This window comes from Ambystoma mexicanum, chromosome 8 (genome assembly GCF_040938575.1).
Source record: "Ambystoma mexicanum isolate Mex_15411 chromosome 8, UKY_AmexF1_1, whole genome shotgun sequence".
NCBI lineage: Eukaryota > Metazoa > Chordata > Amphibia > Caudata > Ambystomatidae > Ambystoma > Ambystoma mexicanum.
The window spans coordinates 1,046,419,969-1,046,492,057 of record NC_090929.1 but is presented as its reverse complement, the minus strand read 5'-3'; positions in this window follow the sequence as shown (position 1 = coordinate 1,046,492,057).

Sequence of the window (72,089 nt, the reverse complement as noted above, 5' to 3'; positions counted from 1 at the left end):
GAGGCTCAGACTCAATACATAAAAAAAACCTGCAATTACTGCTTGAGACTCCTCAGAACTATTAGACCGTATCTCACGGAGAACAACTGTGCCACAGTAGCCAGAGCAACCATCCTCTCCCGTTTGGATTATGGGAACGCACTTATGCTAGGAGCCAACAAAAAAAACATCCAAGCATTCCAGATTATCCAAAATAACGCAGTTAGGATAATCAAATGCAAATCTAAATCAGACCACATTGTATTGTATTGTATTGTATTGTTTATTTGATAATGCGCACAAAACCCAGGGTTAGCCGGGCGCAGCAGGTACAAGGTTACTTAAGCTTGGGTTACATACAGTGTATATGCGAGAAACAACATAACAGTGCAGTAAGAACATATCAATACACGCCGTGTAGAAGAAAAAAACTAGCATATTATAGTTTTGAGCGAGTGTACAGGTATAGGTAAGAGAACAGAATCATTTTAGACAACGGTATCGTGGTCATTGGGTGCCACGAGAGTTAGTTGTCGTTTGTCCAGAGCCAGTTTTTTACCTGGCGTCTAAAATTGGAGTAGGGTAAGTTGGCTCTCAGTGCAATGGTCAGTGCGTTCCAGGCCTGGGCAGCTTTGACAGGGAAGCTTGCTCCGCCTGCTTTGGAGCGTCTGAATCTAGGAATTTCGAGCAGGTAGTGGTTAGTAGCCCTAGTATGGTGCCTGGATGATTTTCTAGTCAGTCTGGCTGAGATGTAAGGGGGAGCAGTGTTGTTGAGCCCTTTATGGGTAAGCAATAGTGTCTTGAGCAGGACTCTGTCGCTAATTTTGAGCCAGTGGTGCATCAGTGCATCAGTGCATCTAGGAAGGAATTACACTGGCTCAAAGTGGAGAGCAGAACCCACTTCAAGGCTCTCACAATAGCCCACAGATGCATCCACGGGAAGGCACCAGGCTATCTAAAATCGAAAGCACATCCTTATGTTCCAAGCCGCGCCTTGAGATCCTTGGATCAAAATAGGATCGCAGTGATGCCACACAAACTTAGATCTGGACTGGGAAAATCTTTCCCAGTCATTACAGCAGGCATCTGGAATTATCTGCCAGCCCACATGAGGAAAGAACCTAACTACTTACGTTTTCGTAAATTAGTGAAAACATATCTCTTCAACTGACCTCGACTTTCATGACCCACTAAATCCTTGATTCCAGGAACTGTCCCGTCCATTTCTGTTGTCGTTGTGTTCACGTTTCTGCGCCCAGAAACTCGCGAGTTAACGGCGCAATACAAATAATTAAATAAAATAATTAAATAAATGTGCAATGCTGATTCTCATCATACTGTGTGTTATTGGCGGATGGTTATTGGTAGAATATATAGTATTTACACTTGTCTACAACACCACCATTGCTGTGTCCATTTTATCCACTGTGCAGAAACACCATTGGCAGAACTTTCTAGAGGAAAATGCCTTTGTTTCACTGTTTCATAACGCACAAGAAATTATTAATAGAAGCAACTGTTATATCTGTCTGAATTACCAGGCTTATGTGGGTGAAGGCCCCCCATTACAACTCCCTTTACCTTTCTCCACCTCATGTTATGTGTTGCATGTAGCTGTGGCTAGAGGAGGCCCCCCTTTTTTTCAGCATATTTGCTAAATTAGATAGTGCCAAGCAAAACTCGCCTAGGATCCCATATCAATATCTTTCTGAAATTCTTTTAAAAAAGGAGGGCTGTGAGGGTGTTACAATGTCTAATGGAGCCTTTCCGCTAATGGGCTTGTTTCCTAGAGAGTGGCAGGAATGGCCCTTCCTTGTGAACATGTCAGTATACAGCAATCAAGCCTCTGAACTGCCTTCCTATGCACCAGCTCTTCATGTAAGGAATAATACTGTCTTAGGAAGTATGTTTATTTCCAGTGATGGTACAAAGAATATGGGTCTTACCTTGAACTGCAATTATACGTTGCACCTACCAGCCAAGGGTTTAAGGATCCTCTCTATATAGGTGAAGCTGTATACTTGATTTGTGCTACGATTCATGTTCCTCGTTACCACCTGACTGGGCAGGGTGATGACACATGGGGTTTGTGCTGCCTGCCAATACAGTAAAAGATAGTATTTTGTATTTATTTATTTATAGTGCGCACCTAACCCAAGGGTAGCAAGGCGCAGAGGCATCAAGAGGATTGCGAAGCTTGGTTACATACAGTAAAGGATAAGGTCCAGCTAAGGTTACAGTACTGGAAACATCAAAACAATGAGAGCCAATGAGGCAAATGGTTACAAGAAATATTCAATATATACAATACTATATTCAAAAATGCAAGTTGTATCCTGAGTTGTATCTGTGACAATCAGTTGAGAACATGTGTATACATTTTTACAGTCATTCTAGTGTGGCGCAGCAGGGAGTGTTATATATCATGGTCCTTAAGCCAATGGATGGTCTTGGATCTGAATTGACCGTAAGGGAGGTCATCACTACAGGGAGGTGGTAGGGAGTTCCAGAATTGTTATGCTTTTACAGGAAAGCTATTCCCTCCAGACATCGTGCTTTTACATCTGGGCACAAGGTGGAGATTGGAGTTAGCCATTCTAGAAGGGCGAGATGAAGCTGGTCTGGTGAATCTAGTTACAAGGTATTGAGGGGCTGCTTGGTGTAAACATTTGTGAGTCAAGGAGACGGATTTGAGGAAGATTTTGTCTTTTGTAGATAACGAATTTACTGATCTTCTCGTCTCAGAAATGTGGGCTTTCTTCGGGATACTAAGGGCCGCTCTTAGGGCGTTATTTTGCAGAATTTGAATTTTGTTTGTGATATATTTGTTGCAACCTACATATAGCGCATTGCAGTAGTCCAACTTGGACAGGATCAAAGCCCTGGCTAGAGTGATGCAGTTAGAAGGTGAGAGGAATGGTTTGGCTGCTCTGATAAGTTTGCATGTGTATGATGTAGCAGATGCCATGGCATTTACTTGTTTTTTTAGGGTGAGTGTGGAATCTAGGTAGAAGCTGAGGGTTTTGACCTCCTTGGCTACAATGATCTTATTATTGTCAATTACGAGAAAAGAGTAGTTTTGGTTTAGTTTGTTATGGTTGGATGAGGAGCCTAGAATGAGGAGTTCTGTTTTGTCATCATTCAGGCATAGACCGTGTGAGGCCATCCATGCCTGGATGAAGAGGTACACTTTGTTGACAAAGGCCAAATCCTTGTCATAATCCCCCGACAACGGGATGAGGATCTGGGTATTATCGGCATAGTTAGTGTAGGTGATACCCAGACCATCTAGATCATCGAAAAGGGGCTTCGTAAAAATGTTGTACAGGGTCGGGGAAATGCATGATCCCTGAGGCACGCCACATGTAATAGGCGTTGGGTCGGCCACTGCTAGTGGGGAGAAGACTCTCATCGTGCGGTTGTTAAGAAAGGATTGGATCCAATCGGTTGCCTCTTGAGAGATTGTTGCCTCTGCCGCTTGTAGGTCATTGCATAGGATCTCATGGTCGACCAGGTCGAAAGCAGCTGAGAGATCAAGAAGTAGCCGTAATGCAGTTTTACCCTCATCTCTCAGTTCATCTATCTGTGCCTTGAGATCTACAAGTGCAGTCTCAGTTCCATGTTGAGGCCTGAAGCCAGATTGTCGGACTCCTAGGAGGTGGAAGTGTTCGAGGTAATGTTGGATTTGTTGGTTTGCTATTTTATCGAGGATTTTAAGTAGGAAAGGAACTGTGGTGATGGGGCGGTAATTAGTAGGAGTAGAGGGGTCTAGATTTGTTTTTTTGAGAAAGGGGAGGACCCAGGATTGTTTCAAGTTATTAGGTACAGTGCCTGATGTGAATGACGCATTTATTAGTTTGGTAATAAATGGTGCGAGATCACGAGCCGCATCTTTTATCAATTGTGTAGGGCATAAGTCCCCATGGCAATTCGAGGGTTTGAGGGTGAGAATGACGTTTTCAACTTCTTTAGTGGATACTTTGTGGAAGTTGAAGTGGGGATTGGGCGCCAGGGGGTGCATCCAAGTGGGGTGTGTCGTTTTGGGGGTGAAGATATTACGATTAGTGGATGAGAGAAGGGAATCTTTTTTAATGCTTATCTTCGTCTTGAGAGAGGAGATTTTGTTAGCTAGGGCGTTTTGTATACCCGTGCACCAGTTTTTACCCTTGAGGCAGGAGTCAGGTGCTTCGATAGGGGATTCTACCTCTTTCAGTATTGTAAAGAGCTCTCTGGTGTTAGATTTAGCTTGCGAGATTCGAGTGCTGTAGGACGTTTGTTTGGCCAAGGTAGTTTCTTTTTTATATTGGGAGGCTAGTATACTCAGATTTCTCTTATTGTTTGCTGAGGGCTGTGATCTCCAAATTTTTTCACAACATTGCTTTTCCTGTCTGAGGGCTTTAAGATGACGAGAGAACCAAGTGTTGATATGTTTCCGAGGTTTGCTCTTTCTCAACTTCAGGGGAGCTATGTCATCAAGAGATGAAAGCATGACTGTATTATAAAGGTCTACCATAGTGAAGGGATCTGTGTGATCCGGATTGGCATTCAGGGTCGGTAAGATCAAGGGTATAAGGTTTTCAGGAGTGATGTTCTTTTTTTTTCTGGTCTGGACAGCTGGGGCTATACTAACGATTTGCGCTGGTGTCACCTCTAGGGTGAACGAGATCAAGTGATAGTCTCTCCAGGGCTGCAGTAATATGGATGAGACCAGGACTGGGCAATTATGAGCAGCTATCCAGTCCAGAGTTCTGCCTTTAGTGTGAGTGGGATCTGTGATCTTCTGGATAAAGCCCAGTTCCTCTAAGGTGTTGTTAATTATTGTGGCATTGGCATCTGAAGGGTCACTAAGACCAAGGTTAAAGTCTCCTAATATGATACTTTGGGAGGAATTCTTGATATTATTTGATAGGATGTTTGTAAGGTCTTCTTCAAATGATCCTAGAGGGCCGGGGGGTCGGTAAATGAGGTGAATGGAGATGGATTGTGTATTAGATAAGGTTAATTTCAAAGTTAGCGATTCACATGATCCTACGTTAAAGGGTGGAGAGAATTTCAATGAAAGTTTAGCTTTAGTTATAAAGGCAAAACCACCGCCTCGAGAGGTAATACGATCGAGTCTTAGTAGACTGTAGTCATCTGGAAGGGCTAACATAATTGCAGGGCCTGATGTTGGGTGGAGCCAGGATTCAGTGACAGCTAGGAAGTCTAAGTCTTCATTATGCAATAAGTCGGCTATGTCTGTTGCATGGGCTACCATAGATCGGTCATTTATAAGTGCACCGTTGGTCCCAGGTTGTGCTAGTTTCAGAGGTGGTGGCAGAGTTTTAAGAGTGCCTTTCTGGGCGAGGATAGGCTCACGGGAAAGTCTACTGTTCAGTTGAAGAGGATGCTGGGAAAGGCTAGTGTTGTAGGGGCTAGTGCTGACCTTGCTGTGCGATGATTTAGTTAAAGGATCATATGGCCTTGGGAGACTGGCACGTAGTTTGAGGTTCCTCTGAGGAACAGTGCTGGGTGTGGTGATCATATCAATTAGTTTGTGGAGATTAGGTGTAGACTCATGTGGAGGTGAGTTTATATTATGAGCACCCAATATCCTACCATGTTACTAAAGTAATGATCTAAGTAGCGCCGTATAAAGCATCAGGAGATACATTGTATGCGTGGGCAGGATGGGATTTATGCGATGAGGCTACTGGCAATTAACATACAGTTGTGTAACACCTAGGTTCAGTTTTTGCAGTGGGGCCTGAGAAGCAGCGGTTCAAGTGCATAGACAGTAGCACAACTAGGTTCAATTTGTAGCCGTAGGCCTGAAAGCAACAATTCAAATGCATAGATAGTAGCACAACTAGGTTCAATTTTAGCACTAGGGCCTGAGGAGCAGCAATTCTAATGCATAGACAGTAGCACAACTAGGTTCAATTTTGGCACTAGGGCATGTGAAGCAGCAATTCTAATGTGTAGACAGTGGCACAACTAGGTTCAATTTTAGCACTAGGGCCTGAGTAACAGCAATTCTAATGCATAGACAGTGGCACAACTAGGTTCAATTTTAGCACTAGGGCCTGAGGAGCAGCAATTCTAATGCATAGACAGTAGCACAACTAGGTTCAATTTTGGCACTAGGGCCTGAGAAGCAGCAATTCTAATGCATAGACAGTGGCACAACTAGGTTCAATTTTAGCACTAGGGCCTGAGTAGCAGCAATGCAAATGCATATACAGTGATTTGCCTAGAAGCAGTTATATCACAAGTGTCTAGGAAGCGGCAATTTCGGTGCATGTAATGACTTAGAAGCGCAATTAGTCGATGAGTATCAGGCAATTGAGTAAAGACTCGTAAAAGTAGTAAGCACGGAGAGTACACAAAGCTACTGATCGATGACTATGGTACTCAGGCTGATAGTGATCTGGATAGAACAATTAGATAGCGAATGCTAGGCAGTGACCAAAGAAACATGGGGTGCACCGAAAGTGCAGGTGCTTGCTTTGCAGTGACTATAGTTATCGTGCAAGTAAAGACACAGGTGGCACGGTGACTAAAGTGACGTGGCGAAAGATAGGGCTGCAATACAATTAGTCAATTAGGCACATATGGAGTGTTAGCAGATCAAAACGGTACAAAATAGGTTTGCGCAACATAAGATGATTAGGACATCCGAGCAACATGGAATTGGTTTAAAGGTCTGTGTTGCCGTAGTTGCTGGCTGAGTAGCGTTTAGTGTGGGAAGGGCAGCGGGGCGGATCACACATGTAACAGATTCCCATGTAGGCCTTGGAAAGCATTGGACTAAGCCTTGCGGAGTTACATGCAAGTGGCAAAGAGTGTGACGTGGTTGGCAGGGCACAGTAAGGGCACTTACCCAGGAAAGTCCTGACAATTTGCGTGGAATCGGGCAGCGTTTGTGGCTCCTGGCTCACGACACGGGGTGGGCCGGCGTTCGCCTGCCGGCGAAAGGGATTGGATAAGAGGAGATGGAGGACCAATCGGACCAGGCACACACCATTAGCAGGGTGGTGATGCTCGGCAATGATAGACGATCGGCCATCTTGGACATGGTAAAGCCTCCTCGAGGCTAATGGCGGCGGTGTCTTTAAACAAATTAAACCCAGCAGCTTGTGCAGGGAGCTGCATTTTAAACGCACAGTGTAGCTTCATGTGAATTATGATCCACAAAGCAGATTTCAGTTCTGCATGTGGAGACCAGATGTAGAGTAGGACGCGGGGGTCTGTGCAGCTGGTAGCTTCATCCAAAGCCTCACCTGGGCAGTGGGCAGCACTGCTCCAGCAGTGGTGGGGGTCCTGAGCCTCCTCGCTCTTCCTTGGAGTGGGACTCAGGCTCCAAGACAGAAAGCCTTGTGGGTGGCCATAGGGGTGGGCCGGCGTTCGCCTACCGGCGAAAGGGATTGGATAAGAGGAGATGGAGGGCCAATTGGAGCAGGCCTGCACCATTAGCAGGGTGGTGATGCTCGGCAACAACAGACAATCGGCCATCTTGGCAGTAGGCAGCACTGCTCCGGCAGTGGTGGGGGTCCTGAGCCTCCTGGCTCTTCCTTGGAGCAGGATAGTAACTGGCCTCACTCATGCGGCAAAAGCATAATGTAATACTGGGCCAAAGGTAATGGGAGATATTCTTAAAGCAATGATTCCCTGGTATGACCCTTTTGTTAACTCCAGAGATATATAGAGACTGTCATGAATGCTAGAAGCAACTAAATGTGAAACATCAGATGCCCTTGCTGATATCACTGTTGAGTTTAAAGCTGTGCACCTTATAGCAATACTGAATAGAGTAGTACTTGATATGAATTTGGCAGAGAAAGGAGGAGTTTGTGATATTATCAAGGAAAAAATGTTAATTTATACCCAACTACTCCCCTTCGGTGTGGCATGGCATCAATAATCTCCAGAATATCGCAGACCAAGCTCACTTCCCTGTGGGTACATTGGATATCGGTGGATCTATGTGGTCCTTAATGTTGACATTTGGGTGGAAACTATTCTCTGTTATTTTTGTTTTATTAGCTATCTTTTTTATTTTCATATGTTTGTGTATTAAGTGTGTGCCTGCTTTGTGCCAAATGTTAGCGTCAAGTCTCAGATCACAAGTTACTCCAAAATCCACCTCAAATGCTTTAATTATGCAAGAAAACGTGATTAGAGAAATGTTAGCTATTGTCACAATGGCTCCCTGGTTTACTCGACGACTCACCACTATCCACAGTGACCCTTATGCCCTCCTGCTCACCTGCTGTCTCTTCTTCTGTTTGGAGTCCAAATCTTCTTCTTCTCAGGGCCTCTTCTCGGGAATGCCGATGGGGTCTGCCTCGAGAGGAAGCCACCCTGCCCTTCTGACTCGGGGCCTAGGGGGGCCCCCGAACCGGGGCAGACCAATGAAGGGGAAAAAGCCACAAGGCACAAAAAACCCCTTCCGATTGGATTGGATAACAGGATGCCAGGTCAGAAATGATTTGAAGGATTCCCAAACGGAACGAACTTCCTTCCAGAACGAAGGTAGGATGGGGGTGATGGAACCCAACAGACAGAGAAGAAAAGGAGAACTGCTGAAGCCAATATGGTAGCCAAAACAGAAGGACTGCTGAAGAAAAGGGGAGCCTGAGAGGTAAGGGAGAGGACGAAAGGGCAATGCAGGACGTACTCAGGAGAAAGTAACGAGAGAGGAACAGAACACGGAGAAAGGCACTAGAGCGTACCAACCCGGAAGCCTAACGCGAATAGGTTGCAATGCGCGGGCTTCCGGGTTGGCGCTCGTAATGAAGTGCGCCGCTGATCCGACGGCGGAAAGCTAGACCGCGGCTGGAGAACGTGCAGCTGCGTAGCGGCCATAACAATGGCTGCTCCAGCGCCAGCGTCTCCACCACCGCCAGCGGCCGCGGCAGCAGCTAGACCGCGGCTGGAGAACGTGCAGCTGCGTAGCGGCCATCTCAATGGCCGCCCCAGCGCCAGCGTCTCCACAACCGCCAGCGGCCGCGGCTGCCGTGCGTGACAGTATGCCCCCCTCCAGATCCTACCCCTCCGGGTTTCCCCGGATGAGTTCGGTGAAAACATTTTAACAGTCTAGGAGCATGTACATATGACCTGGGTTCCCAAGAATCCTCCGAACTGGGATAGTTCTTCCATGACACAAGGTATTCCAATCTGCCTCTACGATATCTGGAATCTAATATGGCAGACACCTCATATTCTTCGGGTATAGCCTGGGGATAACTCGCTATCCTGGTAGCCTTTCTAACAGGAGTGCTTGAATCGACTAGCCGGAAGAGGGAGGAGTGAAAGACTGGGTGTATTCGAGACATGGACTTGGGAAGTTGTAATCTATAAGCCACTGGGTTAATCTTCTTGATTATTATAGTAGTATACCTCGAGGGTGGAAACCATAAGAACAAAAGAAAGGGCTGAGTCCCGTCGCTGAGTGAACAGCGTTGTTATATGCGAATTCGGCGGTGGGCAGAAGACTCACCCAATTGTCCTGATACTTGTTGACATAACATCAGAGGTATTGTTCCAGGGAGGCATTAAGGCGTTCTGTCTGACCATTAGTCTGAGGATGGAAACCGGATGACAAGGCCCTCTCTATACCTAACCGTTGACATAGTGCGCCCCAAAATCGAGAGGTATATTGAGAGCCCCGGTCCGAGATAATCTTATCAGGCAGCCCGTGGAGCCTGAATATGTCCCTAAGGAATACTTCAGCCATTTCTGTAGCGGATGGAACTCCTTTCAGCGCTGAGAAATGGGCCAGCTTGGTAAATGAATCAATGGTAACCATAAGACATGTCAGCCCCTGGGATCGGGGCAGGTCTACTATAAAGTCTGTGGATATTTGGGACCATGGCTGGCTTGGCAATTCCGGTTGCATCAACAACCCATAGGGCTTGTGAGTGGAGTTCTTATTTTGGGCGCACACCATACACGATTTACAGTGTTGCATTATATCTTGAGAAAGAGAAGGCCAGAAGAAAGAGCGAGAGATCAACTCCACAGTACCCTTGACACCCCTATGTCCGGCGGTAACATGGTTGTGACCCCATTCCAGAACTTTCAGTTGTAGGGGTCTAGAGGGAATGTACAAACGCTGCCCCACCAGTAAAAGGCCTTCAGACCAGCGAAGTTGAGGTTGTAAGCCACTCGGCACAGTGGTTGCTAAATTTGGTTGGGTTGCTGTCTTAACTTCTTGAAGGAATGACGAGATTATCCCCACTATTCGGTTCCGGGGAAACATCATGTGACTAAATGAAGAAGAGTGATTTTCGGAAGTCTGACATCTTGACAGGGCGTCAGCCAAGCTGTTTTGAGTGCCTGGAATATAGGTTATAGAAAAGTCATATTGGCTGAAGAAATGAGCCCAACGAACCTGCCTGGAGTTGACGCATTCCATATTTCGAAGGATCTTTAGGTTCTTATGATCTGTACGTAAAGTGAATGGATGTGAACCGCCTTGTAGCAGGTGTCTCCACTCTTCACATGCCACCTTGAGCGCTAGAAGTTCCTTTTCAATGACTGAATAATTTTGTTGACTGGTGGATAGAGTCTTAGAAAGGTATGCGATAGGATGTTCCAGTCCATCTTTGAGTTGAAGAAGTACTGCTCCTAATGCGCTTGCGGAAGCATCAGCCTCTACTATAAAGGGCTGATTCTGATCAGGTTGGGATAGTATAGGTGCGGAACAGAATCTCCTCTTTAAACCAATAAAGGCTTGATTGGCCGTTTCCGACCATAGAAACGGCTTAGCCTCCTTCTTAAGTAGTGAAGTAATGGGCAGCACTATCTGCGAAAAAAATGTTCAATAAACTTTCTATAGAAGTTGGCTAGTCCCAAGAACCGTTGGACATCCTTCAAAGACATGGGTGCGGGCCAGTCCAAGATGGCAGACACCTTCCTGGGATCCATGGTTATGCCTTCATGGGATAAGATATAACCCAAATAAGGAACAGAAGATACGTAAAAAAGGCACTTCTCGGGTTTGACTAATAGGTGTTGAGATTGTAGTCGGTGAAACACTGTCTGAAGATGCGACGCATGTGCTGAGGAGGATTCTGAAAAAACCAAGATGTCATCGAGGTAGACTATGACATTGATAAATAACAGGTCAGAAAACAAGCGATCCATGAAACGTTGGAATATTGCCGGAGCGTTAACCAAGCCGAATGGCATTACTCGATATTCAAAAAGGCCAAAAGGTGTCCGAAAGGCTGTCTTCCATTCATCTCCATCTCTAATCCGGAGAAGGTGGTAGGCACTCCGGAGATCTAATTTAGAAAAAACGGTTGAACCCTGTACAGCTTCCAGTATGTCTGCTATCAAAGGCATTGGATAACGGTCACGTACTGTGACCTTATTTAGACCCCGATAGTCGATACATGGCCTTAATTCCGAGGAATCCTTTTTAGGTATGAAAAATAAAGATGCTCCAGCCGGTGATTTGGAGGGTCGAATAAGGCCATTGGTCAGATGAGAGTCCAAGTAAATCCGAAGCGCCTTCTTCTCCAATAGAGATAACGAAAACATGCGACTAAACGGAACCAGGGCATCTGGTACCAGCTCGATGGCGCAGTCTTCCGGACGGTGTGGAGGGAGATCCAAGACCGGATTGTCTTTGAAGACTTCTTTGAACTTAACCAATTCTGAGGGAATCTTACAAACTTCATGTACTCCTTCTTGTTGGGGGGTTAGGACTTGTACAAATTCTTCTGAGGTATGGAGTAAACAGTTTTGTTTACAATACGAGGATGTAAAAGCCAGGGTGTTCTGAGCCCAGTCGATCAGCGGGTTATGCCTCCTTAACCAAGGGATTCCAAGGATAACCGGAAAATGGGCTGCTCGAATTAAGTCGAATTGTATCTGTTCTGAATGTTGGAGAATGCACGCCTTCAAAAAAATAGTGGAATGGGTGATGGGCCCCGATGACAGAGGAGAGCCATCAACTCCTTCTACCTTCTGGACTTCTTCCAGTTTCTGCAGTGGGAGACCATGTTTGTGTGCCCACTCAGTGTCCATAAATACTCCTGCGGCGCCACAATCCAAAAGGGCCATAGTGGTGAAGATTTTTGTCGGGGTTTCCATCCGGATGGGAACAGCCATAAGGCGAGAGTCCATGGTGGTTGAATGAGACGCTACGGTCACCGTAACATAGGGACTTGTGGTCGAACCTCGGTTACTCGTCCCCTTCAGTTCCGAGGTCGATCGTTTCCCGAGCGTCTTGGTGGGACTTCAGTACAACTTCGCAGTAAGTGGGAACCGGATCCACAATACATGCAGAGGCCCGCTTCCCTCCGGCGTCTTCTTTCTTCGGGGGTCAACGGGGACCGTGCGGACCCAACTTGCATGGGTTCCTCCTTGTCACTGGAGTGAGACAGTGAGGGCATAGGGTAGGCACTAGGTAGAGGGGTGACCGACACCCTTTGTTTCTTCTTTTCTGCCTTGCGTTCGCTAAGGCGGTAGTCAATCTGTGTTACTATGGAGAATAAGTCCGACAGGGTAGTAGGACGGGCTATTCGGGCCAGCTCATCCTTTATCTCCTCCTTCAATCCTCGACGGAAAATTGTATACTGGGCCCTTTCTGGCCAACCTGCCTCAGAGGCCAACCGTTTATAGGTGGAGATGTATGTCAGCAGGTCCTTGGAACCCTGTTGCACATCCAAAAGTTCCTGTGCAGCCACACGTGTTATCTCCGGTTGTTCGAACTGCTGGCGCAATAAGGTCAGAAAACCCCCATAATCTCTGATAATAGGGTTATTGTTGGTCACAAATGGGGTGGCCCAAGCCAAGGCATTTCCCATCATATTAGATATCATGTACCCCACCTTAGCTTGATCGTTAGAGAACATCAGTGGTCTGAATGCAAAGTAAACGGAACATGCTTCCAAAAATTCTTTTAAGCGCTTTGGGGTGCCGTCATATTTGCCTGTAGATAAGGTCATAGGCGGTAAGTCGGAATCTCTAGCTTCTCGATTAGAGATCATCTGCCTCAGAACTGCATTGTCTGCCTTTACATTCTGTAGTTCCATATTCATGGCCTGAACCGCAGCTACTAAATCTTGTATTTGCTCGGGGGAGGCCATACTTCTTTCTGGGCGTTGCAAACTGTCACAATGGCTCCCTGGTTTACTCGACTCCTCACCACTATCCACAGTGACCCTTATGCCCTCCTGCTCACCTGCTGTCTCTTCTTCTGTTTGGAGTCCAAATCTTCTTCTTCTCAGGGCCTCTTCTCGGGAATGCCGATGGGGTCTGCCTCGAGAGGAAGCCACCCTGCCCTTCTGACTCGGGGCCTAGGGGGGCCCCCGAACCGGGGCAGACCAATGAAGGGGAAAAAGCCACAAGGCACAAAAAACCCCTTCCGATTGGATTGGATAACAGGATGCCAGGTCAGAAATGATTTGAAGGATTCCCAAACGGAACGAACTTCCTTCCAGAACGAAGGTAGGATGGGGGTGATGGAACCCAACAGACAGAGAAGAAAAGGAGAACTGCTGAAGCCAATATGGTAGCCAAAACAGAAGGACTGCTGAAGAAAAGGGGAGCCTGAGAGGTAAGGGAGAGGATGAAAGGGCAATGCAGGACGTACTCAGGAGAAAGTAACGAGAGAGGAACAGAACACGGAGAAAGGCACTAGAGCGTACCAACCCGGAAGCCTAACACGAATAGGTTGCAACGCGCGGGCTTCCGGGTTGGCGCTCGTAATGAAGTGCGCCGCTGATCCGACGTCGGAAAGCTAGACCGCGGCTGGAGAACGTGCAGCTGCGTAGCGGCCATAACAATGGCCGCTCCAGCGCCAGCGTCTCCACCACCGCCAGCGGCCGCGGCAGCAGCTAGACCGCGGCTGGAGAACGTGCAGCTGCGTAGCGGCCATCTCAATGGCCGCCCCAGCGCCAGCGTCTCCACAACCGCCAGCGGCCGCGGCTGCCGTGCGTGACAGCTATAGGCATGGCAGGTTAAGTAGGTGTTTGAGAGAACTATGTAAAAAAACTATTGAATGTAGACTGTGTATTAAATATTGTAGGCTTTGGGAGCCGTTTTGATTTAGGTTCTCTAAAACATAAACTCTGAACATGACTTGCTTTACAAATCCTGAGCTTGCAACAACATAGAATGGCCATGTACAGATTCAGCTCCTCACTTGTGCTTACAAAGCAAGCTTAGTGCATTATACAGCCAAGGAACAGCTGTGAGAGAGTACGTTGATGCCCTGGCCAGAGTTCAGATGTAGGCCAGGGTCAAAGACGTTTGTAAGACTACACTAACTGTAAAATGTAGAAATGTTCTCCTTGTGAATGGGGGAGAGCAGACACAGAGATATAATGAGAGAAGCCAGGTGGTTCACATGGTAGATTGCACGACCATCTGTAGTTTGCTGCAGCAGCAAATGAAAACCTGTGTCTCTGATATTTAAACAAAATTCTTTCTAGTGTTTCATTTGCTAAAGTTATATTCTGGACAAAAAGGCAGGAATACCAAAAAGTATTTTCTTACACAACCCCTCTTCATTGTTTGAAAGTTATAGGGTTGGACAGGAGAAGGATAGACAAATGGGTGAAGACGGATGCATTTTCACCTAAATGCATAGTTCCATTACCGTCCCTATGCGGAAGGATGTAGCAGCTGGTAAGGGGAGTAGATACATGAAAGCCAATCTAGAGATAGACAATCTCATTGATGCAGTCTACTTTCTGGGCTGCGGGTCAATCAATCCAATAGGCTCACAATGCCATAAACCACTTGATGTCTAGATTATTTAATAGTTTTGGCATAGAAGAACTCAGATAAGACACAGGCTGAGATATCCCCAAGGATTTGCTGCACTGCTACTTAAGGTTGAAGGAAAATGTGTATATTTCACTTTGTAAAGTGGATTTCAAGTTTCAGTGTAGTAAGTAGCTCTGGGTGAGCTTATTCGGGTAGACAGGGCTGCATAACCAATATGTGCTGTGCTCAATACAAAGGGTTTTCAAAGGCAATCCTTTACTCTTTTGTTACTCTGTAACAAACATGTTTTCAGCATGTGTGATATGGTACTGTCTCTTCAGACCTAGCACTAGTCTGGCTACATAATTTTAGATGAGTTGCAGCCATTATATTTTATTTTTCAACCCATTGTGCACATTGTTACTCAGGCCCTGCGTGACCTAACTAAGAACCAGGCTTTCTCGTCCTTGTGCCCAAATCACAGCATAAATGTGATTGCATTGAGCATATTCAGATGGAGCTGTGCCATCCATGTAGCAGCATTAACCTTTGGCACTAAATATAACGAGCCATTGAATATGACTTTGTAATAGAATGCCAGAGGACTGGTGCGTTCATATCAACACTATCACAAGTTAGCAGAGTATCTAGGGCCCATCCAAAACCTTCCACACGGCAATAACAGAGGACTCAGCCATGGGGCAAGTTATACTGTGCCTCATTACACGGATGGCGGTAAGGATTTACCGGTACCGGTAAAATACCGGTACCGGTAAATCCTTACCGCCTTACTACAAGGTCCCTCTGCGGGTTGGGGGATTTAACGCCTGCTTTTTGCAGGCGTTAAAAACCAACCCGCAAAGGGACCCAGGGAGCTAATTACGGTACCGCAATTTGGGGTACCGTAATTAGCACCTTCCCCATTTCCATTGAGCCCTATGGGGCAAAAATGGGAATGGGGAAGGACAATGGTGGAAGGGGGAATTACCGCCCCTCCAACCTTGGAATGGGGCGGTAATTCCCCTTTCTGCCAAGGCGGTGCCGGTATTTTACCAGCATGAACCATGGCGCTAATAGCGCCATGGTTCTCTGCCATCCGTGTAATGAGGCCCACTGTCTTTTATTCTAGAATAGACAGGGATCATACAGGAAATCACAAATCTCAGGCAATCTCAGCTTCTGAGCCTGTGTCACCCAGTCTTATATTGTGGTGACACTGCAAACATTAACACCATCCCCAAAAACCTACGGGCACCCCCTATTGGTTAGCTCGGGTTAACTACCTATGGAACCCATATACATCTGGATTCTCACTGATCTCCCCCTGTCAGGTGGCTTTGCTTGAGACTTCCCCACAAAACAATCTATTACTTTGATGAAGGGTCGCACAAGACAATTGGCCCATGCAGCATTCTAGACCACCCCATGATCTGAGCATCTGGATTGGCTGGAGCACGTCCCACAGGCATGGGACCTTCTGTCATTCACAGTGCTCGGTGTACCTTTTGAAGGTAATGAGAAAGACTAAAGCTCACCGGCACCCTTTCTTCCAGATCGGCAAACTCTGAGTCTGCCTGCCGTGGTCGCTATGCCCGACAGGTATGACCCTGCTGGGTGCTGTGGCCATGGTAGGCAGACTGTTCATGGAAGCACCAGCACTGTTGCTAACGGTGCCAGTGCTTCTTTGTCGCCACTCCCATAGAATCCCTTAGGACTATATGGAAATTGGGACTTACAATTTGCTGGTGCCTGACTTCCTGGGCCGCTGGACTCATAATGAGCCGGTGGCACCTGGGAGTCAGGCGCCGGTAAAATATTACGGCTCTTGTGGCAACCCGCAGGTAGCACTGGCAGGGTTACCGTCCGACCTGTAATGAGGCTCTGTTGGGTTACGTGGGTGAGGATCACAAAACTGAGTCTTTCTGTCTACAATTATGAGCCTTTCTTTCTGTATTTCACAGGTTGCTCACCGCCTCGGGAATCAGGAATTTTCCACCCGCCCTTGTCCTTGGATGCGAGCATCGTCTCTGTGTTTCGTGCTGTCGGGACAGCACTTTTCCCTCCATGTATTTGAGACCTGTGATTTCATGTGTATTCACTACAGTCATTCTATTGTTTCCCTGTGCATTCTAATATCTTCTTGGAGGTTAGTCGCGATAGAGCTCTATAGGTTCCTTATATGTCCCCGTAGCTACTTCTGGTAATTTATTTATTTTATTTTTATTAAACTTATTACTCGCCCAGACCCTTGGGTATCACAGCAAGATTACAGACAGTTTACGCAATGCATAAAATGGATGAAGCATAATTAGGATGGCATTACACACAAAAAAGAAAAAGCAGAATATGAATTAAAACAGAGGTCATAACAGTATTTACATTAAACTAAATTCAGAGAACAGTTTTCTCAGGTGGAGAGGTGACTAGATTATTGGTATTGGTTAAATAGCCATGTTTTCAGCATCTTTTTGAAACCCGGGAGTGTTTCCTGATTTTTTGTGGGAGGGAATTCTAATGTTTTGGAGCTAGGTATTGGAAGCTAGAGGCTCCTGCTCTGGACTTTTTAAACCAAGGGAGAGACAGTAGGGACTGTTTGTTAGATCTTAAAGATCTGGTGTTCATTTTTCTAGAAATTGCCTGATTGAGGTAGATGGGAACATTTTCCTGGAGGCATTTGAATGTGATGCATAGAGATTTGAAAATCACTCTAGCTATAATAGGTAACCAGTGGTGTTCTCTTCTGGTATTAGATATGTGCTCAGATTTTCTTATTCCAAGTGCGGCCCTAAGGGCTTTGTTTTGTATCAGTTGCAATTTCTTAAGGTTCGTGGTGGCAGTACCTAGGAGTAATAAATTACAATAATCGAGTCTTGATAGAATCAGAGCTCTGGCCAATGTGATACAGTTCGCAGGAGTCCAGAATTGGCGGCTGAGGGAGATAAGTTTTGACGTGTAAGAGGTAGAGGTCGAGAGCGCACTAATATGTTTGGTTAGAGATAGGTTGGAGTCTAGGTAGACTCCCAGTGTTTTCACATGTTTGAGAACAGGGATGATAGTGCTGTCTATGTTCATAGAGGCATAATCAGGATGAAGGGCATTTATTTTAAATTGGGAGCCCACGATAAGAATCTCAGTCTTATCATCATTAAGACAAAGACTATTTAGGGCCATCCAATTTTGAATAATGGAGTAGATTTTATTAATGGTTAGTGTGTCTTTGTCATGCCTGCGCCATGGGCGCACACATTGGCAACCATCATGGACTATTTGTAATTCATTTATCTTCAGAATACTCTTGGAACAACCCCTATTCACACTTTGGTACTTAATTCCCATTTGCGTGACTTTGGTGCCTTCTTATATAACTCAACTAACTACATGTACCACAATGCACCTTGCTACAGCTATTAATTCCTGGCCATTCCCATTCATCAGCATTGGAACCACAATCCCCAGAAGCCCTATGGATCAGTGCTGCTTCCACCATCTCAGGACCAGAGAGGGAGGAGGCAGATTGTTTTCAGGGGTGCTGCTCCAGGTGCTGCCAATTAGCCTGCCTCAGTACAGGGCAGGGCGGTATTTAAGCAGCTGCCTGCAGGAGCTCAGTCTCTTGCATCAAGAGTCCTCCCAGCCCCTTTTTGCCTTTTGTCTCGAATTTGTATGCTGTTCCTTCTGCTGCATGTTCCTGCTTTTGTTCCAGTGCTCTTTCTGGGCTTCCTGCCTTGCAGCCTGCTACACCCTGCTGCCTACAGACCTAGCCTTTTGGGCTCCCTGCCTCACAGCCCTGCTCCGCTGGGCTTCCTGCCTTGCAGCCTGCTACACCCTGCTGCCTACAGCCCTAGCCTTTTGGGCTCCCTGCCTCACAGCTCTGCTCCTCTGGGCTTCCTGCCTTGCAGCCTGCTACACCCTGCTGCCTACAGCCCTAGCCTTTTGGGCTCCCTGCCTCACAGCCCTGCTCCTCTGGGTTTCCTGCCTTGCAGCCTGTTACACTCCGCTGCCTACAGCCATAGCCTTCAGGGCTCCCTGCCTCGCTGCTCTGCTCCTTTGAGCTTGCTCCTTGCTGCTCTGCTCCGCTGGGCTCCGTGCCTTGCAGCCTGCTACTCTCTTCTGCTTTCAGCCCTGACCCTCGGGTCTCTCTGCCTCTACGCCCTGTTCCTTTGGGTTTGCTCCTTGCTGCCCTACTCCTCTGGGCTCTCTGTCTGCTGCCTACTACAGCTCTCAGTCCTGCTCCTCTGGACTCTCTGCCTAGCATCCTTCTACATTCCTCTGCAATCCACTACAGTTTTTCTGTACCTTGTACCATTTGGTACTGCAGCCCTGCTTCCTTGTTTGCAGCCCCCCTCTTTCCTGGCTGCTGCTCCCTTGCTCTCTTCCTTGTTGCAACCCCTTGTTCTTGATCCCTGTCCTTCTCTTCCTTGACTCCTCTGTCCTCCCCTTTAGTTTACCCATTTCTATTGTACTGTTTCTTCCTTCATTCCCTTCTGCTAGATTTCTCTTAGACTTCCTTGTCCCTGGTTATTTCTGTTCTTGTCTCTCTTGTGTCTTATGTTGATCCTTTGTACAGAGCTTGACTGTTGGTTTCCGGCAGGCAACCTCTGCCCCTTCCCTTGTCGCATTTTCTGTTTAACAGACACCCACAGCTGTTGTTCCCAGCCATGAGCAGACATAGTGGGCCTCTGTAATAGTAATCCGTGCAGAAGGCTGGAGTTTCCAAAGGTCCGTGGAACACTCTTTTTCCATATCTGCATACACCCCAAGAGGGAATCCAGTTTGTTTGTATCTTGTAGTTCCTGCCCCTTTCTGTTCACAACTACAGTTGCCTACTTTTCTTTCTTGATGAGTTTCCTGCTGTGTGTGTACTTATCTGTCACCTTACATCAACACAGCCACCCAAACCCTACTTGGGGGCCCTGTGCCACTCTTGACAGAGTGCCATCCTTGACAGAATGCAAGAGCAAGAAAATTCTTGTTCCATAGGCAAGAAAGGCACACACAGACCAAGGATGCTTTCCTTTTGATTCAAGAAACCTCTGCAAAAATCTAAAGCTTTCTTAAGGACTGCAAACAAAAACCCTAGTTTAAAAGACACTCGCCCTAGTAAACAAAGCTTTACAAGCACAGTACTACACTCACTGGGTCGCTGACCCTTCTATGTGTAACTACTATGACATTTGCAACTATGATCCGCAGTCTCTATCTGTAGAAGAACTACAGCAAGAAAATGAATTCCTGCAGATTTTGTTTGCCCAACCAGTGGAAAACACTCATGCGTTTTCTGGCATTTCTTCTGACACTGCATTTGACATTCAGCCGGTACACAAACCTTGTATTCCTTTATCCCAGGGTACCCTGTCTCAGGACCAATGTCATAACACTGCTACAGCCAAGGATATTGCACTCATTGTGGCAGACTCTCAACCAGAGTACACTGTTGCCAAAGTGATATGCTCAATATCAGTTTGGCAAGCTACACAACCTCCCCAGACTGCTGGAAATACTAATTTAACAGGACAAGGCATTCAGTATCCTGAGGTTAGTGCAGCTGGTCCTGGTTACAAAAGACCAATACTGACCATCGGTTGTCTTAATGCTTCCCCAGTAACTACTAACCATGATAACTCTAAGGTCAGTCTTCCTATTGCAACACCCGAATTTTCTGCTACACCAGATTCTGAAGCTGTAGAACAGGCTAATGGAACATACCTGTTACAAGAACAACTCTTACGCCTTAAAAGATAAACCGAAGACCTCTATGATGAATTTGTCTATTTGCATAGTAAGAATCTAGCAAAGGGACACAATTTACCAGACCATCTGGCACTATGCCCAACACCCGAAATTCTGTCTTTAGAGATTGGCATGATAAGGCCTGGAAGGGTAATAGAGAAAAGGATACAGACTTATACAGAGCAGATGGAAGACCTGAACTTGACATTTGCATACCTTCTAAAGTTTGACTTAGCTCATTCACTTACTAGCCACAGTAACTCAGGCTGTTGGTCAGATAGTGAAGAATGAACTCCTTTGGTGGGCCAAATCACTCACACTGCCTTTACACCACAAATCAAGTGTAATCATCTGGCTGGAGATCCTGATGAGTCAAAGGATTGTCCCGTTCTTACCCTTGATGGCGGTCCTTTACTCACACTTACAGCCTCTAAAGAGGTGACCAAGTCAGAGAGGTACTCTGCTTCTATGGACTTTTGTGCACCAGACCATGTGTCAGATGCTGAACTATACCCAGTACCTGTCTGGAATCCAGCTTTGCCAACAGTCAATATCCCAGACCCATCTATCCACCGGAGCACACAAGACTTTGAAGGCCAGCCATCAGAAAGCCTACCCTTCCCTGATCCTCCGTCAGCCATGCTACCTGTTACAGAATCTGCAAGCCCAATCTCTGCTGCTCCTCCTGCTAGTACTCCTAAATCTGCTACTGAAGCAGCATCTCAAATCACTCTTACTGCAGTTGAAGCACCCCCTTCCTCTCTGCCTGCAAGAACAATACCTGTTGCAACGCCAGTTAACAGCTCTCCTATTAAGGCTACAGCTCCGGTTGTTCCTGCTGGTGCCTCTGCAGCAACTAAACTACCATGCTGTACTCCTTCAGTCTCAGTTGCGTCCCTGCCCGCTGGTACTCCTGTGGCACCTATACTCCCAGCTGCTACAGCACCTGAACTTCCGAGTGCCATTCATGATCTCCCAGCTGCTGTGGCTTCTGAAGTCCCTGCAACATTTGTGACTCCTGAAGTCCTTGCTGCAAATCTTAATGTTGCTATTGCTGCTTCTGAATATTTGGCAGACCCTCCTAGAGCAACCTATTCAGCTGGATCTCTGGTTCCACCTTTCAGCACTGTACCGTTGCCAGCCCGAAGGAAACCCACTACTTTCAAAGAAATATATGCCATGGAGCCTGCAGCAGATCTCCACAGTCTCTCAGTTCATGAACGCACTGTTGGGTTTTGGGCACTTAAGACTTTGTCCTTTCTGACTTCTACCTCAAAGGTTCGGAACATTGGTATTGTCTCCTCCCTTCAAGACTCTCACCTTGCAGCTTTAAGCAATTTTTGGAGCTTCATGATGTGCCTTTTTGGTATAAGACTTTTTCACGGTGTGGCAGGACTTGGTCTTGCTCTTCTTGTTGGTCAGTCTTCAGGGAGCCTCGAGAGGGGCCTGGAGAGGGGCATACTGTCATGCCTGCGCCATGGGCGCACACATTGGCAACCATCATGGACTATTTGTAATTCATTTATCTTCAGAATACTCTTGGAACAACCCCTATTCACACTTTGGTACTTAATTCCCATTTGCGTGACTTTGGTGCCTTCTTATATAACTCAACTAACTACATGTACCACAATGCACCTGGCTACAGCTATCAATTCCTGGCCATTCCCATTCATCAGCATTGGAACCACAATCCCCATAAGCCCTATGGATCAGTGCTGCTTCCACCATCTCAGGACCAGAGAGGGAGGAGGCAGATTGTTTTCAGGGGTGCTGCTCCAGGTGCTGCCAATTAGCCTGCATCAGTACAGGGCAGGGCGGTATTTAAGCAGCTGCCTGCAGGAGCTCAGTCTCTTGCATCACGAGTCCTCCCAGCCCCTTTTTGCCTTTTGTCTCGAATTTGTATGCTGTTCCTTCTGCTGCATTTTCCTGCTTTTGTTCCAGTGCTCTTTCTGGGCTTCCTGCCTTGCAGCCTGCTACACCCTGCTGCCTACAGACCTAGCCTTTTGGGCTCCCTGCCTCACAGCCCTGCTCCGCTGGGCTTCCTGCCTTGCAGCCTGCTACACCCTGCTGCCTACAGCCCTAGCCTTTTGGGCTCCCTGCCTCACAGCCCTGCTCCTCTGGGCTTCCTGCCTTGCAGCCTGTTACACTCCGCTGCCTACAGCCATAGCCTTCAGGGCTCCCTGCCTCGCTGCTCTGCTCCTTTGAGCTTGCTCCTTGCTGCTCTGCTCCACTGGGCTCCCTGCCTTGCAGCCTGCTACTCTCTTCTGCTTTCAGCCCTGACCCTCGGGTCTCTATGCCTCTATGCCCTATTCCTTTGGGTTTGCTCCTTGCTGCCCTACTCCTCTGGGCTCTCTGTCTGCTGCCTACTACAGCTCTCAGTCCTGCTCCTCTGGACTCTCTGCCTAGCAGCCTACTACAGTCCTCTGCAATCCACTACAGTTTTTCTGTACCTTGTACCATTTGGTACTGCAGCCCTGCTTCCTTGTTTGCAGCCCCCCTCTTTCCTGGCTGCTGCTCCCTTGCTCTCTTCCTTGTTGCAACCCCTTGTTCTTGATCCCTGTCCTTCTCTTCCTTGACTCCTCTGTCCTCCCCTTTAGTTTACCCATTTCTATTGTACTGTTTCTTCCTTCATTCCCTTCTGCTAGATTTCTCTTAGACTTCCTTGTCCCTGGTTATTTCTGTTCTTGTCTCTCTTGTGTCTTATGTTGATCCTTTGTACAGAGCTTGACTGTTGGTTTCCAGCAGGCAACCTCTGCCCCTTCCCTTGTCGCATTTTCTGTTTAACAGACACCCACAGCTGTTGTTCCCAGCCATGAGCAGACAGAGTGGGCCTCTGTAATAGTAATCCGTGCAGAAGGCTGGAGTTTCCAAAGGTCCGTGGAACACTCTTTTTCCATATCTGCATACACCCCAAGAGGGAATCCAGTTTGTTTGTATCTTTGTAGTTCCTGCCCCTTTCTGTTCACAACTACAGTTGCCTACTTTTCTTTCTTGATGAGTTTCCTGCTGTGTGTGTACTTATCTGTCACCTTACATCAACACAGCCACCCAAACCCTACCTGGGGGCCCTGTGCCACTCTTGACAGAGTGCCATCCTTGACAATCTTGGTCATAGTTCCCTGATAGGGGGATGAGGATCTGGGTGTCATCTGTAAACATATGTGTAGATGACACCCATATCGTCCAGGGCTGAGAAAAGGAGCTTAGTGTAGGTGGTAGACAGGATCCTTGTGGTACGCCTATGGGGTCCGGTATGGGATCGGCAGCTTCTTTACCTATGGCCACTCACAAAGTGCGTTCCACCAGGAATGATTTGATCCACAGAGTAGCATTATTGGAGAAATTAAAGTCTTTGGCTAGTGTCGTGCAGAGTTTATTATGGTCAACCAAATCGAATGCTGCCGATAGGTCTAGTAATAGTAGGATGCAGAGTTTTCCTGAGTCTCTGATGGCATCCATTTGTATTTTAAAATCCAGCAGGGCTGTCTACGTGCTGTGATAGGGGTGGAACCCAGATTGCCTGCTACCAAGCAATTGGTTCTGTTCCAGGTACACTTAAGCGTGATTGTACGCTATTTTGTCAAGGATTTTCAATAAGAAGGGGACCGTGGTAATGGGCCTGTAGTTTGTGGGCACAGCAGGGGCATTTATGAGAGCGCATTGGATGGTGGGAGGAGGATTGGGTGAGACTTTTTCTACAGGTTTCAAGGTTATAGGTTTGGCTTTAGTGCTTACTTTGCGAGTGGTTATAGTAGTGGTTTGTGGATCTCTTGGGAATGGGGTAGATGGTCTAATAGTGGGTTGGGTGATGTGGGACGTGTGATAATTTCCTAGATACTAGGTTCGTGACCTAAGGCGGGATTGTATAACTTTGCCTATGATAGGTATGGTGTGTTTTGTAGCTGAGTTACTAGTACTTGGTGTGACTTCAAGAGGTTGTGTGGTCGAGGCCTCAGGAATGCCGGTGTGTGGGTTGGCATTGCGTACAGTAATAGTACTGACATTAGTGTTGGGAGGAAATGGTGCTAGTGGAGGCAGGAACGGAGTGGGGCATGGGATTGGATGGTGCCTTTGGCAGACTGGTCTGGTGAGGCCTAATCTGTTTTTGAGTACAATAAAGTGGCTTCCAGAACAGGGAGTATTATGCGGGATGAGGCAAAATGGGAACATGATGAAAGTTAACCAGGCTAACATAGTTGGTATATTGCTAGTAGATGCTTCCTGAGAAGGCACCATGGAGCATAGTCTGGATACACTTAAACAAGACACCCCCGGTGGTCTCAATGGCAAGATAGGCTGTTTTGACTAAAGGCTCTTTTAGCTTAAGACAGTGTGAACTAAAGGATTCTCGATGGGGAATATACAATTTACACTTCAGAGCAAGCACCGTGGATACATAATAGTATGGGTTAATTTGGCTACAGAGCAGACTTCATTATCAAAAAAAACAGTGAGATAAGCATGATACAGCATGTTCTAGTTACACCTAACAGAGCATACTAGGTAATCACTCATAAAGGCTACATAGACTTTAGTGGTGTTCTAAGTGGATGCTGTAATTGGATGCTCTCAGTAGTGAGTATGCTCATTAAGCTTACATGTAGAGTCAGTAGGCACAATAGGGTCTATGCTACTTTGACTTCACGATGGGCTACGGTAATTTCAATTAACACATGCTGAATAGGACACTATAGGAGGGGATGTGGTTGGGCAGATTATAAGTTAGGTTTACAGTAAGGCACGCATGACACAGTTGTTATGTGCATAGTTGGGCAGACTGTGAGATCTCAATAGAAGGGTAGACTTCTATGGGTTTCCGCTAGGCCGCCGCTACAGTTGCGGTAAAGTGACTGCACGCTCCGTCCACGAAAGTGTGGCTTTCTTGCATCTGAACCCTGGGACCTGGGGCCCTTTAAGACGAGGTAGCAATACTTGGAGATGGATGGGGATGCAGAAGTTCCTCATACATCAATAATCAAACCCGACTCAGGAAGTTGGCAAAACTTAGTACTGTTTTATTAACAATTATCTAAATCAGGGAGTTACAACAGACATCAATGGACGTTCGCTCGATTTCTCACACTCAAAGCATTTCATGAAAAAACAACATTCTTATACACAAAATATGTTACTACTGACGTCTTCCTACGTGGCAAATAAGAAAAACCGACTAGGGGATGAAATAGGTGTAAAGGGAACATCTAGGTATATGTTACATACTGACGGGGGTTGTGATTGGGTCTCTACGATCAGGTGGACAACTAAGCCCATCCCAAGTGCAAGTCATCTTCTGTGTCATACTAATACTGGGCACTCTATTGGTTGCAACAACTATAGGGCTCTTTGATACGTGGCCCTCTATAATTGGTTGGCACGTTCGTACCCTTCTGGAATATTCCACTTGCTAGCAGCACACAATCTGGTACCCGAGGTGTTAGGAGGGTCGGCTTGGTCATGCCTCCCCACACAATTAGCCCAACATCTATCATCACTCCTGCGGTATGTCATTCAATTAGGCTTTGAACTTGGCCTTGTAGAGGCTCACTGTGCCTGAGAATAAAAGGGAGTGTGGCATGGTCTTATCTTCTGGTTTCGTGTGTAGCTCGACCCACAGTCTATTTCTATCAGACCATGGGACAGGAGACCACGTTTTCGAGCTTTTTGTTGCATATAATACTATTAAATGATGAACTCTTGGCACCGTCAGTGTTTTTCCATTTCACCTCAAACAGAAGTTTGTTTCTTTCTCACTCACGTTCATGTAGCTTCTTGACAGACAACCAGGCTCAAAGTGGCCTCGACTCTTGGTTTTGGGCCAACCAGCCTTTCTTGAATTCTCCTTCACCATCAGCTATTTTCAACTGTGCCACACTTCAAGCCCTTTCCATTCATGGGGTTCAAGTTTGCTAAAGTGCATTGTGGAACATCCAGATTCTATACATTCCTATGAGTATACATTGGCGCATCGCTGCAATCTATTCACTATGTAGCTAGCCAGGATTAGTCTATTTGCGTAACAGCATCTGTACAGTTGTAAAATGAATTTGCATTTTCTTCAGTGTTTCTTTGCACGAGCATCTTCATTTCTATCCTGAAACGTTGCTTTACTTCAACACCTCATCCTCAGAACCTATAGAAAGTCTATATTCTTTCTTCATTTGTCTCTTTTCTGGGGGCATCAGTTCTGTTTCGTGTGATGTCACCAGTCTTCTTTCTCATTCATTTTCATACTTCGTCCGGGACTTTTTCCAGAAGGCCATTACTTCTTCATGAATGCATATAGGGTTTTCTCAGTGGATACTTTGTCTCGAGTATTCTTTGCGGTATAGCCATCCTCACAGGTACTGCGCATGTCGCAATTTCCGACTCCCAACATATGGGCAACATGGGGTGGAGCTTCTGGTAGCAGTATCTGGCTCCCCCTCTACACTTCCCCCTCTGGGTGATTCATCGACCACTCTCTCATCAGTCCTCACATCGAGACATTCTCGTCTGAAGAAATGCTTTGTTGAAGTCCATATCTATATGACTCCTTTCAGGCATCCTGCTGATTTCTCATGTTCATCAACACTCCAGGTCATAAGGCTACATTGTCCATTGGGACTGCAGTAGATCCATCTTCCCACAAACTTCTTGTGGTTCTTTGGATACAGGAACATTGTTCCCTCAGGTGCATGAATACTGACCTTTCTGTAGTCTCTGATTTCTTCAACTGTCAGCTCTATAGGTTTGAATCCTGATTCGACATAAATCACAGCCTTCATTCCTAACGCTTTCTTTGCAGTCTTCTTGCATTGTGTGATTATTAACCTAATCACAGAGAATCCAAACATGATCATCGCCAGCAGGGCTCCAAGTAACTTAAAAATGTTCACCCTCCATTGTGGAACCAACGAGAAGATAGATGCAAACCAGTTGCCATCAGCAATATCTTCTACTTCGTCTTCCATCTCTATGTGTTCGTTTGTCAGCATCATTAAGGCCTCTGTCAAGGTGCCATTCTTGTCGTCGTGAGAAGGTATGAATGTGCAACATGATTCTCTGATTTTGGCACAAACACTTACATCCATAGCTGTAATCATATCCAAGACATATCTGTTCTGAAGAGGCATCTGGCGTATGGCTCTTTGCTCCTCCTTTATAGCATTGCATCCGTTTATGGTGGTATTATTAATCATCTGCAGAAGCTCCCATCTGGTGATCTGCAAGCACTTGTCATTTGCCATTGTCTGGATCCCAGGCATAAGGATAACAGTAAAACTGAAGCAGTCTTGCTAAATAATCTGTGTTCATATGGAATAGCTTCAAAAGCCTCTATTGATTTGGCTGAGAAGTAGTTTTCTCTCTTCATCCAATTAAGGAATTCAGCAGATCACTTCTTCCTCAGGTGAGCATCTGCTTTTGGAAACTCACCAATTTTCTGGTCCCTCTTTGGGATCACTAATGCTGGAACATGAACAATTACTATAGAACACAGTCCTCCCCAATCTCTGGGCAGCTTCATGGATCCACAGGCCCAGTAGTTATCCATTATCACTACCGTCCCATCTTTCATTCCTGGCACATGGAAGATTCATCCGTACTGCTGATTCCCTCCAACTTTTCTCGTGCCATTGTTTCTGAAACATAGCTATGCATTAGCCAAAGGCACTGTCTGTAACGGGCCTCCTTTGTCTTCGACCCACATCACAAGCTTTGCAAGTCTCAGCCAGAGATGTTTGCATCCTTTTTCCACTCGTTCTATAACTAGCTTGTGATGACCAGTTACTGCCACAGCGCTGTATATGAATATGCCTTCTTCCCAGCCATCTGGAGAAAGTACTGTTCCCCAGATTTGCATCTGGCCTCTTTCCTTGTAGCTTCGAACTTCTTCATCAGTCCTTCCTTGGCAGTTAAATTTCCTGTTTATCTCCCAACTAATTCCAGCTCCCGTCATGCCAGGCTGTTCATATCTTATCACATGATCTCTGGTGTGTTCTCTTTCTGTTGTCTTCAAATCTTGGACTTAATCATCTTCTTCTGGAGCTGACCATTCTGTCACTGATACCAAGGATGCTGTTTGACCGTGTATTGACCTCTTGTATGACAGAGTGCAAGGTAAGTCAGGAAATGAGTTCTTTGGGCATCTATCTCAATAGCTACACATTTCTCATAGCATAAGGCAGGAGAGCACATACATAGCAATCCTCCTTAGAAGTTTTTTCCCACTTCTTTCATGTGCAGATACCACGTTATTCCCCAAATGTGCTTGGATGTCTAATTAGTCATTTACAGGGTAATTCATGGAATAAATGTGTGACAAAAACGGGGCGCAAACGTGAAAAATGCAGTTCATGCATGCAAAACGCGTGCAAGCGCACGTTTACCGAGTCATGGAACACATTGCGCGTGGCTTTATCGTGACATGCGCTAAATCCGCATGGGTCCTACACGTCATTGCGCCATCAGGAACACTCTGCGCGAAAAGGCCAGAGAAGGCACACACCATCCTGTGCACACACCTAAAAACGGGGTGGAACACTTGGAATGGGGAACAACATGTGAAAATATGGGCGTAACGGGGGAAGTTTCTCCGCGAAATCCCTGCAATGCCCAGAAGCGCACTAACAACACATATTCATGGATTCGAACAGGGCTAACCTGTGTGCGGCAAAAGACGCCCAAACCCGGAAACACGTACGCCAGGCGAAAGCTGGCATAAGCGCACCCGTGCAGCATAAAAATGCACGCAAAAAACAAATGCACGCATACAGCTAAGATGAATGTGCCATTCCTCGCAGCAGTGATAGTGGGACACCGCATGAGGAGGAGGATAGCCAGGCCCCGCATTTTTTTTTACCCAGGACCAGCCTTTTTGGGATGACTGATCACCAGGTCTATGGCAGGTATAGGTTTCCACCTCACATCATCCTAGACCTGGTCACTGAGTGGGAGGATGACCTCACATCACCCACCCTGTGCTCCCAAGCACTGAGCCCCTTGGAAAAGGTGCTCAATGTACTGCATTTTTTGGCCACTGGGTCATTTCAGTGGACAACTGCAATAGTTGGGGGCGTCTCACAGCCCACGCAGTCGTGCTGCCTACACCAGGTGTTGGAATCATGACTACACGCCCCTCAGTCTGCAGGCACATATACATGCCCAGAACACTCACAGAAAGGCAGGCTGTGGTCCAGGACTTTTACGGGGTGCACACTTCCCAAAAGTGCCTGGTGCCATTGATTGCACCCATGTGGGCCTACGTCCACCTAGGGCCACTAAGCACATCTATCACAATCGCAAGCACTGGCATTCCATCAACGTGCAGGTTGTATGCAATGCCAAGGGAATCATCACCTCTGTCTATGCAAACTATCCAGGATCCACCCATGATAGTTTCATATTCAGAATGTCACCCCTAAACCGGGCCCTGGAAGCTGGGAGGCATGGCAACACATGGCTCATTGGTGAGTACAAATGCCTGTGCACATGCATGCATGTCACACACAGACAAATAAGCAAACCTAACTAATGACAACAATTATCACCTCCCCAGCGGACAGTGCCTACCCTCTGAGCACCTACATGATGACGCCAATAGGGAACCCCACCATACCACCCCAGATAAGATGCAATGCAGCCCATATTACAACCAGGGCCATAGCGGAGCACGCATTCGGGGTGCTCAAGTCACGTTTCAGCTCCCATGACAGCTCTGGTGGGCAGCTACTAATTGTACCCCCGGTAGTGTGCAGGATCATTGTGGCAGCATGTGTCCTGCACAATGTTGCAACACGTCGGGGCATACCGGTGGACATAGTGGTGCCCCAACATCCCCAACCACATGCTCAGCCGCTGCACATGGGAGGGGAAAGGACACGTGGTGAGGCAGCCCTTACCCAGCTTGTGGCACCATTTTTCACCTAAAATGTCACCCCTGCGGAGTGCACACAGGCCTGGCACATTCTAGGTGACAATTGATGATGAAAAAGGGACAGTCAACGGTCACAACCTTACCACCCTGAAAATGTGTCCTTAGAAGTGCTACATCGTGTGTATCCCTAGCTACTTAAACAAACCCAATCCTGTGTGACCAAAAGGCACACATTCAAGGTTCAGAACCAACTACCCCCTTGCAAAACAGCACATCCAAATACTGGTATGTCACCTAAACCCTCTCAAACCCCATGCCACCTGCCCGACACACCATACCATGGCATCCAATGTGAAAACTCCAAAATGAATGCACAACACATGACACAACTGTCACAAAGTGCACTTTGACAAATGGAAACAGGCCAGAGACGCATCCCCCTGCCACATCAAAATCAAACTGTAGACATGAACACCTATTTACCATCATAACATATCATGAACACAGGACCCAACAGTGACAATGTCAGACAGTTACCAATCACAATAGCATAAGTGTCTCAATGCGACAAAGCCACCACATGGATCCCTCCCATCCTGAGTGTGTGGCTGCAAGCAAAATGTGGCAGGGTACTGCATACAGCATGAAGTGCATCAAAAATGTTGACAGGCAAGGTAATACATGAAGATGTAACATGTAAATATGCACATTGACCAATATACAAACAAAACTACATGTCAACCATGCACTGGAGAAACCATCATGAATCCCCACTAAAGGCATATACACAGTTTGGACTTCAGAGTGGCCACAGAAATGATGGAAGCCCAATGACTCTGTGTAAGTTACTGTCACACACTGCCATCCTTGCGAGCCCATGGAAAGGGGAAGCAGGAGTGGCATATGTGTCCGGACCCCAAGCCACAAACACCAACACGAGACAAGCCTGTATGGGCCCAGTCGGAAAACACACAGTGGATGCTTTCGGATGCCACGAAGCAACACACTGTTACAAGAATGCACAATAGACAAAAAAAATAAAATGGCCACGGTCAACTGGGGGGTGGGGGGAAATCTAGGGGGGAGGAGGTGGAGGGTGCACATCAACACCCACATGCATGGATGCTGAGAATAAAAAATAAAACCCTCCATGGGCTCATGGCCTGCACGGCTAGGCCATAGTGGGAGTACTGTCGTCACTGTCGTCACCCTCTGGTGGAATATCAGAAGATGTGCATGGTAAGAGTGCCTGACCATGCATAGCCCTGGCATGCTCCTCCATGGCAGCCAGCATGCAGGTCTGGAAGGTTTGGTTCTGTAGGATGATGGTACGGAGGTCCCCATGCAGCACCTCATGTGTAGCACGGAGTTCAGCCTGCAGGGTCTCACGTGTAGCACAGAGGTCTGCCTAAAAGGACTCACGTGACACACAGACCTCCTCACGGCTTGCATGGAGTTCATCAGAGAGGTTGTGTGTCAGCTGCTCCATTTGCTGTTCCGCCCGTGTACTCTGGGCCATCACAAGTGCAGCCAGAGTACTTCTGAGGGAGGTGTTCTCTTCCCTCAGGGCACACCTGTGTGCAACTGCCTCTGCAGCAAAGGCTGTGCACAGAGCCCCCAGTTCAGCCCGTCGGTCCCTGTTGGCGGCCAACGTGTACTGCCTGTGTGAGCGGCACGTGGACCGCGTTGCCTGCTGCTGAAGCTCCACATGCCTTTCGGGGGGGAGAATGGAATCGCCCACCCTTTCCACACCATGAGCCATCATTTAACATGATGCCCTTTGTTGCTGTGCAATGGCAAACATGGAATTCTCCCACACAGTATTACCTGGTGGTACACGGCCACCGCGTTGCCGAACACCACACCTGTTGGGCCCAAGGAGACCTGGCCCTTGCTGTGCTGGTGCTGCCTGTGGCTGCAGGACTGCATTCCTCCTTTGATCTGCTGCCCCAGGACCAGGAGCAAATTGTGTGGCGCTTGACCCTGCATACATAACCACCACAGGCAGACATATGAACACTGACTTGCCCCTTGAGGGGTCTACCCCTACTGCAAGTGTGTCGGGCAGAACAGCATCCATGCCAGAATCACTCACCTGTGACTTCACATATGGTTCAACATCCGAGTCCACATCAGAGACATAGAGATCCTCAGAAGTGTAGTCAGGTTTGGGCCCTGAACACTCCACCCCCTCCGCCATCGCCTCCTCCTCCTCTGCTTCCATTGCCTCATCACCTGCACAAAATGAAAAGAAGACATGAGTACACATGTTAACAGCATATACCACACACATAGGTATCACAGTGTAGACTGCCAACACATGAAGCAGCCATGTCACACATGAGACAAACTCAGGCATGCATGCAGTGACAATCAAATGGATGGGGACCCTGAAAGGAGACATGGACGCATGCCCTGCAGGCAGCCCACACCACACGGGACCCCCCAAAACCTGTGACCATGCCCTGTAGGCAGCCCATCACCTGTGACCATGGCCCGCAGGCAGCCCACACCACAGGGATCCCCTATCACCCATGACCATGCCCCGCAGGCAGCCCACACCACAGGGAACCCCCCAGCACCCGTTACCATGCCCCGCAGGCACCCCATCACCCGTGACCATACCCCGCAGGCAGGCCACACCACAGGGGACCCCCCAACACCTGTGACCATGGCCCGCAGGCAGCCCACACCACAGGGGACCCCCAACACCCGTGACCATGCCCTGCAGGCAACCCATCACCCGTAACCATACCCCGCATGCAGCCCACACCACAGGTGACCCCTCAACACCCATGACCATGCCCCCAGGCAGCCCACACCACAGGGGACCCCCCAGCACCTGTGACCATGCCCCACAGGCAGCCCACACCACAGGGGACCCCCAGCACCCGTGACCATGCCCAGTATACAGCCCACACCACAGGGGATCCCCCAACACCCGTAACCATGCCTCGCAGGCAGCTGACACCACAAGGGGCCTCCCAACACCCGTGACCATGCCCTGCAGGCAGCCCATCACCCGTGACCATACCCCGCAGGCAGCCCATGCCACAGGGGACCCCCCAACACCCGTGATCATGCCCCGCAGGCAGCCCACACCACGGGGTCCCCCCAGTCCCCTTGACCATGCCCCGTACGCAGCCCACACCACAGGGGACCCCCAATACCTGTGACCATGCCCCGCAGGCAGCCCAAACCACAGGGGAAACCCAGCACCCGTGGCCATGCCCCGCAGGAAGCCCACACCACAGGGGACCCCCCAACACCCGTAAACATGCCTCGCAGGCAGCTGACACCAGAGGGGGCCTCCCAACACCTGGGAGCATGGCCTGTAGGCAGCCCATACCTGTGACCATACCCTGTATGCAGCCCATGCCACAGGGGACCCCCAACACCCGTGACCATGCCCTGCAGGCAACCCATAACCTGTGACCATACCCCGCAGGCAGCCCACACCACAGGTGACCCCCCAACAACCATTACCATGCCCCCAGGCAGCCCACACCACAGGGGACCCCCCAGCACCTGTGACCAAGCCCCACAGGTGGCCCACACCACAAGGGACCCCCCAACACCCGTGACCATGCCCCACAAGCAGCCCACACCACACCACAGGGGATCCCCCAACACCCATAACCATGCCTTGCAGGCAGCCCATCACTTGTGACCATACCCCGCAGGCAGCCCATGCCACAGGGGACTCCCCAGCACCCGTGACCATGCCCTGCAGGCAGCCCATCACCCGTGACCATACCCCGCAGGCAGCCCATACCACAGGGGACCCCCCAACACCTGTGACCATGCCCCGCAGGCAGCTCATGCCACAGGGGACCACCCAACACCGTGACCATGCCCTGCAGGCAGCCCAACACCCATGACCATACCCCACAGGCAGCCCACACCACAGGGGACCCCCCAACACCTGTGACCATGCCCTGCAGGCAGCCCATCACCCGTGACCATACCCCACAGGGAGCCCACACCACAGGGGACCCCCCAACACCTGTGACCATGCCCCGCAGGCAGCTCATGCCACAGTGGACCACCCAACCCCATGACCATGCCCTGCAGGCAGCCCATCACCCATGACTATACCCCACAGGCAGCCCATACCACAGGGGACCCCCCAACACCTGTGACCATGCCCCGCAGGCAGCCCATCACCACAGCGGACCCGCCAACAACTGTGACCATGCCCGCAGGCAGCCGACACCACAGGGAACCCCCGAACACCCGTGACCATGCCCTGCAGGCAGCCCATCACCCGTGACCATACCCTGCAGGCAGTCCACATCACAGGGGACCCCCCAACACCTGTGACCATGCCCCGCAGGCAGCCCATCACCACAGGGGACCCACCAACACCTGTGACCATGCCCCACAGGCAGTCGACACTACAGGGGACCCCCCAACACCCATGACCATGCCCTGCAGGCAGCCCATCACCCGTAACCATACCCCGCAGGCAGCCCACACCACATGGGACCCCCCAACACCCGTGACCATGCCTTGCAGGCAGCCCACACCACAGGGGACCCCCCCAGCACCCGTGACCAAGCCCCGCAGGCAGCCAAACCACAGGGAACCCCCCAGCACCTGTGACCATGCCCCGCAGGCAGCCCACACCAGAGGGGACCCCCCGAACACCCGTCACGGCGCATGCAGACCTTTCCATGCGATTTGGCTGGCGCAAACGGGGTACATGATTTCGCGAAGGTACGCAAGGGCCTTTTCACGTGATTTGGATGGCGCTAGTGGGGTACGCAATTTTGCGGGGGTAAGCGAGGCCCTTTTCACGCGATTTGACTGGCGCAAGCGGGGTACGGGATTTCACAGGGGTACGCAAGACCATTTTCACGCGATTTGACTGCTGCAAGCGGGGTATTCTCCGATTATTCACACAAGTACGATGGAGAGGGGCTGTGTGCTGGGCAAAGGATAGCGCGAGGCCTTGTGCGGTATTGGGGATTTCGATGTCTTTTTCATGCGCAAGGGGGCGGTGTTGGGGGCGTAACTGGCGCTGCTGGATGTTCTATGCGCAACGGCTGGTAATGGCTCGGGAAATCCATGAATACGCAGTGCGCAAAAATGCTGTTTTTTGCCGCGGCTGGCGCACGCTTGGCGCACGCTCCCTCTCTGCGTGAAGCGCTTGTGCTGTTTCTGCACCAGATTCTATGAATTGGGCCCCAAATTTGTAATCATCCTCCCTTGCACTTCTCTTGGATCTCTTTCTTGCCAAATGAGCTCGTATAAGCAACTCATGGAATACATAAGTATACATTCTTCCTACTGGTGGAATCTTAGGGACACCTGTCAGAGAAATCGGTGCCTTCACATGTATCACAGGTGTAGGAACAATCAAATATCATCTTGGCCCTTATAGTGTCTAGTTTTGCAAAGGTAACTGGAGTGGGAAGGATTAATGTAACTCATTCCCTTTTGTGGCCAACAAAGTAAACAGTGTGGAACAATAGAAACAGAAAAACGATTATAGATGCTGAACAGGCATATAGTTTGCACCAATACATTAGGCCCCACCATCAGTGTCTCTCCACACTTTGTTGACTGTGCTCACTCTCTGTAACTGCAATATTTTCAACAGAACACATTTTGCCTGTAATTACTTTTAAGGAAGGAAAAATTCTTTTAAATCCGGCAACCTCGTTAAATGCTCAGGTAGTTGTCTGATTTGCTCTATACTCTCCACAACTACCCTTCTGATTGCAGGACGATTTATAGGATCTTGTAGAAACACATAAGTGTTGGTGTTGCGCTGTTAGGCAGAATCACATGCAGTACCCTTTGGGAACACTACATGCAATTAAGACTACAAGTGTCAGTACAATGTCACCTTTGGTACAAGCCTGTACTACACAGTTATGTGGTAGCAGTGGCTGAGCAGCCAGACTTATCTCAAGAGATGAGTGAGGAGTAGAACAAGTTACACAAAGGACCACAAATACAGTGATTCAAATATACACTTACTCAAGGTTTCTTGGTAAAAGAATGTACATTTATTTACACAGTCAGTTTGAACACATTACACTAGCAAAAGCAGTTCAATATCAGATACTAATATTCGACAAATACACAATCAATACGTTGCTGAATAAGTTCAGATCCCCTGAAGTGGGAGCAAAATGGCACTTCAGATACTTTTAAAAGGGATAAAAAGACAAGATTATAAGAATCAATAGCACAAATACTTTCATAGGCAGGGAAAAGGGTTTCAGTGAACTACAACCAGCATTTCAGTTCATAGGCCTGGGCCAAAGTCAATGGTTCAGAGTCTTTTTATATGATAGCACAGTTCTGGTAGTAAACGGTTAAGCCTTTGCCACAGAGTTTAGAAGAATTTGGCTATGCAAAAAGTTAGATGAATTTTTAGGGAAGGACAAGCCTTCAAAGTTGGGAAAGTGTCACAAACTTTTGCAGTGGCCGAAAAGATTTCCGGACTGCGTTTGCACAGTACCTTGAAAGTAAAGAAGAACTGTAGCTGAAGCAGTTGTTCCTGGCAGTTCGAGCAGATCTCGCTGTTCCTGAGCTTCAGTCATGGGGACAAGAAGGAGGACGTCGGGAGGTTCCTGCACTGCCCAGGGATGAGGCCACAAGATTGGCAAAATTTCGGTTTAAGGTGTGAGTGCCTAAAAGACCACAAACTGGTATCCTTCCCACTGGCCTGGCTATCCAGTTTTCCACAGCACTCTGCAGAAAATTCGACCAGGAGGGGATGGTGTGCAGGAGGCTTATGAGTTGGTTGTTCCCACCAAACTCAAGGGAAGAAGTTAACCTTGAAGGGCTTCTCTGTTGATGGAGTTTCAGGCAATTCGGACCTGCAGCAGGGCTTCACCGGTCGTCCAGGAGTTGCAGCAGTCCTCTTCCGTCAGCTCGTCTTTGGTTCTTTCGTTCCTCTGCTTTCCAAGTCCCAGAGCTTTTAAACAGTTTTCCCCCATTCATTCCAGTCTCCCTGTCACTCACACAGCAGGGTGGCTGTCCTTGACGGACAGCCAGCCGGCCAATCACGCCAGAGTGCATTCAGATCTCCTAGGAGACTAAGCACAGGGAGTTTTGGGCACCTCCCTCACATCCTGTCCTCCCCAGACACCTTGGCACCAGAGAAGGGCTTCAGCACTGAAGCCCGCCGAAGGCCAACAAACAAAGGGACCAAAACTGGTTTGGCGTAAAGAGACAAACACAAGAAGGACCTTTCCTAAAAGAAATGGCGAAAAAAGTTGACCAGAGTCTCTTCTGGGTGCCATATTGAAAAACATGGCTGACCCGATTTTTAGCTACCGTTGTTCGCGGTCGGGAAAAATCATGGTAGTTTGATCTAAACCACTGCCACCAGCCATTTAAAGTAGGAAAGGGTAACATTTGACGGTTAAATGAGTGTTTTGACACAGGGGAAGATAGGCAAACCCTCCAGCACTCTATAGGAAGATAGTGTGAGCTGGGTCTGTAAATGTAAAGAGACTAGTAAAGTCAATGTAACTTTACATGCTCTGGGAGAAAGTAGTCAGTCCCAGAGGAGGTATTTAAACCTTGGGAAGTCTGAAAGACATCCCTGTGTCACTGCACTGAAGGTGCTGTGTGACATACAGAAAAAGCTGATGGCTATGGAGTTGTTTTATAACTCCATAACCAAAGAACACAAAGGTAAAACATACATCAAAATACATGGAAGAGTGGGAAAAAAAGGCTCACACTCTTCCCAGGTAAAAAATCAAATCCTAGAAATCCAGCAAAGTAGCTGGGGGTCTCAAAAGGTAAGGGAAATTAGCACATTCTTGAGAATTCCCCTAACATGCGCCAAACAAGTTATGGATGAACGTGAAGTATATAATAAAACATCATGACAAGTAGTTTGTGGACATTGTCATTACACAGGGACATGTGTACCTCCAAAGAGAAACTCATTGAGAAACGACTTGGGGAACTGCTCCCTTTTCCAGTCGTTGAAAAGGAAGTCTAGATGAGGCATTTTTCATTTGCTTCAGCACTCTTAGGGTCCAATGTCAACAAGCTCATGTGGCTCAAGAACAGTAACTTTCTCACTTTCTGCTATAATATCTATAAGGAGTGTTTCAGGGGAGCCTCAGTCCAAATGTACACTTTTGTCTATCTATTGGATAGTCTTTGCGTCCTTCTTTCTCGTCATCGATCGAGTCTGCACATGTGGAACTTCTTCTTCTTGACTTGCTTCCGAATGGGTTGGTGGTATGTCGGCCTCACCAGCGTAGACTTTCACATCTCCTAAGTGAATCCAAGCTCACCTCCCGTGGACTTTAACTGCTGATAGAGTAATGTCTTCTACTACAAAAGGGCCACCAAATCTGGGTTTGTGGCACTTTCTAATGAAGTTCCAATTAGAAATGTATCTCTGGCGAAAAAGTTTAGCTTTTCAAGTCTGGTTGCTGTATTGTCTTCATCTGCGTCCTGAGACCGACAACCCTACCGCTTGATTTAATGTGAAATGACAGGGATACTAGCGGTCATACAAATGAAGTATTCATGTAGCTCATTTCCTAACAGTTCTGCAGTTGTCTGGGCATCACTCCTAGTCCTCGATGGAGGAGTCAGAGGCGTTCTCATCCGCCTCCCTATAACTAGCTTGTGGGGTGTGAGGTGGTGGCCTGAACCAAACTGATTTCTCAATGCATATAATGCAAGGGGTAGGCAATGCAGTCACCCTTTCCTCATTGTCAATTTCAGCTTTGCTATCCTTTCCCTGAAAAGACTGTTGAGTCTCTCAAATACCCGTTCGCTTTCAGGTGATAAGCAGAAGAAAACGTGTGCTTAATACGAAGCAATAAGCTAATCTGCTCAAATACCTCGATTACAAAATGAGGTCTATTGTCAGACCTCAGCACCTCACATACTCCCCATCTAGGAAATACTTCTCATACTAAAAGCAAGTATGGGAAGTGGCATCAGGATGTGTGGATGGACCATCCTCAATCCATCTTGAGAAGTGGAACACTACCACATTCATATACCGGTACCCATTACATACTTGCAGCATGTCAACAAAGTCAATATGCAAATGCTGAAAAGGACCATTTGGTCGAGGCATCACTCCTCTGACTGTTTGCAGCGTGTACCCAGCAGTAAACTTTTGACATACAATGCAATTTACTATATAAGCAGGTTTGGTACGAACCAGTCCTCCGCATGGTTGCTGCGAGGCTCTCCCTAGTGACATGCACATGGTAGTGTAGCTGTTCTAACGCCACCCTTAATAAGACTACAGGCATCACTGGTTTAGCAGTGCTGTCTTGTCGCCACAGTGCTTCTGAAGTGGATAAAGAACATCCTCTCCGTGTCCACAGTTCTTTTTCTTCCTGTTGAGCTCCACCTTGAATTTCCATCAACTGTGTTCTTGACAAATTATTAAACCCTTCATTCACAACCATTATTACAACAATTTTTTTCTTTCACATCAGGGGTATCAAAACAAGAAATATCAGATGAATATGCAGCCCCTTTGGCCTCTTCGTCTGCGGCTTAGTTTCTGCGTGAAATAAAGTCAGTTCTCTTTGTATGTGCTGTGCATTTAACTAGTGCAATGGCTACTGGGAGTTGCAATGCTTTAATAAGCCTGCCCACTAATACTGTGTGTTGCACTGGAGTGCTGTCTGCTCAGAAGTAGCCCCTCCTTTTCCAACGTGCTAACCCTGCGTGTACGGTTGACATCACATAGGCTGAGTCACTGTACACCGTCACTTCCTGCCCTGCATGATTGTCGAGCCTGACAATCAGCGCCACCAATTCTGTAGCCTGTGCTGAAAAATGAGACGGTAGTCTCGCACTTGTTACCACTTCAAATTCCCTGTTAGCTCTGTGCCTTACCACAGCTGAAACTGAATGCCTTTCTCCATCAGTGAAGACCCATCAACAAAGGGAACCTCCCCCGCTACTAGAGCATTCTCCTATACCCTCGGGATCTCGTCATAGAATTCCTCATCGTTAGAGCAATCATGAACTTGCTCATCCGCTGCCAATGGTTCGGCTACAAATGTGGCAGGGTTAACTATTCTACATCTGACTATTTTGATTGCTGGATTTGATATAACCACCTCACAATCAGAAGCCCTCTGAGATGTCAGTGTACCCTTAGTTTTCTCCAGATAAGCAAACAAAGCATTCTCAACAAATAAAGTCATGGAACACCCCATTACTATGCTTGCAGATTTCTCAATGGCGAACGGGGCTGCTGCCAACAATTGTTTGCAATGGAAGTGACCCCTAAAACTGGGTCTAAAATCGCACTATAATATGCCAAAGGTTTATACCCCAATGTGATTCTCTGGGTGAGTACTGCTGTCATAACTGTTCCAATCGTGTGTGGAAACAAAAAGAACTCCTCAGAATAATTGGGAATCCCTAAAACTGGAGCAGTGTAAATCGCTGTTTTCAATTCATCAAGCCCTTCCTTCATCTCCTCAGTCCATTCAATGCTTTCCTTATTCACCTCTGCTTTCTTCAGAGCCTGCAAAAGGGCTCTTGTATATGAACTATAATCTAATACCCATGCTCTGACATAATTACAGTACCAAAAATGGCTGCATTTGCTTTATCATGTGCGGTTTTGCTTTTATCATGATTGCCTCAGCTCTTTCAGGTGTAACTTTCTTTCCTTCATGTGAAATTAACTGACCTATGTATAACATCTCTTCCTGACAATATTGCAACTTCTCCTTATCCACTTTATATCCTTTCTCTGTTAGAATAATCATTACCTGAATCGAGTCTCTTCTACACTCTTCCTCTGTTGTGCTACAAACTAAAATATCATCTACGTACTGTGGCACAATGCTTGGCAAATCAATATTGCTTAGGGCTATCTGCAGGACCCTATTAAAGATCGATGGAGACTCACAGTACCCCTGGGGCAAACGTGTGCTTTTCAGCTTAGTTTGATGGAACGTGAATAAAGTACGATCTTGGGAATCCTTATGCAACGGGATTGAGAAAAACGCATTTTTCAAGTCAATCACCATAAAATATTGTGCTTCTGGGGAATACTGCATAAAATCGTCACAGGATTCGGAACCAGAGGAAACTCGGCCTCTACAATCTGGTTAATCGGTCTCATGTCCTGAATTAAACACCACAACCCACCCTTTGATTTCTTAATTGGATACACTGCAGTATTACATGGTGATTCTGATGTCACCAAGATGCCTTGCTCCATCATGGCCGATATAGTCTTAAAAATTCCCTTGTCCGCCTCTCAAGACATAGGATACTACCTTGCTCGAGGTAAAATTGCTCCTGGTTTCAACTTAATCTTAACTTCTCCCATCCCTTCAACAGACCTACGTCATAGGGGCCGCGTAGTACATAAAGAGGTTGGCACATTTTCCATGTCTTCATCAAAAAATGCGGGACGCTGCCGCACTATCATCATTTGCTGTGGGATCTCTCTTCTCTCTATCCTGATCCAATAAATAATTGTCACCTCGAAAACCACTTCCTCGTCTGACGGGTCTTCTTTAAACATATCCCCGTGAGTGACGTCAGTCAATCTGTATCTTTCCCCAATGGCAATCACTGTTCCCCATGGCCTGCCCTAATCATCTAATCCTTCAAGCATGCCCAATTCTGCTCGCGCTATAGCTGCCTGCAATTCTAGGGGAAAATCTGCCCCCCTCCTCATCTATAGGTATCTGTGGCCTGAACAGAAATTCGTCAGGTATTCTCATAATCTTGCCCACTAAACTTGGTAGCCACGTTAACCAAATGTGTACCTCATAGTGAAAAACATCCGGCTCTAACAGTGTTCCTCGCAGAGCTATTTTCCCTGTAAATGCCATGATAAATTCACCCACATTTAAATAATGCATCCCTGGCGTGGAACACATTAAGCCTTCGTCAGTGAAGGAAATCATCATATTTAGCTTTGTCATTAAATCTCGGCCCAAAATATTAACTGATGTCTGTCTTGAAGGTATTACCCAAATTGACTGAATACAATTGACCGAATGACCTAATTGGTTGAATTTTAATGGTCCTAATTGACCTTTTTCACAATTGACTTTTTATTTTTTATATATATATATATATATATATATATATATATATATATATATATATATATATATATATATATATATATATAGTGGCTTGGTTCCATATTATAAATAATACAAGACAAGAGGTTTGGATGGGTGTTGCAGGGGTTTTTGGATTGGGTGGGGAGTTGCGGGGGGTTTCGTACTAATTGACCTTTAAAATTCGGTCAATTGTGCAAATGGTCAATTGTCATTCGGACAGTTGTAACTCTGTCAATTCGTATACAACCATCTTGAATACAATAATGGGACATCATATCACACTCTCCTATAGAGAATGGTAATTTCTCCAGAGAACCCTATAACATTCATTGCATTTCCTGATAACGAAATGTTCCCTCTTGTATATATGAGCGAGTTGCCCCAGTGTCTATTAAAAAAAAAAAAAAATTAGGCTCCTATGGTAACATCAACCCTTGGTTCCACTTGAGGATTTAGCATCATCGATAGTGCTGAACACATAAAGTCACCCTGTGAGCTGTCCTATTGTGGATACACGCTTATTCCCCTGCCTGTAAACGGATTCCCTCCCTTGATAGTGACACCCCCTACTCTAGGAGTCAATAACTGTCCTGTGTTTGCAGCGGATTCAATGGTGCTTGCTGTGCTTGATACACTGTCTGATCTTGGGTGTACCCATCCCTACTTTGTGGGCTATATGCTGGAGGATAAGCTGTCCCCCCTCTTGAGAATTGCCCATTCTGTACATACCCTAGACTCCCACATGTTCATGCAATTTGCCCGGTCATTCCACATGTCCAATACACAGGAGGGAGTCTTCTAATCTGCCCTCCCTGTATGCCTTGATTATCATTCTGCACATTCTGAAAACCACCTTGGTTATTCTGGAAGCTTCCTTAAATATTCTGAAAGCCTCCCCTTCCTCTAAAATCTGTCCCCTGCTTCTCGGTATGAACTCGTTCCCTCCTTGATCCGACTGCCATTGATTATTCAACTGCAGCACCCCTGTTACTTGCTGTGTCCCAAGCCCCTGTCCGCTTGTCAGCATTGCTCCTTCTATAGCGTATTTCAACAGTTTCCTCTGAACTAACTTAGCTTCCTCGAGCTTCCTAGCATCTTCCCTCTTCCGATTTTTCTCTTACAACAATCAGCAATGGTGCGCAATGGTCAGCTGTATTTCTGCTCATGGCTTTGCATTGCCCATTCCCACCAGCTTCTTGAGCTGTCGCAGTACCTGCTCTGCCAGTCCTTGACACAGAATATGATAGAATACAGGCTTTGATTTCCCCAAAGGCTCTCGAGTTTCCAAAGACCACTGTTCCTGAAAATTCTAAATGTAAGCAAGTGTATCTTCGCCTTCCTGCATTTTACGTGCCATAATTGCACCAATATCAGACGTATCAGAATATTGAACTCTTAGCGTCTTCCAGACTGCCGCTCTGCTATTATTAAACGGTGCTCCATCATGCTCTGTGTCCTGTGCTGTGACACTTGAGTATCCTGCTCTCGTCCAAATGTCGTCAGCCCTTTTCGCAAGGATAGCTGCTAGAAGACCCTTAATGTCTCCTATGGCTAACGTATTTCCTCCTGTCATTTTTTCCAATTCATAAATCCATTTCAACACCCCTGCCGTTAAGCTGGGCAATTTGCATCTTAGATTGTCTTTATCCATCTGGGGCCATATAATATACTGCGGTCTGGCCCCTCCTTTCTCTAACAAAGGGAATTAGCAAAAGCCCAAAATCTAAATCGGCTCCCATCATCTGCGTTCCGATACTTAGGACAATGGTGCCTGATCACCTTCTTCCTGGTATTGACCTCAGTCTGCTCACATATGGTGGCGATTCTCCCTTCTCACTACGATTTCACCTTTTAGATCGCTCTGGATACGCAAAAGGCTCTGGCATCCTTTCTTTAGGTTGAGCTAAATTCGATCACCTTACTTCCTTATATGTCTGGAAGCATCCCTCAGGACTGCATGCACTAACACCCTCCACCTCACGGAAGGTTTCCCTGTCGTTTTCTGACACATCTTGTCCCCAACCAGTATGGCTATCATCTTTCTCATCTCTGTTTAGAGTCATCCTGTCCAAAGACAAGGTTCTATGCTCAAGACTAAACAGGCTTCCTTTCTTGCCTCGTGACTGGGCAATTTCAGATCAATCTTTTTTCCCCCTGTTCCGCAATTCACTTTATGTCCTCATCTCCTGATAAGCTTTATCGATTCTGTCTCGGATACTTCCTATCTCAAAATTCTCCTCTAGGTTTACCCTGGAGGGTCCTGGCATCACTTCTTGTGATGGGAGAAACTCTGCTATGTCTTCCCATAATACTACTGAACTTGGTTCCATTAGCTCTTTCTCAATGTGATCAATATTGTGTGGCCTCTGTCTTCTCTTTCATTCCATTTTCTCATCAAATGCCCTTTCTTTGCTTTCTCTTTAACCCTATAGCACGAGAAAACCCCGGAAGGGGAAAGAAGTTCACATGGAAAAGTACTATATTAGTCAGAGTACTCAATTGTAAAAACTAGAGGCAAAGAAGAGGAGGAAGCTCAGACATAAATATTCACATTTTAATTTTTAATTTATTATCATAGTAAAATCGCATGATATATAAACATCTAAACATCAATGAAAAGGAAGAATTAATTTATGTATAAAATTGTTGTCAAATCTCATGCCTCGAAATGTTCAGACACAATTAAACTACCATAATTCATAACCTTGTATTGATCGAGGTAAAAACATCACTGTCTCATTTATAAGTTGCATTCAAAGGATAGAATTGCTGTAAACCCAATTAATAATTGAGTGCTGATTGCAAACGAATGCTAACCAGGAAATAAGGTGCAATTTCGTATTTCGGTATTTCGAAACCAGGAGAAGGTCATACCGCAGGTAGTCCCACCATCGGCAGTATACAATATTTCTAAGAGACAACTTAGTGAACATGAGACTCGAATTTTGGAGAAGGGGTTCTCTTTTGTTCCTATGAGAAACCCCTCCAAAATGGAGGTAGAGATCGAACTACGCGGTTTATTTCGGAAAATACGATTACGTGATTTTTATGGGAACCAGGCCCATGACAATGATGTTGATAGCACCCACACTACTCTGAAATGTAAATCGACTTTTACCCCGACTTTACAAATGGTCTCTGATGAGACCGCGGTATTTGAAAAGGCGGTTCTGAAAGATTTTAACTCCTGCTATGACATATCTAACAATCATATCAGGAGTTCTTGTTTCAATTTTGGCAGACAAGATTGGGCCAGCCTCCAAGAACTCAAGTCAGACACCTCGATAATTATCAAACAGGCAGACAAAGGCGGCGGAATTGTTGTCATGGATTCCATCCAATATGACAATGAAATTCTGCGCCAGCTGGACAATCCAGCTATATACAGGAAACTTTCAAGTGATCCAACAGAGAGCATTAGAGCCCAAATTACAGCTATTGCCCAACAAGCATTAGAAATTGGAGCAATTAATGATAAGGAATTTCGTTTCCTTACGACCAAAGGAACCAGGACTCCACTTATCTATGTACTTCCCAAAATACACAAGGACCTTCTTAACCCACCAGGACGTCCTATTGTGTCATTATGTGGCTCTATATTAGAACCCATTGGCCAATTCCTAGATTATTTTCTTAAGCCTTTGGCGGCCTCTACTGAAACATACCTGGCCGACACCACGGACGCTATTAAACATCTTGAGGGTTTCCCGTTCAATCACGATTCCGACATACTTATGACTTTAGATGTGGAGTCTTTATATTCCAATATACCCCAAATGGAATCTTTAAAAGTAATGAAAGACTTCTTGGATCTACGACCAGGCACTCAAGTAGTTCCTACTGAAATACTAATAGATTTACTTGAGATAGCCCTTTCACGTAATTACTTTCGTTTTAAATCTTCTTACTATCTACAAGTGAAGGGAACAGCGATGGGGGCAGCTTTTGCTCCCAACTATGCCACACTTTTTATGTGGAATTTTGAAAATAGATGTATCCTGTCAGAGACTAACCCCTATAGAGATGCCATCAAATTGTATAAACGCTATATTGATGACATTATTATAATCTGGGACAAAACAAAAGCAGATCATCTTTTATTTCTTCCATGGCTCAATACGATGGACACGAACCTCAAATTCACTATGTCAGCCAACAGTACATCTTTACCATTCTTGGACTTGCTAGTCAAGAACCTAGAGGGTTTTATTGCTGTTGATCTGTATAGAAAAGAAACCGATCGGAATACTATTTTAAGATTCGACAGCTTCCACCCGGAATCATTACGCAAGAGTATCCCATATAGTCAATTCCTCAGGGCTAGACGAAATTGTACTAAAGTGGAAGACTATAATGATTCCACCCGGAATCATTACGCAAGAGTATCCCATATAGTCAATTCCTCAGGGCTAGACGAAATTGTACTAAAGTGGAAGACTATAAGATCCAGGCCAATATTATCGAAGATAGACTGCACCAACGCGGCTACCCAAAATATTTACTTCGTCAAGCACGAAAAAGAGCCAGATCTCAACACCGAGATATCCTCCTTGAGAAACACTGTCGGGAAGACATCACTAAGGAACGGCTAGTCTGCGCCATGACTTTTAATACCTTTCATCACAAGATCAAACAAAGTATTATGAAACATTGGCACCTTCTCCAATTAAATAATCCAGGACTTGCAAAACCTATTTTTGCATTTAAGAGAGGCAAGAACCTCAAAAGTTGGCTCACTAAAGCCGACAGGTCGAGCACTGGACCCAAATCAAATACGGTGCCAGGCCTTTGGGGCGGTAAACCTATTCAAGGCCATTTCCCATGCGGTTTTTGCAATCAATGCACTTCCACAATTACTGGTACCGTTGTAGGGATTAATGGCAAAAATTGGAATCTCCACCATCACACCACTTGTAATACCAAAAATGTGATTTATGTCATTATCTGCCCTTGCGCTCTTACGTACATCGGCAGAACATCTAGGCCCATCAAAATCAGAATTGGTGAACATAAGTCAAAAATTCGCAATAAAATCGCATCAGCTCCGCTAGTGTCACACTTTGTCGACAATAATCACGATCTGACTAGTTTGAAATGGTGTGTTTTGGAAAAAGTCTATGGCACTGATGCCAATAATATAGCAGCTCGCCTGTCTCAAAGAGAACAATGGTGGATGTATCATACCAATAGCTACGAGACAGGTTTAAATCGCCAAGAAGAATGGCTCCACTGTATACCTTAAAATATGCAATACAAAATATAATGGACTAAATAATTCCCATTAGAGCCCTACTCTTGCTGCGAGGCTGTTTACAGTCCTTTTTTTAGTCTTAGTTTCGCCTGGTACTAGGGGCCCCATGCAGTCTTTTCTCTATTACTAGTCCCAGCATTACGTGTGCCTATACTTAGTCCTTTTTCTATCTTTCTGGGATTTGGGTTACGCACACAGTCCTACTTCTTTTTCTAGCATCGCGCGTGTTTATAAACACAGTCGCGGGTACCATATTGGACGGCGCGAGATTCCAGCGGCCGTCTACAGAGGCGAGAGTAAAGGCGTACTCCGGGTGAGCAATTCATCTTTTATATAGACCTGTAAGAGCTACGTCCAGTTTCAGGTCAAGGATAGGCAAAGATTGAAGTTTACCCATCGGGTCGTACTATACTGAACTTCGATGCAGCTCGTCTTTTATCCTTTCAGGCTTCTTACAAACGCTGCCTTTAAAGCTCTTTTTGCAACCACCAAAACGCAAACTGGTCTTATATCTTTCCTTTAGGGTTTGCACCCACGGCTATTTCCTCTACGGTCCCGAAACCGTTGGCCTCTTCTCCTGGCTTGAGCTTACACCGATTTTGGAATATTCCGGACAGCCCAGTGGGAACATTCCTGATTCTTTTTTCCAGAACTGGGTCCCTTATGGCTTCGATCAAGAGTTCAAATCATTTTAAGGTTAGTAATTGGAAGAGGCAGAACTCTGATTTACTTCTGGCGGTGACAGGGGATACTGTGCTTTGGCCATTGAAGTTAGAGTTAATCTTGGGATATCTCTTTTAGCTTCTGTTTGGTTTGTCTTTTTAGATGTGAATTAATTTGCATCACCAGTCCAGCTCGGGTGGCGGATCGAACCAAAATTATTTTGCGGCACCACTATCTTGGACCAACTTAGGTGAATATATATATAACATATGTCCCTAGGCTCTATTCGTATGGTTATGAGGCATTGAATATTAGGAGGCTCACTCATTTATTTTCGGTTTTTAACCACCAAGTTTTTTTGTTTTTTCTCATTCTGTTTGTCCTAATGTGTTTTATCAAGGGTCTACGTCTTCAAAACAGACTCCAGATCCACAATCAAGCCCTTATGAATCACACAAAGATTTTATCTACGAGAACTACTGAATGATATATCGATACTCATGCATTAGTATGTTCTAGGTTTATATCTTTAATACATAGTGCGCCCTGAAGAAGGCGACTACTGGTTCGTTCAATTGAACCAGATAGGCTGAATTCGCCGAAACTGTTTTGATATTTTAAGATCATCTATGCACAGTATGTACAGTAGGCACTTAGCACTTTTTCTGCATCCAGCACTTTATTCCTTGGTTAGCATTCGTTTGCAATCAGCACTCAATTATTAATTGGGTTTACAGCAATTCTATCTTTTGAATGCAACTTATAAATGAGACAGTGATGTTTTTACCTCGATCAATACAAGGTTATGAATTGTGGTAGTTTGGCATTTAGCACTTTTTTTGCATCCAGCACCTTATTTCCTGGTTAGCATTCGTTTGCAATCAGCACTCAATTATTAATTGGGTTTACAGCAATTCTATCCTTTGAATGCAACTTATAAATGAGACAGTGATGTTTTTACCTCGATCAATACAAGGTTATGAATTATGGTAGTTTAATTGTGTCTGAACATTTCGAGGCATGAGATTTGACAACAATTTTATACATAAATTAATTCTTCCTTTTCATTGATGTTTAGATGTTTATATATCATGCGATTTTACTATGATAATAAATTAAAAATTAAAATGTGAATATTTATGTCTGAGCTTCCTCCTCTTCTTTGCCTCTAGTTTTTACAATTGAGTACTCTGACTAATATAGTACTTTTCCATGTGAACTTCTTTCCCCTTCCGGGGTTTTCTCGTGCTATTTTGTTGTTTCCCAGTTCCATGGTTTAGGGGTTACCCATCCGTTGTGATACACTTTCTCTTTAACCCTGCCTTCTGCTTGTTCTTTTGCTTCACTTCTTTCATTTGCCCTACGGACCTCTTCGTCTTTGCATTCTTTTATCTCTTTCTGTTCTTCATCCTCTTCTGTCTTCTTTTCTACTCTATCTTGTTCCTCGATTTCTCTTCAATCTTTTTTCTCTTTCCTTGTCCTTTTTACTCTGCTCATCTTGATCTTCCCTTTGGCTTACTTCCTCAATGCTCTTCCCCTCAAGTTTGAGCAATATCTGACCAACCATGTTCTGTATGAGCGGTATCTCGTCAGCTTTGTCTTTTTCTCCTTTCCATCGCTTAATTTCCCGTTCTATGTCTACGGTTACACTCAGCTGTGCACTTTTCTCTTTGTCCTGTAAGACTTTAGAGACCACATCTTTTTCTGAAGTTCTTTCTGGGCTCTCACCACTGCTATACGCAGGCGGTTCATGTATCGGACTACCATATCCTGTCGCTGCTTTTAATTCCTTCAGTGGATACAATCCTTCATCGTTTGCACTATCGCCACTTTACTCTCGACCCCTTAACACAACCTATCATTTGTCGCTCTTTGACATCACACTTTTTCTCTATACATAAAATACATAACATATACAAACAGACAAACTGGCCGGCCCCAACATCGCTGCTAGTCTTGCCCCTAAATTTACTCAGATGGGAGAATAAATTATTTCCTTTAGCAAACCTTTTCTGCTTGTCGCCTATTTATCCACTTGGATTTAGAAATAATTTCTTCTAGACATTACTTGAACGTAGGACTCTGGATTTATCTGTAACGCTCCTCATCATGTACCTCTCTGTGACGCTTTTCATCATTTACTAAATACCCCACCAACCCTCTGTTACTTTCTTCCCATCATCACTTTCCCCAATCAATACTCATTCATTTTTTGCCACCTTTCTCAATCTACTCACTATTAGCTTTTCATCTCCTGACCGTCGGGATCGTCTCTTTTTCAACCGCCCACTGTCGCCTTCAGTCTGCTCAGCTCCTTGTGGAAACCAGGAGGGGATTTCGTGAAAGAGAGACCCGTCCCACCTATCGCTTGTGTCTTGCAAGAACTTTTTCAGCCGCTATCCACAGGAACCCTCACGATCCTCCAGCTAAATGGCAGAGGACGTCCGATATTCCAAGACCCTTAAAAGCCTACTGGGTCGATGTGTCTATAACCATCCTACCTCTGCTACCACCTGAACCCCGAGACCTGGGGCCCTTTAAGACGAAGTAGCAATACTTAGAGATGGATGGGGATGCAGAACGTACTCATACATTAATAGTCAAACCTGACTCAGGAAGTTGGCAAAACTTAGTACTGTTTTATTAACAATTATCTAAAACAGGGAGTTAGAACAGACATCAACTGAGGTTCCCTCGATTTCTCACACTCAAAGCATTTAATGAAAAAACAACATTCTTATACAAAACATGTGTCACTATTGACGTCATCCTACGGGGCAAATAAGAAAAACCTACTAGGGGATGTGATAGGCTTAAAGGGAACATCTAGGTGTACTTTCCATACTGACTGGGGTTGTGATTGGGTCTCTACAATCAGGTGGACAACTAAGCCCATCCCAAGTGCAAGTCTTCTTCCGTGTCAAACTAACACTCGACACTCTATTGGTTGCACAAACTATAGGGCTCTTTGATACGTGGCCCTCTATAATTGGTTGGCACACTCGTACCCTTCTGGAATATTCCACTTCCGAGCAGCATGCAAGCTGGTACCCCAGGTGCTACTAGGATCGGCCTGATCATGCCTCCCCACCCAATTAGCCCAACATCTATCATCACTTCTGTTGTCTGTCATTCAATTAGGCTTTGAACTTTGCCGTGTAGAGGCTCACTGTGCCTGAGAATAAAAGATATTGTGGCATGGTCTTATCTTCTGGTTTCGGTGTAGATCGACCCACAGTATATCTCTATCTGACCATGTGACTGGAGACCACGTTTTCGAGCTTTTTGCTACATAAAAAACTATTACATGATGAACTCTTGGCACTGTCAGTGTTTTTCCATTTCACCTCAAACAGAAATGTGTTTCTTTCTCACTTTCATGTAGCTTCTTGACAGACAACTAGGCTGACAGTGGCCTCGACTCTTGGTGTTGGGCCAACCAACCTTTCTTGAATTCTCCTTCGCCATCAGCTATTTTTCAACTGAGCCACACTTCAAGCCCTTTCCATTCACAGGGTTCGAGTTTGCTAAATTGCATTGTGGAACATCCAGATTCTAAACATTCCTATGAGTATACATTGGCGCATCACCACAATCTATTCACTACGTAACCAGCATCAACATTACATTGTCTATTGGCGTTACAGCATCTGTACAATTGTAAATCCCAAAATGGTGCTTTACTTCGACACCTCATCCTCAGATCCAATAGAATGTCTATATTTCTTCATTTGTGTCTTTTCTGGGGGCGTCAGTTCTGTTTCGTGTGACATCACCAGTCTTCTTTCTCATTCATTTTCATACTTCTTCTGGGACTTGTTCCGGAAGGCCATTACTTCTTTGTGAATGCATATAGGGTTTTCTCAGTGGATACTTTGTCTCAAGGATTCTTCGCGGTATAGGCATTCTCACTGGTACTGCGCATACCGCAATTTCCAGCTCCCAACATATGCGCAACATGGGGGCGGAGCTTCTTGTAGGGGTATTTGGCTCGCCCTCTACAGATCTCTGCATTTGGCTAAAGGAAAAGAAAAGCTCTTGACAGTATGTGCATGTATCTGTCCTCTATCTATAGTAGGTGTGAGTATGTTCTTCGTGTATACGTGTGTGTGTGTGTGTGTGTGTGTCTGCATATCTTTCTGCAGGGATGCAAATTTGTTTTGCGACTAACTCTGCTATGTCGTGTTGTCACTAATGACGTCATCATGGCTGGACCTTGTCATCAGTCAATCTGATCCATCAATGAGGCACCTGTCTCTTCAAAGCCATCAAATGGATAAGGTTTAAAGGGTCGCCTGATGGAATATCTCTTTGCATATGTGGGATACACTGGCGCACCTGGTGATTAACCAAACATCGAGTTGCATCTTTTGTTTCTCATTCTTCGGGCTGACATTCACATAGGGGATATGATAGCCGTTCCAGGGACCCCCTCTTCAACCTCAAAGCTGTTTTGCTTTGCTCAATGGTTGCAGGCATTTGGCCAGAGGGAACAGAAGATAGACTGATGAGCAGGTTATGATGTTTGGCTTTTCTGAGCAGAGCATGGTCTGTGCATCATTCACACACATTTGAAATGGCAATACGTCGTAATTGATCTGGTTACACTTAGAGGACATTTATAAACTGAAGAGAGCAGCTGAGATTGCAGATCCTTGTGAAACCATGGATATTTTAGGCTTTCTGGAAACCGTGCCATGATACAGTGACTTGTTCAGGATCTACATTTGAGTTGAAGCGATAATGTGAGAATGATCTTGGATTAATGTAGCTGGGCAAGGCAGTGTTTCGGTGGATAATGCCAACATATGACTGCCCATTTGGTCAGGAATTGAATCAATATTGGAATCAAGATGGCAAAGGATTGGTCGGAAGATGGAGGTGGTGGTGCTAACGAGGCTCTTGACAAGAGTTGGTCTTCTATTCGTTGTTTGACCTTTTTAGTTTTGTTGGTTTAACTTTGAACTCTTATAGTTTATTTAGAATTGAGGTTGTCTGTAAAAATGTAGATCTCATATTTATGTCTTGTGCGTTGGAATTTAGTGTTTTCTGTAAATTGACAACTTGCTATTTTGGCCTGTCGGAAAAGCTTGAGCAAATTTATGTTACTGTGAATGCGCTATCAATCGTGGTTCTTTTCCTGTTTTTTCAGGCACTGTTTTAATTAGCCGACAACCTGACTTGCTCGATTTTACATGATACACCCTGAGACACAATGGGCCTCATTACACGGACGGCGGTAAGGGTTAACGGTCACCGTTAATGGCAACGGTGACCGTTAACCCTTACCGCCGTACTACGAGGTCCCTTTGCGGGTTGGAGGAATTAACGCCTGCTTCTTGCAGGCGTTAAGTACCAACCCGCTAAGGGACCTCGGAGCTAATTACGGCACCGCAAAATTGCGGTGCCGTAATTAGCGCCTTCCCCATTCCCATAGAGCCCTATGGGGCAGAAATGGGAATGGGGAAGGGCAATGGCGGAAGGGGGATTTACCGCCCCTCCAACCTTGGAATGGGGCGGTAAATCCCCTTTCCGCCAAGGCGGTGCCGGTAATTTACCGGCATGGTCCAGGGTGCTAATAGCACCCTGGATTACCGCCTTCCGTGTAATGAGGCCCAATGTGTTCCTAAGGTTTTGTTCTTTTGACCGCTTATTGAGGGTGGCGAGGGTGTTGCCAAGTTTCATAGGGTAGGTATGCTGGTTGGTATTTGGTGATGCCCTTCTTCATTCTACTATCAGTCAGATAACATCCAGTATGTTAGTGATGAGTGAGAGGGGCTGTTAGATATGCTTTTGTCTGAAGATGGGTTTCCTAGGATGCTGAAAAGAGATGTGTGCTTTCTGTGAATGGAACCCTTACTCTATTTGGATGAGGAGATCATTGAAAGATGTTCTGCAGGAGCGAATCTGGGGAATTCTATGGGTTGCCACACATGCAATGGGAGGCTGAAGCTGTGAGTTATTTTTTTATCAAGGGGGTAACACAGTTGGGGGAAATATCTGGTGTTCCATTTTTATTGTGCCTGCTATGAACTAAATTGGCTATTCGTGATCTCACAATTACAATTACAAAGTAGTAAATGACTTCATGGTAGATCTCATTGTGGATGTTTTCTTTTCTTTTTTATTGGAGGTCTGACAAGATCCCCTTTCCCACCTCACTTCCTACCACCTCCCGGCTCTTTCCCACCCATCCACACACACAGCCCCTCTATACATATTTCCCTCCTCCCCCATAATGAAACCTACTACAAAGTAATATGCCACTTTGCAATATGTGGGGAAGAAACCAACCATGGTACATGGCTACATTTTATCTTGGAACCACAATAATATTATTATTTTGTTTTAATTTTTTATTGTGGCGTGCTGGTCAATTATGAAGATGTCAGAGTTCAGCTTGGTTATTATAAGCCCCAAATTGAATTGGCCGATGATTTCCATTTTTGCAAACATTTCATTACTGTTGAAAGAATTATTTTTTTAAACATCTTTTTATTAGTTTTACAACTTGAAAATAACTTTTCCCCAACTTTCCCCCTGTCGCCCCCTCCCCCTGGGGCATTTTCTCCTTCATCTCTATGTTGTTCTCACTTGTGCAAAGTCTGTGTATTTATTGCAAGTCTGGGAGCTTGAGGCATTGAGGGCACCAAACTATCCTGTAATCTTCTTTGAGGAAGGCCAACGTTACTCCCCAGCCCTTAGCAGACTTCTGTACCTCCCCGTTCATGGCATACGTTGCCCATTCCAGGGCTACTATGTCCCATATCTTTTGTAGCCAGTCTTGGAAAGTCGGTATATCCGCGCTCTTCCACCTCTGCGCGTTTAGCGTTGTTGCTGCCAAGGTCAATACCACTCTAGCTTTTTCTCTATTACTGGGTTCACCCACTGCCCACCTTCCTTCAGGCCCACTAGGATCTGTTCTGGTGGCCTACTCCCACCTCTCCCATATGCCTGGTCTTGTGCCTGTTGCACTTCTTTCCAGAAGGTACCTATTTTTGGGCACCTCCACCATATGTGTTCAGCTGTCCCCTTGCTCCCGCACCCTCTCCAACACTCCCCTGAGACTTCTGGGTAGATTCTATGTAGGCGTGCCAGTGTGTAGTGCCACCCAAATAGTATTTTGTACCAGGCTTCCTGTAGCTGAGAGACTTGGCCAAATTCTGAATTTTCCTCCATAGCTTTATCCACTCCTCCTTGTGCATGCCTCTCCCTATCATCTGCTCCCTTCTGGACATGTATGTCCATTGCTGCCTAGTGACCGCATCATCTAGAATTCTGTATAAATTAGAGATTAACCCCTTGGATCCATCATTTGACAGTAAGAATTTCTCGAATGGGGTGGCCTCTCTGGAGGCCGCTTTCTTGTTGGACGGGTGCAGCAGCCAGTGACGCATTTGGGCATACCTGAGCCTCTCCCCTTCTCCTATCCCAAATAGGTTTTTGTACTCCGTATATATCAGAATCGCCCCATTCTGAAACATGTCCCTCATTCGCTTCCATACCCCCGCCTGCCATTTCTTAAACGTTCCCTTCTCAGTCCTGGGTGCAAATTCCCCATTATTGAATATAGGTGCGAAGGGAGATGGGAAGGTTGTGATCCCCCACACTTTAGCTAGCCTATCCCAGTTGTCTGCCATTAGGCTCGTAATAGAGCTTTCGTACATATGTTTGGGCCTGTGTTCTTTCCGCAGCCATAATACCTCCTCTAAGTTGTGTTTTGCCACCGCCCCGTCTCCATTTCTACCCATAACTGACCCTCGTCCCCTCGCAGCCATTCCCTAATGATCCGGAGCTGAGTTGCTTCGTAATATTGTCTAAAGTTTGGCAGGGCTAACCCCCCTCCCTCTAAGGGGCCTCCAGCAGATGCCTATTGATCCTGGCCCTCTTCCCTTCCCATATGAACTCTGTAGTTAGAGATTGTAGTTCCCTGAAGAATTTTGCCAGAACTGCTTGAGGAATAGCCTGAAACAGGTATAGTAAACATGGTAATGTGACCATTTTGACTGTGGCCACTCTTCCCAACCACGATATCCGCAAAGGTCGCCATTTGTGTAGGTCTCTCTTTATCCCCTCCAGAGTGGGAACATAGTTTGCTGCGTACCATCCCTCGAGCTTCGGGTAATCTGGACACCCAAGTACCTAATTCCCCCTGGCGACCATACGAACGGGGTCTCGTCTTTTAGCCTATTGCAGACTTCCTTATCTAAGGATAGATTCAACAATTCGGATTTTCCCATATTGATGTGCAGCCCTGATGCTTCCCCAAATGTTTCTAATACTTCCCTGCTAGCTCCGATGGATTCTATGTGATTAGTTAGCGTAAGCAGCATGTCATCAGCAAAGGCCACGACATTGTGCTGTTTTGCTCCAAAGGGGATGTCGTGTATACTATCTGCTTCCCGTATAACTTGAAGAAGGGGTTCCACATAGAGATCGTACAGCAACGGGGAGAGGGGGCACCCTTGTTTTGTCCCCCTACTTAGTCTGAAAGGTCGAGACATGGTCCCATTTATTGTGATTCATGTCATCGGCTCCTGATAATTGGCCCTCACCATTTTTAGATACTCCCCTCCCAGCCCCATTTTCTCCATGACCCGGAACAGGTAGGACCATTCCACGCAGTCAAACGCCTTTTCGGCATCCAAAGATAGTAGAATCGCTTGTGTGTTGGTTTTATGTGCTTTTTCCACCAGCTGCGCTACTCGTCTTATATCATCCGCGGTCTGCCTGCCCCTTTTGAATCCTGTCTGGTCCCGGTGAACTAGCTCCTGTAGCAGTCCCTCTATTCTCTTGGCTAGTATCTTAGTGTATATTTTAGCATCTACATTAATCAATGCTATAGGTCTGTACAATGTCCGCTCCATCGGGTCCTTATGGGATTTTAGACTTAGGGTCATTTTGGCCTCTTCCATGGAGTGTGTTATGCGTCCGGTGTCTTTGAACGTATTGTAAAGAAGGTTTAAGTGCGGTACTAATAATGTTGCAAATGTTTTGTAAAATGCGGCTGTGTAGCCGTCTGGACCAGGCGCCTTTCCCGCTGGTAAACTCGTGATGACCCTTCTCACCTCCTCCGTCATCTCCCGGTTTAGGGCCGCCTGCGACTCTCTACTAATTTTATGCAAGGTGACATTTTACAGGAAATCCTCCTGTGCTTGGTCTGTGGGGTACTGAGATGTATATAACTTCTCATAGAAGTCAGATAAGCACTCCTGGATGTCCTCGTTCTGCATGACCTTTAAACCCTCTTCCGTCCTCAGGGTCGTGATGACGTTTTTCGCTGCCTCCCCCCTCAACAAGCGTGACAAAATCAGCCTTGTTTGCTTTTCCATAGAATTTTTGCCACACCAAGAGTAAAGCCCCCTCTGCTTTCTTGGTTCGTAGGATTCCTAATTGCCCCACTGCTTTTCTATACTCCCTCTGGGAGGCCCTGTTTGGCGTCTGCTCTACCTTCTGTCTAGCCATTTCCACCTCACCCTCCAACTGCTTCTTAAGCTCCCCCAATTGTCTGTCCTTTCTAGCCTTTACTGCTACGAGCTCGCCGCTAATCGTAGCTTTGAGAGAGGGCTGGGCCTGCGGCGGCATGTAGCCATGATTCGGTGATCGCTAGGAAGTCGAGGTTTTCTGACTGGATAATGTCAGATATCTCAGTTGCATGTGTGACCAGCGATTTGGCATTTATTAAAGCGCCCTTGATGTCTGGGTTGGTGGATGCTAGAGAGGGTGAGACTTCTATATTTTGGGTCTTAGAAGTGGTGTGATTGAATGACGCATATGCTGGCCGAGGGCTATGGTAGCATTTTCCTCTGATATTGGGGATTTCAGTATGTAAGTTAGTTGTTGTACTATTTGGACTGGCGAGAGTTCATATAATGTGGCTAGTCTTGCGCTGAGTCTTTCATTTCTAGCAGTATGTTACAAGGTTGGAAATCATACATAGGAGGCTGCTTGGGTACGGTGTTTGGTTTAACTGACCATTGAATATGAGTCAGACTATTTGTAAGGGTAGTTGGGCCATTATATAGTTAAGAATGATATGGTGGTGGGGAGCTGAAGGAAGTGCATATATACAAGCTAAGGCTATTAATATAATCGAGGAGAGCAAAGGTCTCCTTAATATGCACATTTTAGGTATTGGATCTGTAAGGTTGTAATCCCGGGGACATGATAAATTAGAGATGCTGTAACGTGGTTTATAATTATGCAGTAATAATTAATAAGCAGTTGTCAGTCGATCGAAGCGGTGAGGTAGATACTCCAGGGGGTACGTTTGACTAAGGTTAGTCTCCAGATAAGCATTGGAAAGTCAGATGAAAGGAAGTCAGGTAATAAAAGTATGTGGCTTTGACTATCAGTTGTTGAATAATATAGATATGTGTCGGGCATACAACAGTGGCAGGTGGCACGATATAAGTACAATATAAGTACTAATAGGAGTAGAATTACGTTTCATCTGGGTAGGCTAATTCGATTTTCCACAGAATAGGCTGATTCAAGTTATCACAGTATAGGCTGATTCAAGTTATCACAGAATAGGCTGATTCGAATTGTCACAGAATAGGCCGATTCAAGTTATCACAGAATAGGCTGATTTAAGTTATCACAGAATAGGCTGATTCGAATTTCCACAGAATAGGCTGATTCTACTTATCAAAAAATAGGCTGATTCAAATAATCACGAGGCAGCAAAATCATATTAGTTCAAGCTACACAGGGCTAGTTCGAATAACACAATGGCTGGTTCAAATGGCACAGGCTAACACAGTTCAAATAACACAGGGCTAATGCAAATAACACGGGGTTACGTAAGACTGTACTTATAGTGGTCTAGTTCATTTGGCACGAGGTTAGGTCGCTCCAAGGCGAAGGGCTAATTCCATTTAATACACGCACGTAGAATATATATATAGTCATGGGTAGGATTGTCTGGGGGGTGTCACACCAGTAGTGCTGGGTCGCCCCTAGTGTGTATAAGGATGTTGAGCTAGCAGGCTTGCGGCAATAAGGTGTGCAGGCATGCTCGCTGTGCCACGCTTATGTGTACGCAGAGTTTGGAAGTAGCAGGGGGATTACAGTACTTAAGTTGCTCGGCCTTGGAGACGCCTTGCAGTAGTATAATGCATATCATTGTGTTGGGACCAGGATAGCCTCTTTGCCGCACGGCGCCCACCGGTGAACTGGGGAAAACAAGTTCTGCGGGACCCACACTGCTGTGGACAGCCAAGCCCTTGCATGTTACTGGAATGTTAAGTGAATTAGTCTTTGTCTGGTGACTTTGTTTGTCTGCTGTGTCGAATGTGGTTGACAAGTGAAGTCAGATTCACTGATCCTCCCACCACTCCATTGCTGAGTAATGGTGACAAACACCTCATTTCCACCCAATGGTGCGGTTCCATTTCTCGCTGCCCTGAATCAGGATTAACATTCACAGAATATAGAATTTGGCTATTCTTGGGAGGCTTTATTTTGGGATAGTTATGTTTGGAACTCACCTGTAGGTGGTCAGATTGATTGGATTTAGGTTAAGCTCCCTTAGGTGTGAAGCCTTTTGTTGTTGTTTTCTGCTGCTGGTGTGGGTGCCATTGGTGAATAGGGCATCAGTAAGGACAAAAGGTGAGTAGGGAGGTTAATAACAGTCCACAGTTGACCCCATCTAAAGTCTCCTTTTTTACAGTGTTCTCAGCGTTTGTGTGTATTTTGCATTTGTTTTTCACTTTCTCGCTAATCAGAGATGTGGGTGCTTTGCTGTTGGTAGTGAGCGGGTGTTGATATGGCATGCTATGGCACATGCTTGATATGCTCATTTACAAATAAAACCTTAACGAATGAAGACCTGCCACCGTTGCCTCCACATTGACGACCAATAACAAAGAGAAAAAAAAACATTAATGGATCCACATGCTGTAAACCTGATGGTAAGGCTTGAATTACACATTTGAACGTAAGTACCTGATTGCTATACAAGGGGTCAGTACATCAATCTTGGGGACTGAATGTACTGTTTTATTTACAGGATTTACTTCATAAAAAGTGACGGAACTTGAATACGTTTCCATGTGTCCGCTTCTTGCAACACGGATACACGATTGACCCTGTTATACACTGTAAAACGCTGATCGCTAACTATTAAGATTTAGACACATCACACTGCCACTGAATCAAAAAATGATAAGGAGAGCGAATCAGCAAAACATAGACCGCAGCTGGCGGATGATTGTGGCACAAACCACTCCTCTCTGCAACAAGGAAAACGTGCTTTTCTGCATATTCCCTGATACTTAATTAAAACCCTTAAAAACGTATTTTTCTTTGGTTACAAGGTTTTCTTTTGTGATTCATCATCAGCACCAGTGCATTGTTTGCCTCCTTCTACTTCTTCTGAATGTTATATTAGGGTTTCCATATAATAAGGAAACAGTTAAGTAACATTATCAAAGACTTTCAGAAAATACTTAGGTATAATGGTACTTTATCGTGATATTATTAACAGATTCTTTTTTTCAATGATTCAGCTATGTTACTCCTCTGCAGTATGCAAACTTGATGTATCTATAAAGCAGAGCAAACTTGGAGCAATCAATCAATATGGCCAACCTTTTAAATAATTAAATACCATTGAAGAACTAAACATGCATCCAGTAAAACCATCAATGCTTTACACATGTAACAATCTGACATGTAACAACCCAATGGGAAATCATTTATTCACAAGATCAATGCATTTTTGTTACAATTTATGTGGACAAGTTGACAAAGCTCTTTATCTGACTGCCGATAGAACTGTTAAGAGTTGTTATGCTATTGAAGTTTATCTCTTCCCTATTGCGCGTTCCTCCACCAAGCACTGCCTGAAATCCCATGCTGCAAAATGTTTTTTTAATGTTTCTGTCTAATATCTTTTACGCAAGCACCTGGTTACTTAACTATAATGATGGAAACATTGGTCCTTTTAAAGACCTTTCAATGTCAGAGTTTTACATGCCACATTTACTAAGACTTGATTTACAACCTGTGACTCTTACATCCTGATGAAGGCTCAAATTAATTCAATACAAAATGGGCCAAAGCGATTGTCCGAACCTTTTTGAAAATGATGTAGACGATTAAAGAATGCTAGAAACGCCAAAGCTTGCACCAATGCACACTTGCTCTGGAATTGCATGTCTTCTGCAGCATCACTTGGCAAGTACTTGCTCACTCTGCAGGCACTGCTACCTTACGACCACTTCACTTGGCCACCATAGCTCGCCACCTGTAGGTTTCTGATTTAAGTATGTTTGTATGTCACAAAAAATATGTTCTCTTTGATCTCATTTATTTTGGCTACACAGAAACCAAACCAATTTGTGATGGTTCCTTTTCTGAGCAAAATATCTCTCTGACTTTAATGTAAACATGAAATCGTAGCCTAACATGTGGAAGGAAGTCTCAAGCAGCTCCCACATTTGTTTAAATAATCCCCACTTACGGAATTGTTGCAATTATTGACTTACTTGGTCATTTGTGTAAAGGTTTTCTCTACCTGCTGTGTTGATTAGCCAGCTCTCGCCTGAGATACTGGTTTGCCCTTTCCTTTGTATTGCTTGCTTAGGAAATGGCTCTCCCATTATCTGCTATGTGCCAAAGAAGCCAAAGTAAGGAGACCTTTCCAAGGGGCTGCTTCACCTCCGCATTCGCTGATCCTTGTCTGGATTCTGAGATGAACACTCATGGTTATTCATTATGTGACCCTCCAGATGTTTTGGACGTCAACTCCCATTAACCTTAGCCAGCAGAGCTAATGGTGAAGGATTATGGGAAGTGTAGTCCAACATATCTGCAAGGTCATATTATGACTCATGTGGAAGGACTGCAGTATGACGTTGTATGGTGTGTAAAGGGTTCCATTGTATGTATTGACGCGTCTACTGTTCATCGTTCTTCCACTTGCTGGGAGATTGCCAGTTCTTTTTTCATCAATCTCTATACTACTCGCGAGAATCAAGTGTTTTCCAAGCGCTGGAATAACAAGTATCCAAGTCAATGTCACTCATTGCACCAGTAATTGAAGAATCAGAGGCTGAGTTGCTCTAGTTTGAATTGGAACCTGTAACTTACAAGTAACACACATATGTCACATTCATTAATCCTCTGAGCTATCTCACTAGATCATTCTGTTCATTGTGCACCACAAGGTGCAGCAACATGATCTACAAATGCATTAAGTTCCGTGTGTGTCATCGCTGTATATCAGTAGGAATCTTTTGCCATTTCTTGGTATAATTCTATAATCTTTAATCAGAACACACTATCAGAAAACAGATTCAAAAGCTGACTGAAAAGTAGCAGTGTTTCAACTGTTTGGCTCAGAAAAAGCCACAAGGCTTGCGACCAGGTTTGGACTTTTAGAAATCCAGTTTCGACATTGCTATTCCTTTTGTTTGCAGACTTGAAGCACCCATGGCCAGAAGATTCTACTGGCCGCTTTGGGATAACTGATTTTCATGGAAGACTTTTGCTCCACATATGTTAAGCATGGAATTATTATTGACTTCCAAAAGCATGGAATGGCTTCCAAATGTTTTGACTTTGAATGGTATGCCTCCCTCGGTCTAAAAGTGAACTAAGTGCTGAGACAGAGGGCATTCAGCATAAGAGGCCTTCACATGCGAAATGTGCTTCCCCGATAATGAGGAGATTTGCTCCACCGCTCTCTATTTCAGTTCTAAAACCAGCAGTGTGACCCCGGCCCATCCTAACATACACTATGGGGCAAATTCTCATTAGCTAATGCAAATAAGGAAACCATGAAGGATGTACTTTTTTGTTCTGTTCGTTTTAGAACAACGCGGTCGCCTTGTTGACAAAGTGGACCTGCGCATGTCAGGTGAGATGGACAGCACTACATAACATGTACTGGCAGCATAAACTAATGTTGGGAGTGTGGGCGCTGGGGGAACATGTCACAGTCGCAGGATCTTAAAGGGACGGTGGCTGAGAAATAATGAAAGAAAAAAACATTGCAATACCGACTACAGAGAAATGTAGGTGGAACAGCAGCAGCCTAAGCCACTTCTGTTCCACTTGAAAAAAAGGCATGACAGGGTAAGTCATTCCTTATCATGCAATGCACATTTGTGACAGATTGCAAACCGCAAGGGCGTGAAGTCCTTAGCTTTTGTATTTTTACTAATATATAATGATGCAGGTAATTCTGTTTCTGAAAGGGAGGTCCGCTAATCAGACCCCCCTTTACACAAATGTTTCATGCCAAAATGATATTGCCACCATGAGGCTTTGCTGAGATTATCTAGAGACACTCTCAGCCCCAGCCCAGTGGCGCAGAAAGGTATAAAGGTCACATGTGCTTTTCTAACAACTCCTGGAACACAAAGAGCCAGCAGGCAGAAGTAGCATTTCAATCTTCTGCACCTCGTTTTCCAAATGTACTAATTGCATGCATTAGCCAGACGGATGGTAAGTAAATCTTTAAATATATGCTGTACCTGGTTGTGACATGGTGAACCCTAATAGCACACAATTATACAGCCACAACAATTTGATATCATACTAGTGTCAGTTCTATGAGTAGGACTTGGCTATGAAATGACTGATACATATTGTTGACTGGTCTGATTGTCTACAATACTGCCATGTGGAACAATCGCCAGGGTACTGCCTTTAGATTATATGGCAAGGAGAGCAAAACTTTGCCGCTGGGAACAGGAGCACTCCCCAGAAGATCTCCTGGGAATTGTTGCCTCAAAGGCGTCACTGACTTAACTATGCCACACTCCGCACTCACACGAGAGTGCTGATCACTGCAGTCCCATTGAAGTCAGCATGTATGGGATGGGGACAGAGTTAGAGTAGCCAGACGGGAGATGTGGGCTCATCCTGTGCTGCTGCAGAGCAGTAGTCATTTCCTGAAGGAAAGCCCTTGAGCCTGCTCCAAGCAGAGTCAGGGATATGCCTTTGATGTCTGTGCAATCTAAATTATTTGAGTCCGGATGTACTTTAAAATGCGCAGAGATGCCCCTGATTTGCACAAATACACAAAGGGGCAAAAGAAGGGATTTGAATTTGTGCATCTATGACATGCACATGCAAGTGCCTTTTCAGAATAGAGTCCATCTTTTCTTTCGCACAAATAATGTGATACCTTAGCACATCTCACCATTTGTATACACAAACCTTTCAAGAATTTTCCCCTGTTAGTCTTCAGTGATTCTGAGTTTAAGAAGAATTTGAAAAAAACAATATGAAAATGCCCCCAAGCCTCCACCTGAGCTAATCTTATGCTTCACTAAAATGCATATTCACTTAACATTGTATAAGACACCTCATGACTGGACTTTATGTCCCTTGAAAATAATGCAGAGAGAGGCTAGAATCCACTTTTGCTAAATGTAATATTCGGTCACATACACATTGGACTGGAAATATAGTTATTATATATTCCTTCATATATACAATTGAGTCCTATGAAAAGCAACATTAGATATTCTATCAATCCTAGACCAACTCACCTGTATGTCTGAGCTTATGTCCTTGAAGTCCCTAGTGTGCTGCCATGTGATTTGTCTGTCAACATGACCAAGGAATGTTCTGGTGTATTGGCTCTAGAAACACCTGGAAGGCAGAAGAACTGGTTGCCTTGACTTGTCTGTACAATGTTTTACTACAGTGCTGGAAGCAGATATTCAACTATACAAGGTCTGCTGTGGGAGATGGACGTTTGCCCGTATTAGAAGTAGCCTAACATTGCTGTGGCCCATGCTCACTTGAGTAAGACATGGCATCAAACTAAGCACCTGTGCAGAAGCCAGCTTTTGTTGTTACTAGCCAGGTTCCCACTGGAGAGGAGTGCTCATGTCTGATTATGAACCAGGACAGACATAGAAGTGCTCTTAGAATGAGGGAAACCAGTGGTTGGGCCCTCCTACAGATAACAGCAGCAGGGCTAGTCTTCATCAACAGACAAGTGCATCTGTCAAGAATCCACATGCAAAGGTTTTTACCATTACTTCCGTCTCTGAAAAACCAGCCAGTCTGAGAGAAGCAGAGCAGCCACTGGAACTTTTCATCTAGGAAAACAGGCCATCAGGTTACACTGCTCTCTCAACCTGTTTTGCCGAAGAAGAGTTTGAGGTCAAGAGATAATAAATTCACTAGTTACGAGTGACCGTCACACAGAGACGCTGAAGCGTTGCTATTCATCTATTTCTGACGTGGGAAGGATGAGCTTACCTGTGACAAAAGGAATTTTGCTCCACAGGAGTACAGGGATGACTATTGGTTTCTGAACACTTACTCAGCCCCACAACACTCCATGACCAGCCGTGATCACTATTGTAAGGGTGAAACAGGCACAAAAAGAATGATACACCTCCTTCACCTCTTAGGGTAATGTTAGCCGAGGGTAAACTATACTAATTAAGAGGGATGTGAGCTAGCACAGAAGCAGTCCAAACAACAATAGTATGTTAAATACCAAAATGAAAATGATTTCTCATCAATGTTTTATAGAGAATACAAGACTTTAACCAAACTAAAATGGCATTCAAACTAATAAAAACACTAACAACCCACCCCTGTAAATAAATACACAGAATATGCAGAAGTTGGATACAAGGAGAAACTCTGGGCATTAAAACAGTTGTATGTAAACAACTATCTTTTGCAGAAATGTTCAAAATCAAAGGTATGTCTTTACGAAAGGTACAGAATGGGCTCTTCAAATTCACTAGGGTCCTTACAATAAGACCAGGGGCACAGGCAAATTACAGATACCTTTTAGTCTTGTTATTTCGGCTTGACAGAGTCAATCCAGGAGTCTGAAAGCTTTCTGAGGCAGCGATTCAAAAATGGGTTGGTGACCATGTCAACTGGATCCAAAACATGGAGCCGTTCAACAAGCGGCAATGACACATGTTACCAAGATGGTTGGGACAGGCAGGCAATGGCCGGATCGGCAAAGCCCAAAAGCAGTTTGTGGAAGAAATCAGAGTCCAGAGCTGTTCAGTTCTCATTGGGTTGCTTTGAGACCCAGCGTAGGGTCTCAAAGCATTAGGTTAGTTTTTCTCATTGTTTCCCAAGCCCGGGCGGTTACCATAGATCACTTGCAGGTCTGCCCCAATCTGGCTGTCATAGTCCTGGTTACCAGTGGTCTCAGCAGTAGGTAGGCTTTGGTCCAGACAGCAGGTCAATCCAAATGTTGCCCAGGAGTGGACAGGGAACGGGCTTCTCCTTCCTTGGAATCCTTTTGCTCTCCCCCATTGGAGATGACGTTGGGCCTTTGGGCAGACTGATGATAAAGTTCCAATGAAATCCATCTCCATCTGAAGTCCACAGATTAAATAGGAAATCTGCCACAGATGATTGGTTCCCTTCTAGCTTTCTGTAAGCACCCAAACCTGCTGCTGTGTTTAGAGGCTTCTGCCTGATGATATCAGTCCCAGAGTGCCTTATTAGCAGACAGTATGGAGCTGGTGCAGGACTTCCTGCACCAGCTCCATATTTCCTGAAAACATGGCACTTGTGAGTGAGTGCCCTGAGAAATACCAAGATGCTGAAAATCTTCTCTCGCTGAGCATTTCCTTTCACAGCGACTCTACTCTGCCCGCCCCCCCCCCTTCCAGGCTGCCCTACATCAAAGGAAATCTGCTAATTAACACCCACCTGAGAACTGTCCATTGTGCTTGCAGGGATTGCCTCTAAAGAAGTGGTTCTCAAATAATCTGCAGTGGACCTTTCCTGTCTTCTGGCAAAGCTGCCAAACTTTCTCAGAGAAATCAAAAGGGAAGTTCCTAGATTGGTTTCAAATGGTTCATTTTGGTGAAACCTAGTTCCCAGAATCTGATACACATAAGTCTATGTCAGTGAATGAGCCACTAGACACCAACCTGACAATAATATGTGATGAATACGGTTTGTGTAAACAACATGTCTATCCCTATATTTTTTGTCACCAGGGGCTCGTGGTATAACAGGGAAACCAAAAGTCACAATACTATACAATACCACATGCTAACCCCTCCTCCTGCATTTCAAAATAAGTAGCCTGTGAATGCATTCAAGAACCGTCATATTATTTACTGTTCAAAGGACTTCAACATATTTGAGAAAGAATCTTCAAAACATACCTCTTTAGATAGAATAAATATATCTTGTTTTATTAAACATTGTTAAAACATGTATTTTGTTACACATCACCTACAATACTTTATGGTACAGGAATACAACACGTTCAGAAAAGTGCAACTGGGGTTATTTAAAGGGCAAAGAATTGTGAAAATAAGCAATGACAGCATAACGTGTTCCACTAATTTTCATACATTGTTATCAGGGAGTGTTGTAGTTATTTCAAGCAAGATCTTTTTAATATAGTCCTAAATATATTCAGTGAGGTGAACAGGAACCACCTGGATTCCAGTTACTATATCCACATTACGTATAATTTTACAAACTCTCACAGTTTCTTCTAGCGTAATCTAACAGTCATCAACTTCACTCGAGATTCTTGTTGTCTAATACCCTGTAAATTGCTACCACAGGATGTATCCTAGACAATTTGCCCTCATTATGACCCAGTCGTTGGACCATGGTGCTAATAGCACCATGGTCCATGCCGGTAACTTACCGACTCCGCCATGGCGGAATGGGGAATTACCACCCCATTCCGAGGTTGGCTGGGCGGTAATTCCCCATGCCGCCATGGCCCTTCCCCATTCCCATTTTTGGCCCATAGGGCTCAATGGGAATGGGGAAGGTGCTAATTACGGCACCGTAAATTACGGTGCCGTAATTAGCTCCTAGGTCCCTTTGCGGGTTGGTTTTTTAACGCCTGCTAAAAGCAGGCGTTAAAGTGCAACCCGCAAAGGGACCTCATAATCAGGCGTTAAGGGTTTAACAGCGCCGACGCCTTTTACGGCACTGTTAACCCCTTAACGCCTGGGTTGTAATGAGGGCCAATGTCCATACCTAGGATTTCTGCCTTTTTCTAGGAGATTTGCCCATCCCTTGCAATCTCTATATGTTTTCTTCTAGGCCTTCGTCAGGACAAAAACACACTTTTATGTGAGATCCAAGGTCTTCTCTTACCCAAGCCGGGATGCATAGTATGTTTTCTTTGTTACAGTTCTACAGGGGAGCCCAGGTAATTTCTTGTACCCACCTCACAGTAGCACATATTCACCTTCCACTAGCTGGCTTTGTGTACGAGGAGAAATATCTTCCGTCTCAAAATGTCACATATCCCTTAGTGACCAGCTCTTGTGACGTTCTGGCATGCTCCAAAAGCAGCTACGACCTACATCTCCCTTTCACAATACTGTGTATAATGAATAGGTTTGGCCAGTATAACTGTATTCACAGGAGCCACCATGTCAAACCAGCCATAGCGTATGTTTAGTTATTAATCATTGCCACCAGGCCCATGAGGTACACAGTTATGTATAATGTGAATCAGGTGTGCCTGCGGTTAAAATGAACAGACCCTCGCTCTTGGAAATTTGAGTTCCAGCAGACTGCCTGCAGGAACACACATGCCACTCTGTGGGCCTCATTACACGGATGGCGGTATTAGCACCTTGGTCCATGCCGGTAATATACCGGCACCACCTTGGTTGAAGGGGGAATTACTGCCCCATTCCAGGGTTGGCGGGGCGGTAATTCCCCCTTCCACCACTGCCCTTCCCCATTCCCATTTTTGCCCCATAGGGCATAATGGGAATGGGGAAGGTGCTAATTACGGCACCGCAATTTTGCGGTGCCGTAATTAGCACCAAGGTCCCTTAGTGGGTTGGTTTTTAACGCCTGCAAAAAGCAGGCGTTAAAGCACCAACCCGCTAAGGGACCTCGTAGTAAGGCGGTAATGGTTAACGGTCACCGTTACCATTAACGGTGACCGTTAACCATTACCGCCATCCGTGTAATGAGGCCCTGTAAGTGTCATGTTGCTATGTGCAGGGAAGATGTGGTGGGTATCAGTAGAGGGTTTGCACTATATTTTTTAGCATGGAGCACCCAGGTCTGGGTAGTAGGTTTCTCTTCATATAGGATTACCAGCATCGTTTTATACTTAAATATCAAAAAGCCTCAGGCTAATCCACCATCACAGATGGTATTCTGTCACAGTAGCACTTGGCCATTCTGAAACAGGTGACGGTAAGAGAGTTCGATATTATTGGTTAGCATGGAATTGGAAGGCCAAGTCAACAGTTGGCAGTTGTCTGCAGCCTAATAAAATGTTCTCTCTATTGATTAACGTGCATAGCCACAAACATCATCTGCCACTATGTGTAATGAAATGGTACTATAACCTTGTAAGCCATGCTGGTACTGGTGCCCACTAACCCAAGCACCACACTAACATGACAGCTGTGTGTGATTACGGAGTGGATGCCCGGGAGTTAAGCTGGCCCTGACATCCTCAAATGCCTTTCTGGTGCCAACCCCTAGGTATGACAGTATTCATCTTTTTGTTGTGTTCTTCTAGAGATCAGGGCACCAGTGGCTGATGCCTCCCAAGCATGATGAGGGCTGCAGAAGTTCTGTCCTCGTGCATATGAATGTTGCCTTAGTTGTATCCGCCTACACACAAACGCTGTATGTAGTATGTGTGTCCTTCCACAGACGACTACAGTGATTGTGTCGTACAAATGATGGTTGCAGTTAGCATGGTCTACAAAATGATGAATGCACCGATTATGTCCTCCTCTGTCAGGGCTTTCTGGGGGCAGTGCAGCCAGGGGCACATACCCCAGGGACTGGAAGGGACTCCATTAGGTCTGTAAAGTGTCTGAGGCATTTTAGTAACACTGTTAAAGCTCTGCATGCTTAGTTTCTGACTGCTCACCTTTCTCGCACCAGCTACATCTACCAAGTCAGACCATCTGGAGTCATTCATGAAAAGTCAATATGGCACCTGCATCCTCAATAATCGGATTCCCATTACCTGCTTGGTTACTGCAGTCTTTGGCAGCGTTGGAATCGAGTCTGCCTTTCCTGTCTGCTGTTGCTATTGGAGGAGGAGTCTTGCCGTTAAGACCTGCTGAGGTACGCGGAGCGTACCGCAGAGTTACTGCAGAGGTACTGCAGTCTTTGGCAGTCTATGGCCACAATGGTTGCCAAGGACGCTGCAGTCACCTCTCAAACCCTTTCCACGGAGGAGGAGGGTCGTCCTAACTTTATACCAAATCTCATAACACAACAACCAACCTTGATAGGCAACTCTGTTTCAAGTAAAACACGGCCAGCCCGGACCCCAAAGCAACTTTTAAAGACTCTGAGGCTTCCCATATCTGTAGAAGCCCAAGTGGATGAGGTTAAGGCCCGAGAACGTTTACTTAACGAGGGCGGACCTTCACACTAAGAAACTTCGGCACACACCTCTAATATTACATGTGAAGAAAATGCAAACCTTGCCACAAAAAAACTCCCAATTATAAATACTATTGGGGGAAAAGCGCCATTGCAGCGTCAGAAAAACCTGTCCCTGGCGCGATCCCCGGCTCAGCAACTCCCAAGCTCATACCTGCACATGGAAAGCCTGAACCACCTGTCGAAGGAGAGATGGTGACAGCCACCACAGAGGGTTTGGCTCCTAAGCGTTGGTTGGGGGGGCCAGAGTGAGGCGGAGGATGCCCTGGATCTCAGGAACGGCCCGGCTCCGCGGATGGAAAAGGGCCAAGAGGAGACCCCATGCGGAAAGCTTCAAGGAAACTCCAGAGAAGGACGGGGGCCCGGGAAGGTCTCCTCCCCCACGATGCCCGTGCACCGACGAGGGAAGGAGAGTAGGCGATCGCCCTGGAGGCACTTGGAGTAAAGCGCATCAACGTGAGAGCGACAACCACAGCAAGTTCCTGTTTGAAGTCCACATTCAAGTGCACGCGCACCATGTTGCTAGTGTTGGGTTAGACAGTGTAAATCAGGACCTGGAAACCGGTCCCTTTGAACAAGAAGAGGAAAGCGAAAATGACATTAAAACGCAATCACAAGATCAAGTGAGCTTAGATGCCGGGGAAAGCCTGTCCCCAAGGATGAGAATTGTTAAAATTGCAACAAAAAAAGAAAAGGTTGTAAAAAAAACATTTTCCCGTATAGCCCAGAGAAAACGAATCAGAAAACAACCTAACCTGAACGATGCTTAAACAGATACGGGGTCAAAGAAAACATCGGGCTCTGCTGCTTCAGTGATAATTCTAAAAAACCAACACAGCCAACTAGGAAAAAAAAAGAGTGGAAAAATGACATTAGCAAGAAAGCTCTTCCAAAACCCCTGTTTACCACTGCACCCAAAGACTTCTTTAACAAGCAATGTAAAAGAAATCTCGATATAAGAGGGGAACTTTCTGACGCTGAAATCCTGGAAGCTGTGCAGGAGCTCTTACCCCAGGCAATATCGAAATCGCGAAAAATGTATCTACTTACAAAGTTGGCAGAGCCAAGTACTCAACCAAGCCAGCTTCTACTCACATCTACAATGGTGGAAAGGCAGATAACAACAAAAGAACCAGCCAAGCGGGCAGAGACGCCTGAGCTCCAACCACAGTTCCGTGAGCCTGATTCGATTTTGGAAAACCCAAATGAAGGAGGGAAAAATATTTTTTGAATGCTCGGCCATCAATCTACAAATTGCCAGGACGTCGCCTGCCCTTGGACTTTCTGTGGACAATGGGCTTTCTACACCACAAAGAATAAGTGCAAAAGAAACCTTTCCTTTGAACCTTTCCTCGGCACAGGCCGAGAACGACCTACTAGGGCCCATTCAAACAAAGAAAAAGAAAATCAAAACCGGGCATTGACATTGGGCCAAAATATAAGTAATGAAAATGCAAGCATTAATCACACTAGGCGAGAATCATTG